Source organism: Tinamus guttatus, unplaced genomic scaffold, assembly GCF_059628265.1.
Source record: "Tinamus guttatus ecotype Peru unplaced genomic scaffold, ASM5962826v1 Tinamus_guttatus_pri_ptg000451l, whole genome shotgun sequence".
Classification (NCBI taxonomy): Eukaryota; Metazoa; Chordata; class Aves; order Tinamiformes; family Tinamidae; genus Tinamus; species Tinamus guttatus.
In genome coordinates this window covers 5,001,704-5,073,792 of record NW_028288985.1, presented here as the reverse complement: position 1 = coordinate 5,073,792, position 72,089 = coordinate 5,001,704, and the positions used below count along the sequence as shown (strand labels likewise).

The 72,089-nt window shown below is 45.3% G+C and overlaps 1 protein-coding gene across 1 annotated transcript in view; it reads right to left on the bottom strand.

Moving 5' to 3' along the window:
* Nucleotides 1-361, bottom strand: part of PROK2 (prokineticin 2) — a 4,193-nt gene extending 3,832 nt beyond the window's left edge. Inside the window, exon 1 of the mRNA XM_088532027.1 lies at nt 260-361. Coding sequence (XP_088388153.1) covers nt 260-361 — 102 coding nt within the window. The remainder of the gene's footprint in view (nt 1-259) is intronic.
* Nucleotides 362-72,089: the final 71,728 nt, after the last annotated feature.

Genomic DNA, 72,089 nt, shown 5'->3' with positions numbered 1-72,089 from the left:
GTCCCGTCTCAAGTCACTCTGTCCCATGCCGTGCCGTGCAACGTTGCCCCGCGCTGCGCCATTCTTCCCCCTCCCGTGCCGCACCGTGTCGCCCCGTCCCACGCCGCCCCGTCCCACGCCACATCGTCCCAAACCGTGCCATGCCGTCCCGTCCCAAGCCGTGCCGCCCCGTCCCACGCCAGGCCGTGCCGTTTCGTCCCACGCCACGCTCTGCCGCCCCGTCCCACGCCGCGCCGTCGGTCCCCGCGTCGGGGCTCACCCCGGTGATGACGGCGCCGTGTCCCGCGGCCGCCAGCAGCAGCAGCAGCAACGACAGCAACAGCGACAGCGGCAGGGACAGAGCGCCGCGCAAGCTCCGCATGGTGCCGTGCGCGGCCCGTGCGCTCCCCACGGGCGCGGCGCGGCGGAGCGGGGCGCCGTGGCCGCCCGTGCCGTTATAAAGCTCGGGGCCGCCATGCACGGCGCGGCGCGGCAGCGTGACTCACCGCCGCCCTGGCAGCGTCCACCGCCGCGGCGGGAAGGGGCGCGCAGCGCCGCGCAGCCCCGCGCAGCGCCCTGCAGAGCGCCCGCCGTGCGCGGGCCGCACGTGGAGGCGGCCACGGGGCGGCCCGAGGAGGGTCTGCGCGGCGTCCCGTGGAGCCCTGGGGGACAAGCCATAGAGGGTCAGGGACATCCCAGAGAGGGTTGAGGGGCGTTCTGAGGGGCTGGGGGACACCTCACAGCCAGCATGGGAGACATCCCATAGAGGGTTGGGGGTCATCCCACAGGAGGTCTGGGGGGATATCCCACAGCAGGTCTGGAGGACATCCCACAATGGGTCTGTTCCATCCCAACAGGTCAGGAACATCGCACAGCAGGCCTGGGGAGATGTCCAATAGCATGTCAGGGACATCTCACTGCAGGTCTGAGGTTTGTCCCAAAGCAGTTTGTGGACTTCAATCCAGGTCAAGTGGACATCCCGTAGTAGGTCAGGGGGACATCCAATAGCATGCCAGGGACATCGCACAGCCAGTCAGGGGGCCCTCTCACAGCAGGTCTGGAGATCTGATGCTGAAGACAGCATCCTATGCATGGCAGCTACTTCTACTTTTGTGGTGGGGGGGAGTGTCCTAGCTCAGCACATTTCTGGTGGCAGTGTCCGTGTCCCCACAGCTCATGTCCCTCAAGTCTCCTGTCCTGAAGGCAACTCAACCACTCTCTTTCTGCAGGCCTCAGCATAGACTCGTTGCTTGCATCTTCACACTGGTCCTAGCACCATCCACCTTGTCCGAGGCACAGGAACATTGAAGCAGGTTTGCCTCAAAGAACTGAAGACCACCCTATCCTTAAGACAATGTGTGTTTGCCTCTGCAAGTGACTCGTGCTAGAGCTACACCACTTGACCAAGATAATGCCATGGCCAAATGAGTTATGGGCACTACCTATAGGTGCCCCTGTCTCCTCTGCGGGGAGGACATCAGAAAAGCACAGACAGAGGCCATAGGTGGTCAGAAACACAGACAGGGAGGACCACACATGTGGAGGGCACAGACTGCGTGAAAGTCCAAGGTAGCGCAGCGGAGACACACACGTGTCAAGTGAGGTGACTAGTGACCAAGGGATGTGGAGGCGGGAGCCACAACCACATCTGGAGTCACTCTTTGCAGCGGGAAGTTGAGCACATCATTCCTGCAGATAGTCTGCTGCCGATGGATTTTTCCAGCTCTTTTTTTTGCCAAACAGGGAGGCCGAGTCTTTGCAGAGCTCAAAAGCTCAGCTCCTTTGGCTGAAGTGACTTTAAAAGCAGTTGAAAGGGAACATACAATACACTTATTGTCTCTACAAAATCCTGGTTAGTTCAATTCTGGTCAGGCGCTGTCGAATCGATTTGTTGGAGGGTATCCCCTAAGGGGGGCAGTCTGTCTGGTGGTGTTTTCATTACAATACTCAGCTTTTTTGGTGTTTATGACTGCGTCGTAAAAATACACTCAAGACAAATATGGTCTGAGCAAACAGATCCTTACACCAAGGATACTGTGAAAGCAAATTGGGACAGGCCAATTTTAATGCAGGGATATTAAAAATAGCTGGGCTATATCCCCAGTCGTTGCAAACCTGCACAACTGGCTTGAACTGCTGCCGCCTTCAACCATCGGAAGCTTCTCATCTCCTATAATTCTTATTTGTAATCCAGAAACTGAAAATCAGTTTAGCATGTGCAACATTTTCATAATTCCCAGCGTTCAGAATTTTTACAAGTCAGACTATCATTTTCAAATCTAACCCTGCTGATACTTCAAAAATATTACAAAGTCAAAATGAATGAAAAGAGGAGAATAGGAAAGAATTGCGGTCAGTTTTATGTGCAGTTAGACATTCTTTTTAAAGTAAGCCACTGTATTCAAAATACACGATTTACAGAAGGTTGCCAGGTGTCTTTCAGCACTTGACCCCCCTGCCCTGGGCAACCCCTGCACTGCCAGAAGTGCCTCGTGATCCTAGAGTGGGCAAGAAGTTCATTCAGCATAGGCACATTTTTTCCTTTTTTTTTTTTTTTTCCTTTCAGCAGTTATTTGCTGATCTTGCAATTTTCCTCCATCTTTCTCTAATAGACAGTTTCTGAATTTCAGACTGTCATTACCTCCCAGAACACTGTTTGATCACAAAAGCAATGAAAAATCCCCAGACCATGTTAAACATAAGTCTTCATGGTGCTCCCCTCATAAACACAGCAGAATTTCAAAAGTCTCTGTATTCGTTTCAAGCCACTTGGAAGCCAAGCTCCGTTTTACACCTCTCCATTTCAAAGTTTTTTGCACAGTCATTGCTTTTTACCAAACTGATTCATTCTGAAACACGTTTTTTAAAGTATCGCATTCTATCTTTGTTGAACCAGTAACAAAAATGCTTCCACGTTCTCCTTTGTGGCTTGAGCTGTTGCTTTTTAATCTGAGGAGAATGGGAAAAACTATGGAAAGTGAATTACTTTGCTCCATTTATGCCACTCAAGCATTTTTCACTTTGCTGCTGTGGGAGGTTGCACCAGGGCAGGGTGGACACGAGTGCAGGAGTGAACCCACCAGGTCCCATTTTCACAGTGCCTTTACAGACCCATTAAAAGACAGCTTTCTCTACAATAAAAACTCCAATATCAAAAATAGGAAATATCGTTCTAAATTAATCACAACACTTTACATATGACACAATAAGTTAAGACTCACCTAAACCTTCAACTGATTTTAGAAGCAGAGCGAAATACCTATTTTTAGCTTTCAATGCCATTGGTAGCGCTCTCTAATTCTTCTTGAAGCCTCAATTTTGCTGCAAGCTAACTGCCTATGAGTAGGCATTCAAATAATTATTTGGCCTATTCAAGTGATAATGTACTATAGAGTTCACAGATTTCTGAAGAATAAGAACATGAATACATCAGCTCTCTATAAAGACAATTTTCTCACAAAAGAAATGAGAAAAAGCATATAATGTGAGACAGGAGAATTAACTTTTTGTCCTAAGAAGTCCATTAATGACTACAGTGTCTAGTTTGTCTTTCACACTGTGTATCCAACAATGGGCTGGCTTCAGTGAAAAGCGGTGCAAGTTCCAGGCTCCAATGCAAGGTGGCAATAGGCATCTACAGGAGATGCTCATATAGATTTGTGTAAGATCCCGTTATATTGAATTTCTCGTCAATTCTTTTTTTTTTTTTTTCCTCAAGGAAAGCTGGTATTCTGGGTTGAGATGCTGTCCTTCTCTCCCTTTCCATTTTATACAAATAATTAACATTAATTAACAATAATTAAGAGCAAAATCGGGACAAGAACCAATTCATCCCATTTCACAGGGACTTGGCTTAAGAAATAACTTGTACCTCTGTCTCAGGGACTAGGGTACAGAAGGCAGAACATCTCCTCTCTTTTGGGGTAGGTATTAATTTATGTCCTTAGACTCATCTACCGGTTTTCATTAAGTTTCTTCTAACTTTTCTTTAAGTTTCAAAAATCTGGCATTTTTTTTCAAGTTTTCTACCTTTCTCTCACGTGTAGCTGAAGTGGGCCAGGACCTTCTTCACCAGTTACCAGCAGGGAGCCACCGGAGAAATGAAGGTATCTTGCCTGCGATTCTCACTGAAACTGTAAAACCAGTTGGGGTTTAAAGCATAAACTGTTTAAGCAAGTCTGGGCACCCACAAGTGTGATTTTAGGTTATTTCCTGCAGTTTGTGTAATTGTATAACATAAAGAAAATGAATGGTAATTATAATATTATGCACTATCTGCTGTGACTCAGGAAGATGGCTTCACATTTATACTCCAGTCACATTTAGAGAGGGCCATGGAAACTGTTACTTATATGAATTTGTGTGTAGACCTGACCAGTGAGTGTCTGTGCTTCCAGGTATTGCTCTGGACGTGCAACGAGGAGTAGGAGGAGGAAAGCAGCAGGCACGTCCACCTACGATGAAACAGGAGCTGGTTGTGTGAGAAACAAGAAAATACTTATTATTAAGGGGACAGCACGTCATTCACAGCTCAGAGGAGCCACAGCACTCTTTTCCATGAGCGTTGCACCACAGGCTCACTTCTGTCCTCTTCTGACTTGGAGACATTAGTCATCCAATAAACCCACTGAACAAAAAAGTGTCAAGAGACTTGCAGATTTTAGGATTAGATGGGGGCCTACAGTCTGAAATCTTGCTAAATCAAGCCACAGATTTCATCAGCAAATCCCAAATATGGAGAGGCAGCTCGTTTTGGAACTAGAGCGTATCTCAAGAGCCATCAAGCCTTGATGGAAAACAATGAAGAATTCACTGCTTCCCTTGGCAAACTGCTCCCTCTCTGGAAATCTCATTTCTAGTTTGAATTTTGCTGATTCAGACCAATGGATGATCTCATGCCCTCTCGTATCAGAAATCTTCACCTTCTGCCAGCAATTAGCGGCTTTCCCCAAACTCCGTATCACCACCTGGTTGATAAAGCAGACTGAGATGTTTTATTTTCTTGTTAGAAAACAACACTTTTATCACCATCAGATCATTTCAGTAGCTCTTCTCCAAGCCCTTTCCAATACACTAAAACACTTTTGTGAAGTTTTCAGGAATGCTCATCAATACCATGGATGGAGTGAAGACCTAGAGAGGAGGTGATGACATCTTTCTGGATAACACAAACCAGAAAACTTGGTGGTTTTAGCTTCATCACCACACCGGAGAAGGATGATCTTACCTAAACGGGAAAACTCAGTTTTTCCCCAGATACTGGTCTCTAGCTTGAAGCATCTCACCCCACAAGAATATCCACACAGTTCTCTTTTCAGTTGTATATTCTTGTAGATGGAACAAACTCTTAGTTAATAAACTGACGTAGCCTTGCAGACTCACTAAAAAAGAGGAAAGGGAATTGAAAAGAACATTAAAAACAAACAAATATTCAAAAATGTTTTTATTTCTGAGCTCAGATAAGAATAATTATTGTGAGCTGCTGTTATAGCAGTATGTTCCTGACGATCCTCCTGTCTCATTATGCCACTTTTCTGTGGCGTTTCGGCTGCCGTTGTCATAGTAGTTTGTGAAGAATCTTATGTAAGAAATAAGATGATGGTTTTGCAGGATGATAAAAAAGAGTATTTAACAGATGAGTGCTAATACTCTAGATGAGGGATTCTTACGCTCTTATTCGGCACTGGATCATGTAACTGCATGAATCATTTCAGCTGTACAGTACACATTTCCCCCATCAGTTCAGAAAGACTGAAGTGAAATATTACACACAGCCTTGTCAAGGAAATGGAGCATTGGTGCACCAAAAAAGCTGCAGACATACAGGCAGAAGCCAAACTAACATTTTCTAGTTGCTCATGAGAAAGGAATCTTTTAACTTCATATATAGAAGTTATTCAGAGTTCTACATGTTTGATTGCATTTACAAATCCAGGAGCAGCACGATCCTGAGTGATAGAGTGGGAACTGAGGAGAGGAAGATTCGTGGGATGGGTGGGGACTCAATGCCCTTCTGTAATTTTCAGATATGTTTTCCAAAAAAATGTGGAATTTTTGCCAAGATGTAATACTGGTTTAGGGAGTTCACTGGACTTCAGGGAAACATTCTTTCAACCTTTGTTCTTCTTTGTGATTACTTCTGGTAAGAAACTGCTTTCCTTTGAATGTGTGCCAGGATGGGTTCACGGATATGAGCTGCGGGAGGGGACCAGGCTGGTGGAGCCACCATCTCCAACGTTGCTCTTGGGTGCGCGGGGGAACGTAGTTACTCACTACTCACTACTACTGAGGTGCAAGTTACTGCGCTGTCAGGGAAAGAGATGGAGAAGTTTCGACAACCATTGAAGCTTGCAAAACCTAAGAATTTCAGATGGGCTATTCAGGAGGGCATTGCCATAACTCTGCTCCTGCCAAAGGCTTGCATTTATCGCATCTCTCACTCCATCAATGCAGAGTGTGTTTTCTAAGCCCATGCTCAACATACACAGCAGCCCAGCTTTCTGGGGCACTGGTTCTGCCCATGCCCCACCGATCCTCTCCTGCAGTCCCCCAGGGTGCCCGCCCCCGTGGCGTCTAGGCTGCCCTGCAGACATGCCCAACTGCCTGCCCTGTCCCAGAGCACCAACAAGCCTCCTCTGTGCCCGGCTTGCCGTGGAAACTAGCGGTCATGCTATGAATGCTGCTAGCGTCTCACCTACCCCTATCTCTGAGGGCACCAAGAAGAGGTTGCTTGTTCGCTCCGTATTTACTTTGCTCCGCGCAGGCTGCGGGACTTCCTCCAGCGCAGGTCCTAGGGGTCCAGCAGCTCAGCGTCCTCTTGGCAGTGCTCATCACGGCTGCACGGTCAGGGAAGAGTCACCTCCAGAGCAAACAGCCAGAAACAACTCTTCTGTGTCCCCTTTTCACAGTTTTCTCTTCATTTTTTTTCCCACATCCTCTGCAGCATAAGTATAGCAAATTCCACCCCCCCCCCTCCCCCCAAAAAAAAAAAAAAAAAACCCACTCCTGGACTTTACCTTTCTTGTGTCTTGCTGTCCTTCTAGGGCACTTTATGGCTGGGGCTTTTATTCTTCCACCTCGAGGCATTTATCATAGGTCTCAGGTGTGTCACAGAGGACTGTGGAGGGATCTGCAGTGTGGGAAGCGGAAACAGAGCTACAGGTGGGTCTTTATTCCCAAACCTTCAGCAGGATGGGGCATTTATCACTGTTAGGAGGAGTATTAGTAGCTTTGTGCCCCACCATTTTCCCTTGCTGTTCTGTAATGCTGCTTATCCAGAGCAGAAATATGGAGGAAATAAACCCAGAGGATCTCAGCCACTTTTTGATCTGTCTCTGCCTTCAGGACCCATTCACAGAATTTTCATCTCTCTCACTTTCCCTCTCACTTTTCTAATTTCTGCTCCTTTTCTCTTTCCCCTGTGATTAATGTTGTTTAATTTTTTAATACCATCACTAGTAATGAGGCAGGCATTCCCAGGACAGGGCACAGCTTTGGTGCCTCCAAGGCCTAGATTTCTTTTTTCCTCCCTCTTATCCATGTGCAAGTTCTGCTCAGAAAGATGAACATTTCAGTGAAACAGCAAGTTAGCAAAAACATGCATTAAAAACCCTCTGTGGACAGCTGCAAAATGCTTCACCTCACCAGAGCCATCTCCAGCATAGAAAGTTCCCCTAAATTTCCCCTAAATATGAGCTTAGAAAATTATAAAATATCTCTAGTGACTTATGTCTCTGAGCATCCCAAAGCACTTAGTAAATCATATTCTCATAAACTACTTCAGCTGTGGCTGGGGTACCACAAAATCAGGGATGACACCTGGCAACCATTTAATGTCACTTGCCCACATGAAAGAACAACTTCAGACAAGGAAAGAAAAAAGAACTCCACCCCTTCGGTTTGTTTTTGGAGGGTTTTTTGGTTTGGTTTTGTTTTTTTTTTCAGGATGTTGAAAATAAAGAACAAACCTAGAACTTACATGTTCCGACTATGTTAGGGCTACTGGAGTCTTTAACATCAACAGCTAGTCAGCATATTGGTTTTATCTTTTAGACAAATACCAGGGAGCCTAATAAAACAACCACTATTGGAGCAGCCTCAGTAGATCTCCTAAAGTACTGCTGGTGGGTGAAGGCATTGACTTGGGCTGTGGTTCTCTGAAGACTTCTGTCTGGTACCAAAGGAGGGGACCATGTCCTCCTGCTCTAATTCCTCATTCCCTCCTCTGCCACGCTCCCTTTTGCAGGCACAAGAAGAGCAGAGGTGAACCAAAGGGTTGCTACAGGGAAGATCTAACTGGATCTGGGCCAGAATGAACCACCAGACTTTGCTTGGTTGGATTCGCGCTGATCAGCACGAGCTCCTAGGGGTTCACACAGCCCTGAGGCTGGCCTTGAGGCCAGGGCAGGAACGGGGACCATGACAGGAGGTCTGCAGGGAAGGCCCTGCTGCAGGGAGAGCTCCAAGTGCCCGTGTTGCTCTGGCTTTCAAGGGAGGAGTGTGGCCTCCTGCATCACCTGCTGGAGACGAGATGCCGCAAAGACAAGTGACCCCTCTCATCCTCCTGCTCCCCACTCTGCTCTTCTGTGAACTCACATGTCAAGGGCCACTGGAGCAAAGGCTGTCTAAGTATTCCAGGAATCCAAACTGGTCACTTCTATGGTAAAGATCAGAGGAAAACAAAACCCCAACAATGCGGGCTGGTGTTGGCTCTGTGCCCTGGTGGCAAGCCAAGTGCTGGGAAGATGCATCTCATTCTCCAAACAGCTCGTTATCTGGGTAGATGTGGCTATACCACAGATGGGCAGGAACGAAAGGAGAGGAGAATGATCCAAGGCTGAGGAAAAAGGCAGCAGCAACAAAGAACCCATGTAGAGTGTGACGGAGGAGTGAGGTGGCAGAGGGCTTGTCTGGGCTGGGCCACAGGCAGTGTGCTCAGATCCTCTCAAGGCCTATGCGCAGGACACCATATGCTCTTACTTCCATCTGCAGTGTCTCTCTCAGGAGAAGCTGGGTCATGTATAGCCAGGAGAAGGATGTGGGATGCCCCATCTCCTCCTGCTGCAGATCAAAACCCTCTGACTCTCCCATTTCGCAGCCCAGATTCTCCAAAGTAATTTCCTCCTTTTACTGGCTATTGCCAAAGCTGGAATGCAAGTCCAAGGACACGTGGCAATGACATTCCCCAGGCTGCTCTGCTCCCCCAAGGCTGCCACCGTCCCTCCCTCGCTGCAGGAGCCTCATTGCCCGCAACGAGGTCCCTGCAAGCAGCAGTGCCTCAGGGTAGCAGGGCTGAATACGACCACAACGCATTTTTTTGTTGCCTTGACAATGTACTTGAGCTCAAGAGATTTATTTTAACCCTGTGTTGGGGTAATACCAGCTGACAAAACCCTGCTGGAAACAAGACAGGTAGTTACACTTGCAAAAACAAGTTTTCACACATGTGGCAAGATCATTAAGATAAGTGGCCCTTTGCCCTGGGAGGGGGGCTGGCTGTTTGCCAAGGAAGGATCCTGCAGGCTCTTGCTCTAAAGGATTTTCAAATGCTACCTAGCAAATCTCTTTTTCCAGTGTACTGGACTTTTTGAAAACGTGGCTTGAAAATAAACCCAAATATGCACATTGCTCCTGCCCTGTGCGAAAGTTGCTGAGTCCAAAGAGCACCTGTGGTCAGCTGTGATGGGCTTTGGGCTTCTACAGAGAGCAGGTTATTGCTTATGGAGAGGTCTAAGTCATATTTCACAGAGTGTTGTTTCTTTTGCTTTGCTATTAATTCAAATCATGGGGCAGCTAATTTCAGAATTCCTTAGTGACCGGTGCATTTTGGCACCTTGCTAGTAGTGTCCAGCAACAGGAAACCAGATAATATTCTACGCTCACTCCATTTTGCCCTCCCTAGGGAACAGCACCACTTCCTAAAGCCAGGTCTCCCCTGATCACTCAGAGCAGTGGCTCAGTGAATAAATCAGAAATGGGGTTTCTTGTGGCGCTGATGGAGAGACCATTGCTCAGGCAGGATTTTCTTGCAGCATTGGCGGTTCAAGAGTCTTTTCTGAGAAGCATTGAGACAGCTGTCCAAAGTGTCCAAAAAAGTAGTTGCATTCGTAACGGAGTATCTCAAAACCTGCCAGATATAGATAGAGGAACAGGCAGGTACTGCTCCAACTCTTTCTAAAGCCAACTCTTTCTAAACCCAGTTACTCAACTTCCTGTGGCAACCAAGAGTGACTACACTAGAGATGTAGAAACATTTCCTTCAGTTTACCCCAAATCCCAGCAGGTGATGTAACCAGCAATTCCCTTGCCTTTGCAGTGCTGAGTGCAGTGAAAAAGAGGAACGAATCACTTTTTCATGAATCAGATACTTAAATTCCTCAGCAAAACCTATTGTGTTCTACCTGTTCCAGGGCCTCCCGCATCTGCTGTTGCAGCATCCTTCCATGCTTCATCTCGCCAAGGTTGATAGTCAGTGTTGGTTCAGCTCCATCTCATTCATTGCCTTGTCCAAGGTGACATTTTACACAGAAAGTGCTTTGTGTTTAACTGAAATAATGTCAAGTGATTTACCTTTAGTAGCCAAAGCTGATCACTTATTCTGTCAGAAAACTGCTAAATAGCTTGTTCACATAATTGCAATAATTACCTAGAAGAAAAGATAAAATAATATATATTCCTTTGGAGAAAATACCCAACTTCTAGCCTGGGCTGAGCCTGCACTGAACTTGCACTGCCTGTTCCTGTCCTTTCTGTCTCACATATGAATGAATGCTGCCAGCTGAAACTTCCCCATGACGGGTCCTTGCTCTGCCCTTCCTCATCACAACCTCTTATGGTACGGCCAACAATTTATGTGGAGTAAATTAAAACACCGACAATTTTCACGGATATGTGTTGTATTTTCCTTCAGCTGCATAAACAGGATATTCTGTTAAAAGTAAGGCTAAATAGAGCAAGGTATTCAATCATGTATGCCACTTGCTGCAGCTAAATAACCCCTCTTGCTTGATGTTAAACATAGACTTAGGAGGGAAAAATAGTTAAGCATGTGGTTGAGTAAATCAAGACCTTAGAGAAATCACTTTGCATACTATCACTGTCTAATCAGGCTGATAGTAATTTATGTTCCTTCCTCTAATCCAACCTAAGCCAGAGAAGCTCTTCGAGGGTTTCAATGCACAAGGGTGAATTAGTCAGGATTTTCTCACTCTGAGGACAGAGCAATCCCCTCACGAGAAATACTGGCTCCCTTTGCTGTGGCTTTACCGTAACAGCTCCCAGCACCGGATCCGGGCTGAGCCCTGCTCTGTGCTCCGCTCTGCTGCTGTAATCTGCTTGTGGGTATTTTTGGTGTGAATTCTCACAGCTGGTTCCTGCCCGTAACAGAAGGGGACCGCTGAGGTGGTGGTAGGATGCTCTGGCTGTGTCCAACCATAGCTGCAAAAGACTTATTCCTATTTTATAGTTCTCTGAAAATACAAAGATTGACAAGATTGATTTCAGTATTTCAGTCCATTTTTTAAAAAAGATTGTTGCATAATAAACTCTGAAATATATTACTGTTGTAATTCTACATAGCTACAAAGTCTCCGAATGAGTACAACTCTGCAGCAGGGTAAACTTTCCAGCATTTGCATTTCACATTGCATCCTTACTGGGGACAAGAGAAAACTGCATTCATCTGCAAAATGCCTTGGGTAAGACAAGATCATCAGGAAAATGGCAAAAAGGTGCATACTGTGTGTGTGTGCCGTGCTCTGACTTCTCTGTCGCTTTTGCTCAGTTTATTAGCAGAAGACATAGTTTTACTGCACTCCTCCCTTCAGATATAATCTATTGCAGGACATGCACAGCTACCGAGGGGTTTTTTGCTCTTTTTGCTTTGCAATATGGTGCCCATTGCTCTGGAGGAGCCACATCTCCTCTGCTGGCCCATCTGAAGAAGCTATTCTCCATGGTGACCCAGGAAAGTGGAATAACTACATATTGCCACCAGCTCAAGCTTGACCTAATCCGGTAGTTAATGGAGGCTGATCCAAGTATCCTCAGGACAAAGTTTTTTATGGGATGAGGTAAATTTCTGAGACACCTCCCCAAAACAGTCTTGCCATAGTGCTCCACGCACCTTGTAAACCCTATTTTCCAAGTGGGAGGGGAGAATTGCTTTCTGAGGTGAAATGATTGGGTTTCAGGTTGAGATTGTATGCGTCACACCTGGATTTTAATGGATGTAGACACTTCAGGTGTACAGGCAGGTTCTTCTGCAGCCCACATGGAGGGATTTGGTGAAAGCTGGGCAGGAGCCAGATGACACATCCAAAGCACTTCTCTACTGTAACATTAGCTTCTTTTCTCCATATACACCAATGAAGCTGGGTCTAATATTGTAGGAGCTTTTCTAAAGATCTGATGTGTTTTGATGAGAAAGGTCAGACCTTACACCTTTCTGGCACAAAGGTCTGTCTCAAACACAAAGTCCCGCTATGAGCTGAAAAAACTCACAGCGATTGCATGGCAGGGAAAGGAGGAAGTGCTTTCTTGCTTTTGTTTCAAGAATATGAAATAAGGTACAAAAAAACCCGAGCTTTTCTTGTGTTGCTTGAGTTTTGTGGGCAGATTGCTACAGCTGATTCCTAGTCATGCCTTTAGCCATCTTACAATCAAGGTCAGTAGGTCACCAACTGGATGAGGGGGACCAGCACACATGACCATTACGTAACAAGAGTTGGAGGTGAAGAAGTGCGAGCATTGATCTCCAGGCTCGTAAGAGACACAGCAAGAAGCGTCCCGCAGAAATACTGTGATCCCTTATCTTCCACTGATGGACCAGGCGTCTGACCCGTGGGATAGACTTGGGGACAGTATAGGATTGCTTGCCCAGAGACCGTACATGTGTGCTCAATAAGCAGTTTCCCTCCTCTGAAATGCTCACCCACAAACTCCTCAAAGGAAGAAGTAATGCCAACTGCTTTCTTGGCTTGACACTGAATGAACTTTTCCCATGCACTATCAGTTTCCATCACCAACAAGAAGTAGAAGAAATAGTGAAACAAGAGACAGGCTGGGGAGAAAGAAAGAGAGCAAAGTAACATGAGCCATCATAAGCAACATTTCAGGAGATTCTTTTCAAAAATACCTTGAGCAACTCACTTAAGCGCGATCCCTATACCTGCTATTCTAGGATACGGCCCAATAACTGATGTATGTTGGTATATACATATGTAGAAGAAAAATGAGAAAAGATAGATAAATAAATTGAAGTGCTGATAATACATTGTCTTAAGCAGCTTTGATTAATACTAAGTATTTAAAGAGCACTTTACTAAACTCATAGCAAGACACAAACCCTAGTACCTGTGAGAAAATCAGCATTTTGCCCAGCACAGACGCCCAGGAGCACTGGGCAAAATGGGTAGATATGCTATGCAAGGAAGGAGAACTTTTTTGTGTGTGTGATTGTCTCTTATTTGGAAATTCAGCTGCTGCTCCATTCTGCCCATCTCTCCTCAGAGGAGAATCAGCAATGATGGAGAAGAACCTTCCTGGATTTGCACCTACCATCCTGCCAGAAGCAGGATGGAGAGCCTGCCTTGGAAAGTGGCATGAGTTCTTAATGTCTTATATTTTGCTGGTTAAATAATTTTCCTCCCTTAACTTTGCAGCCTGGAGTTCATTACTCCTGCTATGAAATTGAAATCATGGGTTAAAAATGGATTGGTGCATTTACTTGGGATCATTACGTGTCAAATATTATAGGAGGATTAAATTGAGAAGGAAATTTTAAAACGATTCTTCTGACGTGAGTCACAGGAGTAAGCTAACGGAAGCTGTGTCAAAGGCTTTGTAGTTGGCAAGGAACGCATACTGCCTTCATGCTTCTTCCCCTCCTGAAACCAAACCATAAACAATAGAAACATGGGAAAAGTGACATAAATTTAATAATAAATAATGATCGTTATCTATAAAAATATGAAAAGCCATTTTTGAAATCATTAGCTCTAATCACAAATGAAATTTGTGGCTTCTTTTGTATTTTCTACCTTTGTAATGAACTCTGATAAATTCAAGGGACTACATGTTAAATAAAGAGATAGAAGGGTCTAATTTGCTGCTTCATTAAACTGGCTTATTTCTAGAACATCTTGCATATTGCTTTGAATTTCATATCGCTGAAAGGTGGAGACAATAGAACTATCTGTCTCTAATGTAGTGTGGCACACAATTAGGATTTCAAAAGGATGTGAATCTCCTTCCATCAGAGATACACGCAGCGATTATTATTTTATTACCAAATACTGTCAGCATTACATATTTCCAACAGCTACTGTGACACCTGACTTGCATGTTAAATTTGTGCAAAGCTTTGCAAGAAAAGTCAGATGGAGCTTATTTATATCACATTATTCCTTGCTACGTGGGCTTTCACAGAGCCTGGTACAGTTCAGAAATATTAGTGGAGTTCAAAACACTGAAGATTTGCAGACGATTGCAATATATAGAGGACGCTGCACCACTGATGTATTTTTTAAGGCAGTGATATAGCACAAGCTGAACTTTCATAAACTCTCGCAGCAAATCAACAAAGCCTCAAAGAGCATATCTGAACTTATTGATATTTTGACTCAGCATACTTAAATGTATGCATCTGAGGCATTATCCTTTTCAGGGTTGAATTTTAATGCAATTAAACAGCTTTTAGCTTCAACTGGAAATTAATTGCTTTCAAAACACGTTAACCCAAAAACTCTGTAACTTCTCTTATACCGACTGGTGTTGACTGAAACGGGACATGTGATAAGAAGATGAACAGCCCTGCAACATTCTACTTATAAAATTCTGCTTACATTTCAACCTTCAAGCAGCCTGTTTGGATTTTGCCTTCTCCTCATTGCTGTTCTCCATATGAGATGCCTTGGGCTGGAACAAAGAAAGCAGATTATGTGTCTGGGCTGGTGACCTTTCCTAACAGTTCAGCAAAGTTGTTTTTAGGGATAATCAGACAGTAATAACTTGATATTAGTTTTTACAATAAGTTCTATGAAAATTATTTTAATGGCAGTTTGTTATTTTCTGCAGGAGACCAGGGAAGCTTTATGAGAACTTCCTGAAGATTCCTCAGTGCATGTTCCTTAGGATACCAAATGCAGTTAAAATGCAAAGCACAGTAGACTGTCTCTTTTAACAAGGCCAAGCATCTGAAAGACTCATTTGAAATGAATTAAGAGTTTGAGAGAGATGTGCAAATTTATTGGCACAAAGTTGACAGAGAACTAGTGGGGCCTACCTAAACCCATTCCTGCTCTGCTTGCAGTGAAATTTAAAGCAGACAGGCAGCACAGTCTTTTATTCTGTCTTTTGAGCCACTGACATGGGCATATTGGCGGACTGGTATCGTTGCACATGCACACACACGTGGTTGGGACTTAGCACACACGTCCAGAGCAGGTCATCCTTGAAGCTCATGCAAAGCTACCATAGAAGTTACTTACAGCACCCCCCGTCGCACCTTCATTTCTAGAGATAAGCGAGACAGATCGGCTGAAAGGCTTATGATATAGGAAAGGTGAGGTCCAGCCTTGCAAATCCGAGAACAACAGTGGGCAAATTCTCCTGGAGAGAGTTTTCAGCTTCTTACAGAATCCCAACTGTGGTGCCAACATAAAGAGCCCAAGAGCTATGATGTATTTTACAACTACATAGTGATAAAGGGAAAGAAAGAAACTAGCCTAGAATATTAGACTTGAGGATTTAAACTCACAAGTCAGGACATTCAGAATCATAGCTCCCGCAGCACTCATAACTTAGCTCCCTGCACATATGTAGCATGTACTGCTGGGGAGGTGGTTATATTTATGCCTTACTCTTTCTCTACCATGGGCAGAGTTATGACTGCTGGGGGACCCATAAGTTTAATTTTCCTGACTTTTGTGCACTGAATCTTTAAGAAAGAGAGAAAAAAATGCCAGGCTGCATGGTGGTAACTGTGCCTCTCTGCTTTCCTTTGTTTCATGCTCTTTCTTACCTTGCTCCATACCTCTCCATACCTATTTGGAGCTGGATTTTATGCACACAGAGTAGAAGTGGTATTAAATAAAAGCAACCAGTGCCTTCTTTGGAAGAAGTATTTTTGCATATGAACCCAGTCCAAACTGAGAATTTACAGGGGATGTTGCACAAAAGAACACTAAAACCTTTTAATATTTTTTCATTTATACAACGTCACTTACAGACATCTTTTAAAACTAACTCTTGCACCTTCCTGTGAAGGACTTGCAACTGCTGTGGATGCCTAGCTCTTCCTATCTAGCATGTGCTTTCCCAGTTTATCAAAACTTGCACTTTATTTGCAAGGGGAGCACTTGCAGAAAGCCTAAGCCTCGCTTGCAGAGTCATTTACCAGCACTCGTTGTGCTGGGGGCTTGGTGGGAAGAGAAAGACTGTTGCCCTTTTCCCTTCACAGCAGTAGTAGCTGTTAAGTGGCCTTTTTGCTGGAAATAGCATTTGGGAGATTAGCACATACTTTCAAAGAGAATTTCCACTTTCATTTCTCTGCTCGAGATTATTAAGTAATGCCTGTTGCTCTTGCCCATGTGTGGTCACAGCAAAAGGACTCAAATCCCTGCTACTGGCTGTAGGAGCCAGCACGGTGCTTCCCAGGAAAGCTGATGACCTTGGGATTGAATCCAAACTCCCTTTGCCTCTTTGGTGTTGCCACCACTCATCGTGCCACCAAATAGGAGCAGACACGCTGACACAGGCGGCCAGGCTTGGCCATAACACGCTCAAAACACGACATTTTAGTGTTCAGTAGTATTGCAATGTTTCTTAGTGGAATGCAGGTGATGCTTCTCAATCTTTTTGTCATTTATTTGGAGGAAGAAAAGAAAGAAAAATTAACCTGGATGCTGCTCCTGTGTTTCTGTATAGCGATCCTTTCCCGCAGAAGCCCTACTGATTAAAAAATGCTTTTGATTTGATCTCCTGGAGCATTATGATGTTTTCAGCTTCAATATGGGTTTATTTCAGACATATTTCAGATGCTTCGAATGAATAAAGATGCAAGGAATTGTATTACATTTGGGAAAATCATACAAGTGGTAAATGTCTTTTCAAATAAGTTATAATGATATTTCAAGGGCAGTTTAGAACTATTCAAATCACATATTCTCATTACCATTCGCAACAACAGGCATAAGTCCTTCAATCTCCATGTAGTTTTGTTACTCTCTCTCCACAATTTTCAATTTCCTCACAACTATTCATCTGATTTATTATTTCCCTCCTGTATTTTAAATGCAGTGTAACCCCATACATTTGTTTCACTTTCTCAGTTTCAATACTCAAGGTCTTTAATACCCTCAAAATATCCTTTGCTTATACCACAACTTTAAATGTGCTCTTTCTTGCCCAATGACTTGTTACATAATCACCAGCGGTAATATCATCTTGTTTTTATAGTTTTATGATTAAAGAGATAAAAATGAACTCAATTGAATAAAATGTAAGAAGATACTTGCAATATCTGTGGCAATGCTGCCGCCATTCTTGTTGCACAGATGACATGTGGAGACACCAAAATTAATCTTTCTCAGCAGGTTGCTTGAAAGTTAACTAAGGCAAAATAAATTACAGAGTATTAACATTTGGCCCTTCTAATTAAGTGCTGCTTAAGCACACATCAGGTTTTTAAATGATTGCGGATAAGCAGAGCAGGTGCCAGTAAAGATGGTTCGACTTGTGAAAACACGAGCATCCTTTCAGCTGCATCCCCACGTCACCTGATTCATGGGGCAGCTTGCCCGGATGCCTGAGGCACCACGGGGACCACGGGAACCCTTGGGGACCTCAGTGAATCACACGGTGGTGGCAGTGCCCAAGCCAGGCAATGGCAGCGCTGCTGGAAGTGGTTTCCCACACCAGGAGCTCGCAAATGGTGACAGCAGTGGCTCACCGAGGGGGTTAAGCTGAGTTAGCGCAGGGTAATTGCTGCTGTCCGCTGCCATATGGTAGTGTCAGCCAAGTTTATGCCATGGAAATGTGGAGCCACAGGGACCTGAGAGATGAGTCCTGCTCCAAGGCAGCAGCGAGCCCAGCTGGCCCTTCCCCAGTGACTGCTTTTCCATCGTGCTCTCACACATACATCCCGGAGCAGCAATCCCGCTGCTGGGCCAGGTAGCCCGTTCCCAGACTGACTGGTTTTGCTGCTGCCCCACACGATGTATGAGCTGTTCCTGCCCTCCAGCAGCCTTGGAAGGAGAGCTTCATTCACCTGGGTGTTGGGAAAGAGAAACAAGCGCCTACACACGTTTGCTGCCACTCTCCCGTCTTCCCTGCAAAACCGGTATTTTAAATGCATGTTGCACTACAGCACCATGTGGAAATAGCCCTAAAGAGCAAAGACAAACACAGGTAGCATAGACCATATCTCTCAAAATCTCACCATGGAAGCCCTCAAGCTTTGGAAATATTCTTGTAAATACATCTGTCACAAAGCCACTCATTCCTGTTGCCCTCTCCAGGCATGACCCTTTCAGCCTCACACTATCCTTAGGGACCTGCTAATTTAGCAGTCCCTTATGATCCTAGCAGTTCAAGTTCCTGGCAATATTAAAGCACTCACTAAAAGGAGTTTTTTGCTCTCTCTTTGGCCCGCAGAGCGTGGAGTTGTTTCTGAGCAGCCAGTCAGGCTCCTAGTGGAGCAGCTTGGAGAAAAATCATGCCCGATGATGCATTTACAGCTCCAGCAACTGCATATTAAGTGCATTTTTACTCCAGCAAGCTTCATGTCACGCATCACCTGTGCAGTTTGGTGGGGAAGGAGTATGAAATATTCATTCAGTTATTGACAGCACCAAGATATGTGCCCATGCAGCCGCAGCTTGTGTGCGCCCTGGCCCCGTCTTCGTTAGCTTCACTGCTACTGCAATTAGGTGGCACTTTGCAACAGTCACTTAAATTAACTTCTGATTCTTCCTTGGACATGTAGGGCCTCTGCAGATATGCCTGTCTATTCATTTGGCTTAATCGTTCTTTAAAGGGCTGCTACAAAAAAAAGGCATCACCGCTCACGGGAGCTTTGGCAGCGATCCCATCTTCAGCCACAACTTTTGAAAATTAATGTCTTCCTTAGAAAGTATTTGAATTTCTCCAAGCAGCTCAAGTATTGACTTGGGTCACAGCCCGGAGGTTTGCAGGTTGGAGAGCTCAGTCTGTACGGTGCGTCCCCAACTTCGTGCACAGGCTGCCACCCTGTGCATGCATCGCTGGAGTTCAAACATAGAGCGTCAGTGCCCTTTGCGGCAGCTCCCACGATAACCTGCTCCAGAGGCAGCAAACATGTGGGATGCTCACCTGGAATGGACCCACTTCTCCCTTCTGCTGACTGATTCCTCTCAGCAGGATCCTCTTACCTGGCCCTCGCTTTGCTTCCAGCCTTGCCCACTCACTGGGATGACCCAGCTCTAATCTTGCCACTGTGTTAGTATCCAGGATCAGACCCAAGGGAGTGAACTGATGCTTATCCAAGAGGCTTTACCACGATTTTCCCATTTACTAGATTGCTATATGAGCAGACAGCACTTTTAGTTTGCAGGATTTTCCCCCAGAAAAGTTGGCATTATTTTATCCCTGGAGGTTTGCTTTCAAGTTTCAGCTTCAAAGAGCCCCAGATTTCAAAGTTCAGCTGATTCCTTTGCTTTGCTCTGCCAGCAAACTGTGCATGGCTAAGGATTTCCATGCAGCTCTGGTGCTGCCGCGCTGCAGATGTACCCTTCCTGATCCAACATACTGCAGATCCTAGTAGCAACAGAAATACAGCCATTTCACTTGTAGAGGCAAAGCCAACACTTATTCACCTAAATGTGGATTTGGAAGCACTTCGCCCATTTTTTTCACAATGCTTTTCAAAATCACAACTCTGTCCTCCTTTTCTGCAGCAGTATCTTCTGCCCTGCATGGTGATCATACAGTATTTGTGAAACTTGCAGCCAAAAGCTTCAAAAAGCATCACTTCTACCCATCATCCAAGATGCTTCACCCTACTAAAGGCTTACCTCAGTGCTGGCACTGGTGCCAGTTTATTTCCATAGCTCTAGATTTTGAAGGCAGGCTTAATCTGACATGCTGCCTCTCTGCTGCAAGAGGTCTCACCTGCGTGACATCCAGTTCAATGCATGGGCTTTAGCATTTGCCAAAGCAGTGTTATAATGCAGTAAAATCTCTGCTGCCACATGGATGGGACTGTACGTGGCATCATGATACCTCCATGGGGTCTGTACTGTCTCTGGGTCACAGTCTGACTGAGCAGGCATAGTGTTGAAGGGTTTATGGTTGGACTTGATGATCTTGGAGGTCTTTTCCAACCTAATGACTACAGGTTGCCCTGCTGAACAACACTTCCAATGTGCATGCACCACGTTCCCACCACTTCAGCAACAAGACCATCACACTCAGCCAATTTGAAGACCTCGTTCCCAGCTCTTGCCACTTGTTTGTCTGCTTCAACTGCTCAGTCTCAGAAATATCCATGGATTGGTGTTCAACCCCAACCCAAGCTAAGAGATTCCCTTATTTCCATGAAGGTCCTGCAGGTCCTTATGCAAAGCAAGATCAGAGATGCTATCCACAGAACCACACACCCATCCATCCGCTCCTGCACGATCACCAGGCCAGTGTCACCTTCCTTATGCAAACTGAGGCAAACTGCTTCCGAAGGAAAGGCACAACTATCCTCCACACAACAGTCCACAAATGAGGACATGGTTAAGCCACGCTGGGTGCGGAGAGGCAAGCTACTGCACTACGATGTTCAAAAAGCCAGAATAATGTGATGGTTATAAAGACAGACAGCTCAGGCAAGGATTGCCTAGAGCACGGAGTGATTGTCAGGATGGGCAAAAATGTAGAAAATCATGTGAGTGTGTAAGCTGCCAAAGCCAATTAATCCAAAGAACATTTTGCAACCATTAGGCTTCTATTACTGTGCGTGCATCATAATTGCTATGGGTCTGCGTGGATATGATGGCAGCTCTTTAATGGTATCGAGTTTCCATTTGACCTTTAATTATTTTCATTGCATTTGTTTGTGTTGAATTGTTGCAGCATCTAAAGTTTAAAAAATTGACTCATTTTTAATTTGTCATCTGATGTGGCACTGCAAAAAAATCACCCAGAGAGATCTTCCTAGCAACAAAGCACAGGGATCTGGAAGGAAGTACTCCAGAGAAACTTATTACATAAGAGTCTCCAACGAAAAGAGCTGTGTTGGGGTGTTGCCCTGACTCACTTCTACTTTACCAGAACTTCTCTTGCTAATATCAGAGCCTGAAAAAATAGCAGGAATGTGGTAATCAAGGAAGCCTCTGCTGACAAAAAGGCATGGAGAGCACTCACAGTGGCTTCGATCTGAACATCTGGTAGGTTAGGAGTGGAGCATCTGGAGACTGGAAATCAAGGTGAAGCCAAAGTTTGCAGCAAAGGTCTGGCTCCACAGTTTGAAGTTGGCTCCTGCCTCTAGGAACAACCACCCACATCAGAGCGATCACAAACACTGTGAGTAAGAATGTGGACACAGAATATTCCTTAGCAATCTGTCCTGCTGGCCTGAGCAAGATGGGACAAATATTTGCCACTTATAGGGAAACTAAAGGGAACATTTCTTAATGTGAATAGAGAATACTCTTTTATGCCTTCTATTCAGAGGGTTAAAAATGGTTCAAAATACTGATAGCAGGATACAGACATGGCAGGATAAGAGAGCTCAATTATTTCAGTCATTCAAGCCTCTATTCAGTCATTGACTCGATCTCTAGCATTTCGCTCTGAATTCCCCTTTTGGGGCTGTGTCTTACCACCCCCATGGGCTCTCCAGGTGTTACTAAAGCCCAAAGATATCCTGCTCCCACCCAGCACAAACACCCTGCAGCCAGAGCACTTGTTTTCTGTCTCCATAATAGTTGTTTGCTTGCTGTTGTCCTCTTGCCCTGCAGGAAAGCTGCAGGGAGACATGCAGAGGACAGCTCTGGGCCACGGGCATGGTCATGAGCATGCTGTAGAAGAGCTGCAACTCATCATCTCACTACAATAGTCTGCTTGAACAAGGAGCATCAAGCCAGTCCTTCAGGAAAGACACTGGACAAAAACAATTCCTCTTAATATCATTATTTTTTGAAAAATCATCAAAAATAAATTTAAGATACATCAGAATTGTAGCATCTCTAATAGAACTGCTCATCCCAGAGTAGTTGCATGACCTTGTCTTTTTGAGGTCTAAAAGCCATTAACAGATGGATTTGTTTAGATGAGCCATTAACTGCTCATCTTTTTCTTTATTTGGGAATTGATTATGAACTGTAAGTTACACTTTGTTTTGTTCTTTTACCCAGATGTTATTTTAAGTGTCTGAGTTCTATAATTGTACTGTGCTCTGGGCAACTGAGACTAAGAAGCACCATATAAATAAAGCAGCCTTGCTTTTCTGCTAGTATTTACCCGATCCTATTTGCTTTACAAGATGAGCAAAAAAGAGAGGCAAAACAGCCTCTGCCAAACCAGCAGAAAGAGGAGCTGAAGGGGAATCTGCCACATGGGCGGCAAGTGCAGGGAAGAGGGGAAAGGAAGGAAAACTCTTCCAGGAAGGACATAAACACTCCAAAATCCTTTTCACAGGACAATGCAATATTTTTGTTTTGTTTTTAGCCTCCAAAGAGAGCTTATCTGTTGCATTTGCAGACTGGCAAAGGAAGCTTTTGTTTGGATGCTTGAGTAGCCACCTCCTCGGTGGGTGTAAACGGGAACAGCTTTGATGCAGCCAGCAAAGAGGCCTTCATGCAGATCTGGAGAGTGTCCTCAGCTGTCTACTTGGCACCATCTGATTAAAAAGCTTCAAAGTTAAAGATTTGCCTTTTTTACAAGGGGCTGCAAAGACTATTATCGACATGCAGGCAGCTAGGCAGGTTGGCTTCTCTGCAAAAGCAAGGAGGAAAAGGAGAGATGTTCTGAAGCCCTGAGCTGGCCGGAGGTCAGATGCAATGCTCAGGCTGTGTCATTAGGCTAAGCGAGGGCATTGTGGTAGAGCTTTCCACGAGGGTGACCCATCCCAGACGGGGCCGCGCAGGACAGGCGGCAGAGCCCCTGGTGGCAAAGAGCTTTCAATTCTGTCTCACATGACATGGGTTGCCTCTGTATATTAGATTTTTGTTTTATTTAGGACTGGAAAAGAGGTTTATGAATGACCAGGCTCCCGATACTGCCTCTCGCCTCTCTTGCAGACCAGGACACATCTGGAGTCCCAACCTGAAACCCTGTAGAGCTCAAATGGCTTGTCTCCATCATCTACACTGCAGCTTTTCCTTTTCCTTTCCTTGTCCTATACTAAACACGCAGGAGATTACAACAATTCTCAGCCACAAGCAAAATCTCTACCCTGCTCAGCAGGGCCTTTAGCCCTTTGGCTCCTTGTTGACCTGTACATTATGGGTATTTACAGCTGAAGCCATTTCCCTAGCTACACAACTTACACTTAAGATCAATCACTAATTGCAACCTGTCCTGATGACTAATTGGAACAACTACTCCAGACAAAGGTTCACAGGTATTTAAGCAAGTTAAAAGCGCTTTGGAAGCCTGATTAAAACTCAGGGGCCAAATCCAGTGTAATTTCTCACTGACCAGCCTTAGCAGTGATCATAAAATATGTCCACTTGCAATGTTATTAATTAGTATTACAACTTCTGTAGCAGCAATACAGAGATAGTACACAAAGCTCTTATTTACAAGATGAACAGGTAGCTCTAAAGTAAGTCAAAAGCTAATGAACACTCATGGGATCACCATTTTATACTGTTATTTGTGCAATTTATGAAAACAATAGGGAGTTCTGCTGCAAAGGAGAGGGTGGCTCCCAGCATCTAGCCATGGAATGTGCCTTCCTGGTTTGTCTACATCAAAGACTTGTAGCTGCACCTCTAACTCATTTGATGTGAACATTCAGCTTAAAAAAAAAAAAAAAAAAAAAAAAAAAAAAAAAAAAAAAAACACCCTCTGCTTCATGCATTCCTGGATGCGACTTAAACACGGAGTATGATGCAATCGTCCTTTGATTAATAAAGAAACATACACTGGGTATAATCTGTAAGAAGATTCTATCATATTTTGGGAAAAGGTAAACACATAACAGTGCATGCACACATATGCAGGTATAAATAAAACAAACTGGCTATGAGAGAACAGGAGCCAAAAAGCCACTCCTTCAATGAAGCTCACTGCTGCAACACAGCTCCATATTTTTAAATCACCTTAAAAACATCCATGCAGCCAGTGTTCTGGCCCAGACCTTCCTCAGGCTCCCTCAGACACATTGCTGCTCTGGCTCTCACCTGCTTGCTGAAAAGCACCCTGATTTTTCCCACTAGATTTTCTCCTGCCTACATCCAGTAAATAATATTTCAAGACAAATTGTTAAATACTTGAGGACTCTCTTTGGAGCTGTCACTAAGTGTGTCTGGAGCCGTTGTTTGCTGATGGGGCTGCGCCACATCTCTCAAAACCGTGCAAACAAATGATTATTAAATCTGGATGGCTCCGGTCGCAACAAGGCAACTACAGGCCAGTGGAAAACACTTGCCTAAGAAAAAGTAGATTTTCTCCGATTTCATTTTGGAGATGGATGGCTGAGGTAGAAAATCCCCAAACCACAGAAATCAGGGTGAATGATCTGTTCGGGCAACCACCAAACCTTAACAGCTCCCAGGAGTGCATCTTGAAGGATTTTCAGGGACTGAGATGCTTGAGCGGAGAAAAAGGCTTGTTTAACAGCTGGATTAACTGAAGAAGCAGCATCCTGTGCATACAGGAGGAGCAGAGATTCATTATTCAAAGGAGAAAACATCAGGGACTGGAGATCCTTCTAGGACACTGATTTAAATTCCCAGAGCCGGCACAAGAAAAGTTTGTCTCCATCCATATGCTGATCTCACAGAAAACACAATAATCACCCTATGGAAATGTTAAGACTCTGTTTTGACCCATCTGTCCTAGGTATCCAAGGTGTTGGGGTAATTCCAAAGGTTCGTATTCCAGCCACCCAACTTCTGGAGGGCAAAAGAGGATGCTGAGGCAAAAAAAAAAGGGGCCGAGTCATGAAGGCCATTTCTGCCATCATGCAAGATCTTCAGAGCACAGTCTCTGGAGACACAGACATGGTTGGGGAGGCTGGAGTGCAGGGAGGACCAGGCAGCGGATGCTTCCACAGGTCCCAGCGCAATGTTCAAGAAAGATGATGCTGAAGGCAGTGTCCTATGAAGAGCAGTTTTTCCATGATAACTGTTTAATCAAGTGAAGACAGGTGCTTTAAGTTCATTAGTCACCTTCAAAAAGGTGCTTGCATTACAGAAATACAGTTCACTGTACATTGTTCCCCATCTGTTATATCCTAACACAGTATGGGTAAAACCCCAAACTTTACTGTTAACAGAAGAGCAAGACACAGTTATATATATTAGAAAACTATTTTTCTTGTAGCAAACAGATTCTCAAAGATGACAGCACACTAAACAGGTACCATTATCACATTAAGAGCCTGACCCCAAAACCTGCTGACATCCAGAAAAGTCTTTTTAGTGACTTTAATTGGCTACAGATCAAGCCTGGAGAGAGTACAACACACCATGCCATTTAAAAACAAGACAAACTATCAGCCTCACAAAGTAACAAGATTTACTTTATTGAAGCCTCAGAAAATCTCTGTTAATGCCTGAGTTGGAGCTTTGAGGACCAAATATTAAAGGTCTCTCTAACAGGCAAGTTGAGTAAAAGCGGGAGTGCTAATTTTTGTAAGATCCTCTTGGGTATAGGCATTAGCTCCAGGGCAACACGATGTACCTGGCAATCTAGTCTAGTTCTTCTTTTCCATATTTCAGCCTTTAATAAGCTTCACTTGAGGCAATATTTAAACTAAAACCTGTCTTTGATCCCCTAAAGCTTGAGCTAAAACCCCTTATCGCATTTAATTTCAAGCATTTAAGGGAAGCACCTGATTTAAAAGCCTGGTCTCCTTCCTCTGCCTCCGCCGTAAGAAGAGAGGACCCGTCAGAGTTTGCCTCTCCCTGAGGCCTGGCACCGGGCATCCAAAGGTGCCCAGGAAGGATGCAGGAGCCTTTGCTGCATCGCCGTGTCCCTGAGACGCTCCCTGTCCCCTGACGGGGAGGATGAGACTGTCCCACCCGATGTCTCCTTGCCTGGCTTCTTTCACACCATGAGGAACCTCGACCAAGCTGCAACAAGACAGCTTCCAACTTTCAAAAGACACATACACCTCTAGCAAACTAACTCTGCAGTAAGTTATGGCATCTCACATCTCTATGGTGCTAGACCTCTTAAAACAAATTGTTTCAGGGGAAAAAAATAAGTCATGTCAACAGCACAGAGCTATAGTTAGACCAGAAAAACAAAACAGATTGCTAGGCATTTTGAAAAGATGAAGAAATGAAAGGGCCTTTTTCCTGCCTTTTTACATGGCACATACACCACACTGACTCACATCACCTTTAGTAGGTATCCCAGGGCTAAATCCTCATGCACCATGCTGAAAATTTAGGGGCAAGCTTACAGCTATATACTTTAATAATACAAGAAGCCATTTAACAGAGATGTGAAATATTTAGATTCAAAGTGTCTCATTTCACTTAATTTAATATCACTTAACACTTGGAAAACTTCCATAAAGGAAATCACTAGAGATTCACATCCCTACCGAATCCAGATATATCTGGAAAAGAAATGCATCCATTTTCTGTGCAACAAATGCTCAATTGCAGATTTTCTGGACAATAAAGCCTCCAGCCTAGCTATTCAATTATTCAGCTGACTGACAGAAGAATATGAAGCTACAGAAATCCAAAGCTGTGTGCTGATAAATCTGGAGTAAGTTATAAAAAAAAAAAATGTTTGTTTTAAAAATATACCAAATAAGCTATTTAGAAGCTTAGGTTTAAGAGATAATGATCGTTTAATAATTATGTAAGGAAATGCCAGCTTGCATCTCGTAATCTCTCCTTATACAGCCACCCATTTTGTCCTTAGAGCTATATAAAATAGGAGTATTCTTCACGCCAGAATTTTAAGCCAAGGCCTTAATCCTATAATGGGAGGCATATGGCCAGACTCTCATTCATTTCAGTGAGCTCTCATGAAAGTATAAATCTCCTGCCATAAAATTGAAGCACTGAAAAACGTCTAAGTCATTGCATTAGGTACAATCTGCAGTTACTGAGCATTTTGCTCCCTTCTACTCCCATCACCTCCCAAAAGGCAGTCATGCCTTTGCTGTAGGTCATACCTGTGCTCATACTGGGGCAGCACTCAGGAAGCAGCTTGTTGGTAGCATCTCCATAACATACCATGTAGAAATGGGAATATTCACAGCTATTAAGGCCTAAAAACCCGTGAGATTAGCCAGGCTATGCTTCCATGTGAAAGAGATCAACCATCAATAACATTCCCTGGTTCTGGAGAGTCTGTGATCTGAATAACAGCCTGAGGGAAGGGGAAAAAGGAGGATTACTAAAGCATGCAATGCAGCTGGGGCTTTTAGGAGCAAGAAACAAGCCTGTCTTCCAGCTGTTATCCCTTTACAACTGCATTAGGCATCATTACAGACAGGTGTGCTAAGGAAGGGTTAGAGGGACTGGTTTGGGGGAAATTGGAGTCAGTTTGTGTAGGACACTAATGGCCTTCTGATAAAGCAGAGGGGTCACCTGGTGAATGAAAGACGGGTGTGCAGAGCAGATGCTCTTAGATCCCCAACTATATGGTTAAGGCTCTAGGATTTCTGTGGCCAAGGTGTGAAGTGAAACAGAGCTGAAGCTGAAAGGGGAGGTTGGATTTCAGAAACATGAAGGATAAAGTGCCTTATTCCAGATACTGTCTGAAGACACTGGCCAGAAGAGAAGATCAGGAGAAAGATAATGCCACCATTCCAAACACTGGGAATGAAGAGTCACCTCCTGTGACCCTCCACCAGCTGTGAAGAGTCAGTGCAAGGAGCAAGAGACCCAAACTCCCTTGCTGATCACTGTGATCCGACCACGATGGATGTGCTGCCCCATATCGAGCCCTGGGGGAAGTGCCACCAGGGCTGCACTCACTTCTGCCCTTGGCACTGGGCTTTCCAGACAAACAAGGAGGCGAGCCCTGTGTCTTCACCTTGCAGTGTAAAACCCACACAGGTTGTCGATGTGCTGGCTGTATCACAGTGCCAACCACTCGGATGGGATTTCCTTTGACACGGGGTACCCGCCATGATTTGGGCTTTGGCATCCACAGCTGGAACCATGCGAGCTGCCTGCACATGAGCCAGGATCAGAGCTCTAATCCAAACTTATTTCATGGTATAGGCAGTTATTAGCCACAGTATACTTCTAGCATTAGGCAGTTTATAATTGCCTTACTAATCACCTTACCGACTGAATACAATCTGCCATTTCTGGAGTTCTCTTGCTAATCAAACACTTTATCCTCTAGGCATTAAGAGTACTCTGACATCCAGCAGCAGGAGTGACAAATCATACTGTCTTTGTTATCCCAGTGTCCCTGTTGATCAGATAAGTCTGCAGGAGGCTCATCATGCTCTGGATTATTCAAACTGTGCCTTCCTTCACTCTGCAGCAGAGACCAACCAAGACGATGGTGGGCACAAGAGAAACACCTCCTAGGGCAGTGCAAATTCTCAGTTCTGCACCCAGCAGCACTGTAAGCGCCATCATCATCAGGCAGCTCAGAGCGAGGGTGAGCTCTCCTCCCCATACTGGGTTGTGATCATTGAGTACAGGCCACTTTGCCAGCAGACTCATCATTGAGCAGCAAAAAATCCTATTTTCCCACAGGTTGGATGCTCTGATCACCAGGCAGCACACTGCAGCCATCAAGAACTGACTTGGGAGCTCCTGCCCATAGGACAGCGTGTTGCGTGGTTTTACATGGGGTCCTGCTGCAGAGGGACCTTGTCATGGCAGCCCAGGAGACATTCAAAGGCGGCGACGGCAGAGCCAGGGGCTGGAATCCAGCCCTGCCAGGGCAGCTGGGTGCTGAGCCAGCGATCCCTGTTCAGGAAGGGCCTGCAGCTTCCCAAAGCAGGAAGGCAATGTCCAGCTGGCCAGCGTGCCAGCCTCTCCTTGCCATGGCCCCTAGACGCCTATTGCAGTAATGCAGGGATGCAGCATGGCTTTGGGAACAGCTTCCCTGGCTCTTCTCCATCACCACTTGACACTCTGACAGGTCAAAGAGGCCCAGCTGGCTCTCAGGAGTAGGAAGATTCCTCCCCACCACATGTACATTGCAGAGATTTTCCCTGTTCTTCAGATGTCCTCTCCAGAAATTATCTGGGAGAGTCAGTTGTTTTTACTGATGTTTCGCCCACAGGGGACACGGCTTATTAACGTGCTCCTCCTTTTCTCACACCCTGCCTGGCCACCTGTCCTGTGTATCGGCTGGTAGCAGCATCTGAAACCTGCCCAGCTCCACACACCTAGCACTCTGTCTCTTTCTACTTGTTATATCTATTAATCTATTCATCATGATTCTTATTAGCAGGAGGAGAAATGGGAAAGCTGCTATACACAAATAAAAAGCAAGTGTCCTGGTAAAGCCTGTGCATGATGCCGTAACAGCAATGAGTGATGTATTTATAGTCCCGGCTTCATATCAGCAAAAGGGCCAGAAGATGAACCAGAGCAAAAAAGGAAAGATATTCCATAGGAAACTGCATGTCAGAGGATGATAAACCCATGATGTGACCTAGGGATGGTGCTGGAGCCTCTTGCTCCACTCTCCATGCCCTGATGGCTTTTCAGCACAGGAACTTCTAAAAGCATTGGAGAAATGTTTTGCTGGAGTCACTTGTAACATGACAATGACACCAAAAACTTTTCACAACACATTTAACATCTACTGATGAAAATCATAAAAGACACGTATTTAACTAAGATATTTCAGTGGTCTTACTAACATTTTCCTAGAACTTAAGCCCCCTTTTACTGAACAGCCAAAGGCAAGGCAAAAAGTCATTGGATTTGTAAAGCAGTTCTCTTTTTTATGCATTGATCTTAGACCTGGCAAACGACTTCCCTCACTGCATCGGCTGCCTCCCCAGGAGGTCTCTGTAACCTCCGGTGTTGTCATATTGACTGTTCAGGCTTCAGTGCATCCTGTTGGAGGCAACATTTGGACAAATCATTCTAATGAACCCCAAGTGTATGCCCCAGGGTGCCTGATCTAGGTGTCTGTGGCCAATCTATGGACTGCTGTCTTGAAGATGCCACCTCCTCTTGGCCTCACAACATGTCCCTGCCATCCCCCAACTGGTGGCACAAGATGTCCCAAGAAGAAAGCTTCGGACCAGCATAGAAGCTTCAATCCCCATTCCTGCTGTAGCTAAGAGACTGACGCAACCCAGCTATTACTTTTTGCTTTCCTAGGTGCGGAATCCTAATCTTGGCTTTTGAAGATTTACAGAAGTACTGATTTAATCTTTCTTGACAATTTGTCTTCCATTGTATGGATTTTTTTAAAAGGGAGAAAGCAGCTGTTAGTACACAGGGAAGGAAAGGAAACAGCAACTGTTCCGCTGTCCAAACAGCCCTGATGCGACTGTTATCTTGTCAGGAGAAATTAGGCTGCAGAGGCACAAGTCTCTCAAGGAACTTACATTTTCTTGCAAAACAGTCTTTAAGACCTCAGCCAGCCTTTCTCTGATGGCGATACTTTCCTCCAAAAGTTTCCAGTGGCTCAAATTTTGCTGAGAGGCAGAGGCCAGGCTCTTCAAAGCCTGGAGGAAGGGAGATGCTTCGCTCCTGTCCGGTTTCACCAGGGCGCTGAACAGGAAGGAAGTCTTAGGCTCCTGAAGATTGAACTCTAAATAAAAGCCTTGTTGGGAGCAGATATGGAGAGAAACACAAATTGTTTGCCTAGCGAGTGGGCAAACTTTTTGCTAGCTGTTTTCACTGGACTTCTGATACAGTAATCTTGATTTTTCCTTCCAGGCTTCCGCTATGGGTTTGTTCTCTCCCTACTTTTGTCGTCATTCCAGTTAGCCCTTGTCTTCTCAAGAAATTCATGGTAGGTATATTTTTGTGCATGGTGCTCGAGATGTCTGAAAAATGTTCCTGTGAACGAAGCACTGATGCATCACTCCCTAGAGAAGATAAATTTCTGTCTGCTTCCTTCATCCCTCTGTTAAGATACATTATGAATACAAATCTGTTTGGAAAGGTTAGGTTAAAATAGTAATAAGACGTCTTCCTCTACTTATAATTTATACAATGCAGTTATTCTCATTTCACATCAAAAATACAAAATATTAGTATTTGAACAGATATTTGGCTTGTTTCATTCTAGATGTTTCCAAGTTAGCTGATGATAACTTTGCTTTTAGGATTTTCTGTCTACAATTTTTGGTAATTAAAGTGGGAGAAAATGCTTTTTCTTAGATGGTTACAGCTGTCCTGACCAGTTCTTTCCTATCCAGACCCCCTATTCCCATCCTTCCCTGGACTGCTAGGTCTGGTCTGATTTTCCACCGATGCAAACGCCTCCAGGCTGGGACCAGCTGTTTCTTGGGTTAATTTGGGGCTAATTTCATGGGCACAGTCTGACATAGGGGTCTCATCCCAAATGCCTGAGGCACTGAGGACCAGTGATGGGTTTGCCCCGGGCTGAAGCTCCCCTCCCTACAGCCCAGCTTGCAGCACTAGGCTAAGCCTCGGGCCCATTAAAGCTAATGGAAAAAGCTGTTTAAGTGGGCTCTGGAGCCAGCCTTCACAGCAGATATGATGAATGAAAACTGCTTAACAGTGGCATAGCCAGAGGCCTGGCTCTACCCGCATTCACAGCTACATAAATCCTGGACAGATTAATCCTACGGGCCCAATAGGCTCTACACTTTCAGCCATGTCTTCTCTCGTGCAGCTGCAGCGTTGCTGATTATGGCTGTCTCCTATTTGGTTTTGCAGCAATTAGAGCATCACACTCTGCTAATTTCTGGCCTTTTCCCCTCAGTGCCATATCTGAAGACCAGGCTGCCCCCGTGCCAAGCTAAAACCTCTGAACAGTCGAACTCACAACCCATGCGACACATTAGCTGCACGAGCTGTAGACAGAATACATCCTAGCAGTGAGGCTAACCAAAGCGAGCAAAGCAAAAAGCCACCTTCCTCTCGGACTCACGGAAAAGTACTGAGACCTTAAGGAAAGCAGTCACCTTCTATGAGAAAAGGCATTCACGGGGCATCTATAAGCATCAGGCATCAGCTAAAAAAGACTTTTGTCCCATGTTTATGTAATGCCAGCTCCAATTTACTTTCAGCATAATGAGATCTTTGTATTCACTCCATAAAGACCTAGTCCTTCCATCCCACAGCCCCACAGACATATGTGATGGAGACCAATATAATGTTTACGTGATAATTAGTCTCATTACTGGGAAAGCAAAGCTCTTCAGTCTACTAAAATACACAGAAGGTGCTGTAGATACACAGCACCTGACCGCTTCAGGCTGTCAAGACTACACTGATCCCTCACGCAGCTCTGCCTAAGGAATGAAAAAGCCCAGCAGTTGCAACAGCTCTGCACCCAGAGCCTCTCCCTTCCCCAGTGCCACTACCACAAGCATTCATGGCAATTAACTGGGCATCTCCAAAACAGATATAAGCACCGAGGGATTTTTCACGATAAAATAGACAGATCCCAGAAGTCAAAGGTGAGTAGCAGTCACCAGGATTACTGAAGAGGGACTCCGGAGTGTGGGAAGAAAACAGAAAAGCAGCTCTAACTCTTTCCTTGGGCTGGGACCAGGTAGTGCTGCGTAGGATGCACTCAAAAACCATCAGCAGTTGTTCATTTTAATCAGGCAGTTTTCCACAGCATATAAGGCATGTGCTTTTAACATCCTACATGCACATCAGACTTCTTTTGCAGACAATGACAAGAAAAGCAAGGAGTTCCCTTAGTGATGACACGTCTATTTAATAGAGACAATATTTCCAGAATTACAGAGCCAAGGGAATAACAAAAACAAACAAACAAAAAGGCTATTTTTGCATAATAAAAAAAGTGCAATTTGGATTATGATATGTCTTTGGACAAGTCTCTCATTTTGGCCACATTTATGGAAAATTTGGCCAAATATGTAGGGAATGCAGCAGATGAGACTTCTGCTTGATCAACAGTGAGTGAAGAGGGAAGAATTTGGCCATAGCAAATACTTGCTTCTGCCTCCACATTCACTGCTGTTCAGCATTTCATTACTTAGTACAGTGCACGGCACAGAACCAAAACCCTTCAACCTCTCTTCCACTAGGTTGAAATATTGGTATTCAATTTGCAATTAAAAAGAGAGAACAGAAGCAAGTGAGCAGCAAAATATTTGCATTGTTGTAAACTGCCAGGTTGCATGAACTGTGAAGTCCCCGGGCTATTTTGGGATAATTCAGCACCTTTCAACTGTCACATAAAATTTCATGGAGGATGATGCCCGGCATTGTTTATGACATTAGCTTCACCTTTTCATCCTACCGGGGACCATCAAATGCAAAATTGGATTAAATTTGGCAGATCGCATTATATATGGGGAAGTGAGAAATATTGCTGTATCACAATTGATTTTCCCCAAGGCACCAACCAACCTCTGATATTTTGATACTGAGGCAATAAATAATTTTCCACTGGTGATTTCCATATTCAGTAAGCTGACAAGTTTTTCGAGGTATGCAAATGAGATTTATTTAGAGCACTATTTTATGCTGCTTACAATTAGATTGATGCGGATGGTCATGGGAGGGCTTTTGCCTTGGACAACTCCAACAGGGCAGAAGATGAGGCCAGATTTTGGTACAACGGTTGCCTCCATCCTAACCCAGCTCTACTCATGGAGCTTCTCTTAACCAGACAAGAGATGTGCCAGACAGGAGCATCGTGGGGATGATTAAGTGTCTGATGCCATAGATGGCATCTCCAACGTCAGGAAACACGTTTGCGTGAGCCACATGCCTACAATAGCTCTAACGTGATGAGTCGGACGTCGTCATTACACACAGAGCTGAACCTGGCTCCAAATACACTTGCTTTAGTCATTATTGCGGCCCTTGTGATGGCCTTCTGGAAAAGCTTGCCTTTCCTTAGCTCATTGCACCTTGGTGAAGGTGTGCCTTTGGTATTGTGGAGTATTGCCCATGGATTAATTGCACTTTTTACATATTTGCTCATTCTGGTCCATCCTGTTGTGCCACGCACTGCCATATTGCAGCACCAGTCTTTGGCACAGTGCTCATATTTGTTTCCTAAAGCTCTGCTCTCCTAAAGCTACAAGAGTCCTTCCTTATTTAATGTGCAGCACTTGCTTCCCTCTGCCTCTCTCCACTGGGCTGGGGAGCATCTCGGTGCCTGATCATGAATCTCTGCCTGCAAAACAGTGCACACTGCATCTTCAGTGACATTCACAGCATCACAGAATAGCACCTCTCACTTAGAACTGCCGAAAATTTCAGCCCATAAACCTAAGGAAACGCAGCCCAGAAAGCTTCTGATTTCCCTGTAGGGAGATTTGCTGTGCATCTTTCAAGCAGCAACTGCCCTTGCTAGTGCAGTACGTTTCTAGCAGTGGGCTCTACATCAGAGACACTCGAGTCCTAGCGCACTGACATAAAACCCCACGTTCATTCTCTGTTGTTCATGCGGTACATCAGCAACTGTATGTGACCCAGAAGTACTACAGGGATCACAGGTCGGTGCTGAATTAGCCCTACAGCCATAGTGGAGCCAGCAGGCACCAACCTGCTCAGGTTATCATCACCAGTTTCTCTTCCTTGCAGTGTTTATGGAGAAGATAAACTTCTTCTTTTTTTTTTTTTTTTTTTTTGATTTGTAAGAGTTTAACAAATGCTCATATGTATTATTAATCTGCAATATTAACCTGAAATCTTATAATAAAGTGACTCGAGCATTCCAAGCTATTGCAGAAGCTTGTAAAATCCTTATGAGTTACTAATTAAGCTACTTTGGAACAATTGTTCAGGAAATTTTACAGCCAGGTTTCTTCATCTCTTGAGAAAGGGTAGACTATGGAGTTATGCAACATAAAAAGGAATCTAATGAATTTGAAGCACATTCAATATATAGCATGCATCTAACACGGGGGAATAATAACATTAACACTGCTTTGAGATAATAGACTATTTAAATTCGTATTTATAGAAGCCATAGACTAATATGCAGTCATCTACAGATGAGATGTTGTTTTCCTGAGGGTGCAATCACCGAATAGGCAGCAGGAGAAATTTTCAAGTGGTAGAAGTCTAGCACTGCTATTCCACACTGCACGACACCCAGCAGTAGAGAGGCCCTCAGAAAATGCGTCATACCAGGGATCCGGAGTGCAAAAATAAAAAGACCATACAGATTTCCACATTGGCCTTATGCTAGAGGAGACTTGATAGCGTGGTGTCCTTAGGACTAACTATTGCCAGTAGTCCTGATAAATAGCAAATATCAGATTCTCTTGTCCTTGTGAGAATAGAGGTTTGCTCATCCCTGATACAGGGACAAGGCCTAGAAAGCTTGGTGTGCTTTTTGGTATAGGATTTTGCAAGTATAAGTAAATATTTTAAAAGTTATTAAAGGAATCTATTAACAATAGATCTGTCACTTGAGAGTTTTATGCAACGATTTTTCTCAGGTGAGAGTATCCAAAGCTCTTCTCGGTGGTTGCCTTGGGGCAACATGATGTGCAACTCTGCTCATGTTCACAATTCCAAGATGAGCTTTGTGAGGACAAAATCTGCATCTAGCAGGGCTCAGGTTATGGCAAACAGCCAGTTTATCAAGCATCACAAAGCTTTTTCTTTCTCTTCATATGCTGTTATAACAGCACTGGCATGGGACAAAAACAGTGAACTCCTGTCTAAGCCAGCCTGCACAAATCATTTAACCCCTAGCCTTCCAACAGCTGCATTTGGCACAGTCTCCCTGGAGCTGGCCCAAATATGGACAGCAATTATTATAGCTGTGCAAGCCCACATCCTGGCTTTTTATCTCTAGTCAGGTCCTCAGGGACCATTAAGACCCTTAGGGCAACGTTTCTGTGGCCCACATCAAACACTGCCGGGAAGCACAGATCCAGACCTTGCTATTTGCATCATGTTTCCAGCTGCCTGCATTATTAAAATACCAATTAGATATCTATTTATTTTATTCTTTGCTCATGGTTTATGAGTCAGAGGTCAAGTAAGGTGTAATTATGCTGTAGGCAGCAGCACTATGGGTTTTGGGGAGACCTGGCCCAGAGCACCACCCCAGTGCTCAGCACATCGAGGGAGGTGTACCTCACCTCTAGGAGCTCCCAAGCAAGCACTGACAATGCTCCTCAGACCCAAAGACATACGGAAAGGCAGCAGGGGGTAAAGCAGGGTAGGGGCTTCTGGGATCAGGGCTGACAGAAGCTGGAAGATTAAGAGAAAATTGGAAAAAGGGAAAGGAAAACATAACAACCTTCCACTGTGATGAAATTCAGGACTATCCTCAGACTTTCTCAATGGATTTATGGGAAATGTAAGACATGGAGGAAATCTTGCAATAATCTTGCCCCCTTGGACTGCTCCTATTTGTACTCGCTTGATGTCACCTTATTTACAACAAAAAGACACCCAGCCCCAGTTTCTTGACCATATCAGAAACACATCCTAACTGACATTGGTTTTGCTCAGAAAATCTCACTGGATTGCCCTGGCCAGGGATGCTGGAAAGGTGACATTTTGCACTGTGAGCCCTTCTCCTGCCTCTCTCAACAGTCACAGCCCATGGCATGAGCTTGGGGCCACAAGAGCCTCCACTGGCTCAAGGGCCATACTTGGTTAAAAGCACATTCTCCCATAGGCATGTACCATGTAATTTGCCTAGAACGGTGTGCTCATTCCTGGGCACATTTCTCTAACTTCTCAACCCATTGCCATAGCATGTACATTATGAGTACCACACTTCTACAGACACTTTCCCCAATGTTGTTCATATAACCTCCTGTCTATCTCCAGAAGGATCAAGCAGTGTCAGGCATCTCAGCAAACATCCTCAGCACAGCAGAATGGAAGAAATATGCAGGTCCAACCTTGCACACCCTTTCTGCACAAACACCAGTCTGGTGCTTATCATAATCCAGATGTGGGCTGCTAAGGCGCAAATACAGAATGGAACAACTCCCTTCTTTGAGAAGTCAGATGCTTTGAGCAAGTCCTGAGTCACCTCAAACCCCTCTCATTTTGTATCAATTTTAACTGCGTTCTATCATTTTTGTAACTAAAAGGTATAACTTCTCATGCATTTTCTGGTCCTTCTCAGCGGATCACCCTGGTTTGCATGAGAGTGTTTGACTGTGTTTAGCAGCAGATGTTGGACTCCACAGACAACTTCTGCATGAACCTTCCTCGGTCATACAGGGGCCAAACAGGAGTGGAGTATGGACAATGGGTCAGGCTTGGAACCAGCACAGTATCCCATATTGGAGCAGAACCAAGAGGAAAGGCACACGGCTATTACCATGACAATAGCAAGTCAGGAGAAAAACATTCTAATGATTTTTGTGCTAATACTGGAGATGAAAGTATACAGCTCTACTAAGCCAAGGAGAACTTTACCAGTGATGGGAACTACATTAAAAGAGACAATGCCCATTTGCTTGGTTAGGAAGTCACCAAGGCAGCTTCCAGAAATTTTTATTTCCAGATATTGCTTGTCAGTGACCAGCTAGCATCCTTATTGTCATGGTGCAATCACCATCCTTATTGGCTCTCTTTTTTAAATCAAAATGGGAAGATGAATCAGATAACACATACATTCAGACCAGGAGCAAGCACCTTGCTTGTACACAACATGTATCAGCACAAGCATCTTGGAGCAGATGTGTTAATGGACACGGTCTGTTCTGTAACCAATACTTTGTCATTGGTAGGGAAAATAAAGTTAAGCACCCCAGTGATGCAAAAGGGAAAAGAACAAGTTCATTCTAAAAGGAAGTTGGATCCCTTTCTTGGATGCAGGAATGAAGCAGAAATAGTTTTACTTATTTCTCTTGGTGCCCACCGCAGCGCTGCATTTCCTTACAGCACTGGACCTCATGATGTCCCTCAGCCATCTCATGGTAACATTTCCCTCATTAACCTTTCAAAGACTTTACTTGTCTAGTGAATGGCTGCAAAAAACCCTTCATTTTTCCCCTCTCCCTGATAAAATCTGAAAAATGAAAGTAATGAACTCTGAAAAAGGTCCCTCTGCACCATCCACACATCTCTTGTGCTGGGGCAGCTGGAGCCATCCAAAGGGCCTGACAGTCACTAACAGACACTTCTCCAAAGCTCAGGGCTGCTCGTTGCTTCTAATGAGCAAAATTAGGTTGTCACAAACAAGCGGGCTTCAAATTCTGATTGTTGAGCACCACCCACACTGGGCCCTGGAGCATTTTGGTGCTGAAATCGGTGAGCAAAACCCAGATGCAGACAACAGAGCTGATGGATGAAGATCCCAAAGCTCACTCTAGCACCCAGCAATGCAATAAATCAACAGTGCAGGAAAACCCCAAGCCTCTGAGTGCTTTAAAAGTCAGTAATAAAATACAAAACCAATGGGATGCCTGGCAGGAAGGGAGCACAGGGCGGGCGCACTGGCAGGATTTGCAACTATTGCCCAGCTAGGGTAAGCTGCCAGCATGCCAGATCCTATAAGCCAATTTTACTTAATAATCTCACTAATATGGAGTGACACTGGTTGTAATCCTTGGGTGATTACAGCGTGGACCAGTGCCTCGGCATTTCTAAAGGATTTAAGGGACACTGCAGCATCCAGCAAGCTGCATACAGATTTTCCTATCAACTAGAAGAGAATATTCAGGCACAGAAAAGCAGAAGCTGCTGCATGCTCATCCATTACTATCTAAAGGAGGAGGAAAAAAAAAAAAACAACCGAGAGAGAGAGAAAAACCAGAACTTCTTTACCCTGATAATAAGTCCATCTGCAAAGCAGAGACCAAAAAGAGAGCAGGAAGAGCAGGGGGAGATGAACAAACCAGCCCTGGAGAAAAGGGGACATACAGAACAATCCTTTTTACCTCAGGAAGTCCCATGGCCAGCCGTGAAGATGTCCTTCAGCATAATGCCACATGTGAGCTCAGAGAGCCTGATGCTCGAGGATATTCCAGGAAAAAAATCCACTTGGTCTGTAAATTGCTGTGGAGAGTTTAAATTATTGCTAATTTATTACAAGTGTTCCTTGTACAATATTTCAGTGATTATCACCAGATTGGGAAGTGAGAAACTGGAGCACAGTTAGGAGGTTTCATAGACTAGTAAAATGGGTCTTGTGAACCATGGAGAAGGTTTAAATTGTCAGCTGTATATTGGGAACAGCTGGGACAACTCCAAGAGCCAAGGACAGATGCAAAATTGTTGGAAAGATTGATTCAACACCACCACCAGCAGCCTTGCTTGTAAACAGTGTAGGCCAGGAGGCCTGAAGAACAGCTGGCCAGAGTGGACTAGCTGAGTTATTGTAACAAAAATAGATAAAAATCACAAAGGAAGCAATTGCAGCTATTTACAGGCAAGAGGCAAGAAGCTTTCCACACTCAAACAGCTGATGGGCTCTGGTAGGGGCCATTCACTCCTGATAGCAATGACTAAATTAGTGAAATCAGGCCAGTAAAGATGCGTTGTTTTGAACATAGGGAAGGCTGTAGTTTGACCCATGCTCTGGACAAGCACAGTCAAAATGGCAAATATTTTTGGTGAAGAAAACATTGTCCCCAGGAAGAAGTACTTACATCTCTTCTCTCCAGTTGGAAACATACTCCAAAACCTTTCCTGACAGTATTTCCTATTTCGCTCCACTTGGCTATTCCCTCAGGTGATACAAATCTCAATTTGCTGGCAAGCTTGCCTAAGCTGCCGGCAGCGGCAGCAGAAGACGTTCCTCTGAAGACAGAGCTTAAAAATGTTGGCTCTGGAAGCATCAAAAAAGGGCAGCTGTCTTCTGGATTTTAATCTTCTACATGATTCAAGAATGGGGGGGAAAATATTCAAATTGTAAGTTCAAATAAAAGGCAAAGGGCAGTACAAAGTTATCTTTGCTGATCACAGACACACAGTGCTGCACTTCTGGAAATGCCAAAATGATGAAGCCAGTGGTTCACCCAGACCTGTAATCTGAGCCTAAAAGCAGTGATCCCATGCAAGCTGGCAGCCTTCTAGATTGAAGTTACAGCATAAAGCAAATATCAGAGAAATTATTTCTACTCCCCCATAATTAGATGGTAGTGCACACCCTGAATCACAAGAGTTTACATTTACATAATTTTTTTTAAGAAGCTATGCAACTGTTCATACATTTTATGAACATTACTATGCTCTTGTCATAAAATGGCCTGTTGTGCAGGAGCAGATTTTCTAGATATGAGCACTTATTGCTTCTGGAGACATCTAAAGCTGGCCAAAGAGTCAATCCACTCTGGAGCAGCATCTGTTGGACTGGTGGGGTGCTGCACCGAGCCTAGAAGAGACTTAAGGATTCCTGTGCTTTGACAATGGAATTCTGCCCATTATGAAAATCTGGAATTTCATTTCTTTCACTAAATGAATAAGTGTGCCTGGCAGTACTGAAACGATTCAGCTCTCATGACCTCATTATTGGTGTTCTGCAAGTTGTGAGCTGTCCCTTGTCATTCAGGATTTGTCCTAATATAGAAACTCTCCCCCCATCACCAGTATGCTAGGGATGAATCATAAGTCATATTTGTGACTGTGAACCCACATGCCAACCTACATCTGGAGAGATGACTCTCTTCAGTAGCCTTAAATCTGAAGCTTGCTTCATTAGGATGAAGTTTTACAGGTTGTTTTTCCTGTCTCTGAACAAAGAGACATTCAAAAAACTGCAGAGTTCAGAGATGTCTTCTTGTTCCAGTTCTCCAATGAAGGCTCTTCCCATGAACTTTGCTTATGCTTTTGTTACACTACCAAGGAGACCAAGAGTGAGACAAGATGTTCTCCAGAGAGCCCTTCCAGCCTCAACCATTCTGGGAGTGACTGAGCAGTATGAGTTTCTTTTTATGTGTTTCTTGCAGCAGAATTGGAATTAACTCAGAAAATCATCTAAAAAGAATTCTTTGATAGGGAAGACAAAGAAAGCTAAAATATAGTAACCATCAATTGATGCTTTTTGTCTATCTGACTAGAACCACGTATGGTGAGCAGTTCTGCAAATACAGTTGGTCCATGATGTATCTGTGTCTCCACAGCTCAAAGATTTTAGCCAAAAGAAAATCTCCCCACTTTCAAGCTAAACTAACACCAACTAACACCAACTCAAACATTTGCAAAGCTTGGGCCATACGCTTGGTGAAAGAGCACGCCGGAGATCTCCTTCCATCCCACAGGAAAATCCCAACTGAAGTCAAACAACACTTGGAGACCTAGCGAGTCTCAAAGACACTGAGCATAGCGTTATGCAATGACCACATCTTAGTTAATGACCATGTTTCAGTTAACAGCACAGACTGATCTATAGCCACCTGGAGCAAAAAGCCTAAGTCATCTTGGGGATGTTGCCTAGGAGCGATAACGACTGCAGTGTTCCCAGCAGGAACACTGAGGAAACACACAGGAACTAATAGGCAAATAATTCCAGGCCTTCTTAAAACCTCTGGTTAATGTTTGCAAATGGCAGCGTTAATGGCAGCCTTGGAAGAGCGGTGTTGTTGTGACTCACAGCGTGCCTGTTGCTCTTGGACTTATAAAATTGCTAGTGCCTCTCACTGCTTATTTATTTCCATTCTTCCCTGCTGATGAAGTGAGCAGCAAGGAGAAAGGGAGAAGACCTGCACAGATAGGTTTGTCTTCTGCTTCTTTACAGGGTAACCTCAGACCTGTTCCAGCATCTGTCATTAAAGCATTTTATATAAATTTATGCACACAATGCACACACACACCCCTTCTCCCCCCGCCAAAACACAGTGCTATGCAGAAAATGGGCAAAATTAGAATCCAGGAGGTGAGTAAGGCCTTGCATGAAAAAGCGTAAATGCTGGATTTCAGTTCATTCGGCCCAGCAAACTCTTCACTGCTTGGCCCTCTTAGGAGCCAAAAGATGCAGGTGCCTGTGGCCACCAGAGCCCTGCAAGCCCCTGATCAGCTCCAGCCTGTGTTTCACTGGCCACACGTGCATCATCACGGGAGTGCTGCAGATCTGCACGAGTCACACATATTTCCCAGCAGGTTTTTAAAACCATCCCAAAGACATCTCTCGTGCACGTACAGCATTCCGGGGATTATTCTGCCCTTCCCATGCTCTTCCAGACTGTGTCTAAATGATAAGTTTTGCACTTTCCTCCCCTGAAGAGGATGTGCTTTTACCTGGGGAAACATTCCAGTGGGATTTCTGCCTTGGTGCCTTTGTTTGCGCTGCTCAGCCCATCCAGCTATAGCACTCCGGAGAAAACGAGAGGAGAAACAACGTTGTTTTGTCTGCTAACATGATTGATAGACAGGTTTCAATTATTGTATCTTTAACTGATGAGGAAGCACTTTAAAAAAAAGAAAAAAAGAAAGAAAAAGACAGTCTCCTGAAAGATATCATTACTTCTCAGCTCCACACGATTTCCCCAGAAAACGCATACAAGGTTGCTCTCTGGTGGTAACGTCGCGCTGCTGTAAGGCAGGGGCTCAGCACTTACCTCCCTCTTCTGTCATGGGATGTGTAAATCCTTATTGTTAAAATAGTATTTATATATACACACATATTTGATTTCTAAATAGATATCTTGTGCTTTGAGAAAAAGGAAAAACGGAGAAAAAAAAAATCTCAGGAGGCATTTTCCCAATTCTGCTCTTCGAGTATTTCCCGTTAGCAGGGACAAGGCAGAGGAAGCAGGAGCAACAGGGAGAGGAGGAACCAAGGCTGGGCCAGGAGGAGGCCAACACAGAGGTGCCACCAGGGCCAGGGATCCCCCCATGCTGAAGTCTCTGCCACAGGGTCCTGCTCTGCCCTTTGGAAAAATAGCACTAATAGGGTTTTTAGCGCTCCCTGTGGAAGAGCGGGAGCTCCAGGCTAACAGAGACCTGTGTGTATAAGCCAGCATCCCACAGGCGGGCAGGAGAGGAGAAAAAGCATCTTAATCACGCGCCCTGCTGAAAACACGTTCGCGGCGCTTTAATTGATTATCAGGCAAGCCTTGCCAGCAAACGAGCCGCTGGCCCCAGGGAGCTCTCGCTAGCTTGTTTTTAAACAGTGCAAAATGGAAAAATGGGAGAAATAGGCAGCGAAAGCTCGCAGGACAAGGAGGCGGGAGGGCTGGAGCGGAGCAGCATGGGGTTTTTGGTGTGCGAGCCTCATTTCCATGGGGAAATGGGGCTAAGTGGGAGCAGAGCAGAACACCAGAGGGAACTGAGGGGAATTAGACAGCAAGAACTCCACACTGAGCGCTACGTCAAGCCCGGGGAGCCAATATTAATAACGATTTTGAGGACTTTAAAGCAGCTAAGGAATTACTAAAACTGCCTAAAACTCAATTACGAGCTCATCTCTGGTGGCATAGCAGAAACTAGTCCATTCCAGGCAGCTTTCTAGACCCTTTGCTCAGCTTCGACCTCAACACGTAGGTGGGATGGGACTGGGAACTGCTTCCCTTAGCTGGGCTCCCACAGCTGCTCATCTGTCTTCTTCCTTAGGCCAGCTTTTCTGGCCTGCAGCTGATTTAAAAGGAAAAATCATTGGAAACCTGAGTTGCTGCTGCAATGGGCCAGGGCACCATGCCCAGAGTGCTGGCAGCATGGCTGTCCTCTGCCCCAGGGTGCCCCATGGCCATACATCTCCAACCCAGCTCTCCAGCCCCGGCTCAGTTTTGGGACAGCTAGCTACGAGGCAACAAGAATATTCTGTTTATTCCAGATATTCCTCAAAATCCCTACTGACAAGAAAGTCCTGCTCCCAGAAACTTCTGCAGCGCAACACTAGCATTGGCCAAAACTAGGTCTAGATAAGGGGATGAACATGAGATCGGTAGAAAACCCTGGGGGCAGAAATAAGCCACAGGGTAAAAATACCAACACCTTCTGCAAGTCAGGTGGTGCAAAAACACAACCCTTCATGCATTTTCTTGCAATCTTGAAACTCAACTGGCAGTGGCTGCCCAGGAACAGAGTCACGCCATGCAGTCTGATGCTGCTGGGGCAGCATCCTACAGCAGGGAGCTTCCCGCCAGGCTCCACAATGCCACTAACCCCTGGAAGGGTCAAACTGAAAAAATCATTTTCCACCTTAAGCGGAGCAGCCCCCCGAGCATACCACAGCTCCCGCAGCCAATAGAGATGTCTCTCCCCGTGCTGTCACAGCCTCCCATCTGCCATGTGATGACTTTACACCTGGGTGGCAGGTAGTAGTGGCACTGACAGCCTTTCCCTGGCACCCAGTTTTTGTCCCTATGACACCCTGCCTGCCCTCGCGGCTCCCGCAGCAGCGCTTTGCTGGCTAGAGAGCCTGAGAGCATCTCCCCACTCACGCAGCGCTTCTCTTTGCAGAGAATTGGGTGGATTTTTCTGCTCCTCCTTCATGCCATTTTATACATAAAAGGCAAATTACAAAACCCCAATGAGTGTTTTATGCACCCAAAACACTAGGCAGGGAGGGAATCACGATTCCCAGCTGCCATCAGTGTCTGGGCTGCTCAGAGGTCTCTGCAGCCCAGGACGCAACACTGCTCCGCTGTGTTTCCACCTCTCCTGCTTTTGCTCACATGAAATATCCAAACTTTCTGTCAACCTAATTAAAAAGGCTGCCTTGTGTTGCTGCTTAAAGAGAGAGGCTAATAACCGAGGTGATTAGACCGTGGAGAGGCTCAAATGATCACCAAGGAATTGCAACAGGAGAACCGGAGAAATGGTATATAATGAGCAGGCTGCGGTGCAGCAGCAAGAGAGCCGGCTGCACTTAAGGAAGAATAATTGACTGTACAAGTACAGTACAAGAGGCAAAGTGACTGCTTAGGCGGCAGAAAGGGATCTGAGCAGCATGAGGCAGGAAAGTGCAAACATCTCACTAGGCTGCATGAATGACACCAGCAAGGACCTTTCCGTGTCCAGCATGGGACAGATGGACAGACAGGAACAGAGACAGAGAAAGGAGCAACAGGGCTTGGCTTTCAGGGAATTGCAGAGGGAATGCAAGTTTTTAGTCTATTGAGGAAAAACCTCAGGGAAGAGATGATAAAAGTCCCCAGATCTATAAAAGCTGCTTCAGGAAGCAGTGATATTCATTTCCCTCACTGCTGGGAAGGAGCATGGGCTCGAGCCGCAGCAACACAGATATATTTTGAGATATTTAGGGGAAAAATCTCCCTGACTTCCAAAGGCTGGTCAACTCTACCCTTCCTGCACGGCAGCGCGATGCACCAGGGAGGGCTCCAGCCCGTCACTCTTTCCACGTGGGTTCGCTCTGCTTCCCGCCGCAGGCTGCGCCGCCAGAGCGAGCAGAACTCGCAACAGGAGCGGATCCAAGCCCGGGGCCCCCGCTCAGCACGATAATTAAGCAAGTGTTTAGACATATAAGCAGCCCTGTTGGCTACTGCCCGAAAGTTTCGGGAAATGAAGTCATAGCTTTCCTTCCCGCAATTTCCCTCAGACGCGCGGGACCTGAGGATGGGACTACGCAGACCCGAAATTCCTCTCACATGAAGGCTCCATGAACCTACAGACATAGTTTTTTTTTTTTACAAAGTGCAGCTTGGCTCTCTTGCCTGCAGGCAGAGCCTGGTGTTACTGAAACACTAGCAAAATGCCATTTGTGTTTTAGAAAGCATAATGATATTAATTAGGCTTCAAATTAGGCAGTAATATAGAAGTGGGCATATAATGGACCACTAATACATGCCTTGAGCATGTCGAGAGAGGCAAGCCTAGGGGAAGAGTGATTTTAATCACCAGGAGTATATTAATAATGGCCCATAGACTCCCCGATCGCTGTTCCAGTACACTGGCGTGTTGCATTTGCCTATTAAAGCGCCCATTAGTCTCAAGCCTGCTAAAAATCTATCAGTGAAGCCATGTCCTGCACGTTTCTGCTCTACGCTAGCACTGGTGAAGGGGCTTGAGATGAGCTCCATGCACCAGCCCTTGTCCAGCAAGAGCAGGGTTGGTCTTTGAGGAGGTGACCAAGACCTGTTCATTCATCCTCAGCTGTGTGTTCCGTGCTCGGAGCATGCAGAGCACCACGGAGGTGGTTAAAACCTGAGCACTCCCACAAGGAGCTTCTCGTCCCCCCATTCGTCCCCCTGCTGCGCAAGGCAGGATTGATTACGCAATGGCATCTGTTAAAATAATTACATTTTTCATTTCCATGTGGATAAATTGCTTCTCCAATAAGCCATTTGTGCTTAATGCCATTTGTCTGCAGCACGGTGCTAATCAGTGGTGAAGGCGTTTGTGCGCAGAGATTGATTGACTCTGTGTAAATAGGTGGAGCCCTTAATTAAAACACCAATGCAGATGCCGCATCGCAGCGTGCTGACAACACGAAGCACAGACCACTTACAGCGCTGATTCTATTTTAATCTACCCTGGTATAAATCAGTAGAAAGGCCCAGATCAGCAAAGCACTTAGCACGTGTGTAAGCCCGTCGTATTCAGCAAAGTGTTCGAGCGCGAGCTGGATCTCAGCAAAACAAAACGAGTGCTCCCAGGTCGGCAGCTCCCAATTGCGGATTTAGAGACTCACTGCAAAGTTATATCTGTGGTGTTTCACCCATCTGGTGCAAGAAGTATCTCAGGTCCAAAAGAGGGGACAGAAGCTCAGGAAAACCATGCAACGTCCCCAGTCCTCGATTTCTGTGCCAATCCCCAGGTCGGTGGCAGAATGACCCACTCCACATTTCGCTTTGGAAGATAAGACCCAGCCCCAGCACAGCTTCTGCTGGGCTGACCTGGCTGCTGCTGAGACGGGGACTTAAACCACTTCTGACAGCAGAAATTGGGAAAGTTACTGGATTTCTTTTCAAAATAAGTGTTACTGTTCTGTGATTCTTTTGCCTGAATATTTTATTTCTGTATTATTTCCCAAGCTGCTGCAGCAGTGCAATGTCAGATGGGATCATGGTACAACAGTACGTCAGACTGTTTTAGCTCCATGATCGTACTATGCCGGTTTCATCATTACATATTTTTTAAATCCATTAGCAATGGCTGCAGCTCAATACCAATTAAAGATACAGTCTTGCTTTCTAGAGCAAAGTGCTTCTTCACTTCCCAGTAAAGCAACGTGACAGTCTGAATAAAGTAAGCATTAATTATAACAATTAATGGGGAAAACCTGGAAAGAGGATACCAGACTGGAAGAAGGATGTTATTCTGGCCAATCCAGATGAAACTGTTCTCATAACACACACACCAGTGATGTTTTCTATTAGGGCTATTGTAGAAATACTGACAGCGATGGTAACAATCAGTGTCCCGTAGAAGATCCCACCACTATGCTCAGTCCTGTTCACCCAAAGCAGGTATTAGGTGACTTAAGCAAAGGTACCTCGCATGCAGTAGTTGTAGCCTCACTTCCACTGTTGTATTGTTTGCGTCCAAACAACAATTTGTTGGGGAATAATTGTTTTTTGCTCATGTCATCTGGCCAGAAAAAACAGCTGATTTTGGATAACATCACCCAACACCACAGAATTCCATGTGCAGAGTGAACAACAATCCCAGCTGCTGCATGGAAAGGAGGTAGCAGCTTCAGCAGACGCCGTCCCAGCACCAGTGCACGGCACAGTGCGTTACGCAAGGAGACAGCAGATGCTTTTGCAGCCTGACTCTGATGCCCCAGCTGAGGTGCTGCTGTGCAGACCCACACTGGAGGACACCAAAGGAAAGTCCATACACATCTTTTTAAGGGAATTATGCTCTTTTTCCATTGCAACTAAATCAAGACCTTCAGGCCCATTTTCTGGCACCATGACCCGAGTTAACTGACAGACATCTGACACATCCGAGTAAATGGGCACATCACTATCCCAGGAGACCCTGCTGGCACTTTTGCCCAGGCTCCCTCTTCTGCAGACCACCAACCAGTAACCCAGCCTACTGCCTTTAGGACCATCCTTTAGAAACTCTTTACAAACAAGGAGTGATGTGCTGGGGGTGACCTGGAAACTGGGGGTGCACAAAAAACACAGCATTTGAGGAAAGGGCTGCAGGCTTCCTTGCGGGTGACCAATGTCAGACGTATCAAGTCCACCTCACAGCAACAGGCTTTATCCTAACACGGTTTGACAAGCACAGTTTGCCCACTGGCAAGAAATTATAACAGACAGATTTTCCTCATTAAAGAGTTGCAAGAGGGACATGGCTCCTGACTAGCCAGAGCTCCAGGGCAGCCATGGAGACCACAGCCAGAAGGGGAGAAGCAAAGATGATGCTACTACTTCAAATATTCCTGACTACTTGTTTTTGTCTTTTCTAGAGCTATTTATTCAAATCTTCAAGCAAAACAGTTCTGGAAGCATCCCAGCATCTGAAGCTCTGCTGGCTGGAAGGCAGCTAGAAACACTGACATGCCACAAGAGTGACAAGGACACTGGTTGTTCCTCACCCCACAATCAACATGACCTTCTTGGTGAAGACAGACCCCACCTGGACATGGAAGCTTAAGGGTCTCCTTCTGCAAAAGGACTGGTGTAGCAACAAATATCAACTCTAGTTTAAATCCAGACAGAAGACCAAGTATTTCTGTTGTTTATTTCTTTACATTTAAGCAATTTTTGAGTAAAACTGGTTACTTGACTTTGGCCTGCAGTGCTTTTATGGTGTCACATGCTTCAAAAGGCTGGGTGTCATGTTGCAAAGTGCTAGTTGCTGTCATGGGCTAGTGACTCACGGCTTTCTTGTTATTAAAAACAGGATTTTCCGTCTACACGTTATTAAAAACACCATACAGATGTTGGTGTGCGTCCCACACGCAGGAGTCCATGGCTCCCTGCAGCCACTTGTTGAGTCAGGATTGTGCCAGGAGAAGTAGGTTGGGTGATTCACATAAGAATTTTTTTCCCACAGAAATGTGTGGATAATTCCCTTCCCTGTTGACAAGTTTGGTGGTAATCTGATCTGCTTGTAGGTGCAGCAGAGCAGAACGGGCCTTACCGAGGACTTGCCGTGACACATTACACCCATGATTACGGGTTAAGTGTGCGTTGAACTGCAGCACCAGCACAGCCACCATATGGGACACTGAGGCCTTGGCATTCAATCCAATTTAATGGAAACAAGATCCCTAAAGGGCAGGAATGAGAGCTGCAACTATTTTCAAATTTGCACAGTTTCAGCCCAAAATATTGAAATACCCTCAAACTTTTGAGCTTTTACTTTATATTAATTGTGGAAATAAAACTGTGATTTTTTTGAAACTGAATTTGCATCTTTCAAAATATTGACTCCAAAAGCGGCATCCCAGTGTGGGACCGTCCCAGTGTGGGAGCCTCCCAGTGTTCTGCCACTTACTAGTGACAGCAACAGCAACCAAGCCACGGAGGTGCTAGGGCAAGACGAGCCCAGTTTGAGAAGAGCGAGGGATGGTGGCATCTCTGCTGATGAATGGTTGAAACCTCAGCACCTCTTTTTCTGTTCCCAGGCAGCACTTGTCAGCACAAGGAGCTCCTGCACAGCATGCTGGTCACCAGGAGCTAGTAAAATACAGTCCTGAATAAAAAATAATGAACTGAGGCTTTCTTTCAAAAGATATTGGGGGAAAAATGCGATATACTATGTGGGTCTCAGCCCCTTGCCAACAGGACTCACTGCTGATTCCTTTTCCACTGAGGCTGCCCACGCCACGCACTGTGCACACCCTGCAGGCACCTTGCGGCTGCTGGGCTGCTCAGCCTATCATTAACACACACGTTCATCAAAATTATCTAGGACGTATTTTAGCACCCCAGAGCTCAGAACTGGAGGTATTTACACAGACTACACAGGTGGGAATCAATCCAAGATGGAAACATTCCCAAATACATGCAGTGCTCACAGCAAACTTTGCCACCAGTTCTTTCCCCCTAGGGGAGCTTGCAAAAGCCCCTGGGGTGCCCAGGTAATACCAAAGGAACGCAAAGGGAAGAGGATGCAATTAAATCCATGAAGTTTTATGTCGTGCCATAGTAAAGGGGCTGTTTTTGCAAAACTTTGCCCCAGAAGCAACTGCGCAGGTTAGACTATGTTGAGATTTCCCTGGCATATCCACAGGATCCCACTAATGGGTCTCTGCAGGTGGAAGTGCAGTAGAGCTGTTCTGTTTTAGGGGCTTTTGGCTCTCCCAAGGAGCCAGCTGGATTAGCCTTATTTACAGCCTTATCCCTGGTGTCACTGCATGTAAATCGCTTGCCGAGGGCTGCGCCAGCCCTGTTCGCAGGGCAGCCAGCCTGGCAGAGCAATGCGAGCCGGCAGGAGAGCATCCCAATCCCATCACAGCCTCTGGTGCAAGCGGCAGCCCAGCCCTTTTCCAAGAACCTGGGGGAAGAGCTCAAGGCCATGGGCAAGAAGCCAACAGGGCAAGGGTCCTGCATGGTGCTGCGTAACGGGGGTAAGGAGCCCCAGGAAATTGCTGAGCACTCTCACTGTGCTGCTGTCCTCTGCTACAGAGGGAAATGCCGTTTGCAGAGAATTCAGAGATTTGCCTTGTTTCCCCTTCCCTAATTTCCTTTCCAAATCTGTGTTATCATCTCTTGCAGGAAGAGTTATTTAAGAACCTTTGGACTATAATGGGCATGGCATTACAGAAAAATAAAGCAGCGCTCCAGGAAACTTCTGCTGATTTCAGCCTTCCCATTTGCACCGTGATGCATCACACTGTGCTCTAATGTCTCACTAATCTGCGGCTCAATCTGCTGTTAAACGGACAAGCGAGGCTGGAGCTGCTCGCCGAGGTCGCTTGATATTCATCTCTTGATTGAATCATTTGCTTCTTGCGATTTGCAAACGCGCCAAAGAGCCAGAAGCTCTTTTTCTTCCAGAAAAAGAGAACTGGCTCTCAAGACAGCGCTGGCAGGTGGCACCCTGCTCCACCACGGAGCCGGCTGCAGCGGAGCACCGAGATCACAGTCCTCATCCAAACCCACTTACGATGCATCCTACCCCTCCACGCTCCAGTGCAACGGTCTTTTCATAGGCTGTAAATGGAGGCTCTGCTGCAGCAACAGCTGATTCCACCTCTTTTTATCAATACTTTGTGAGCAATATACCATTTCCCACCTTCCTCAATAATTAAGCAGTCAGTAACCTTGTCAAAGAGTCACTTAAGTGCATTTGTGTTAGCTTTACAACCAACCGCAGCTTTGGTCCCTGACAAGGAAATATTGGCTCCCGGGGCTGCAGGGATGCCTCTCTGTGATTATCTGGCTGTAAATAAAGCCTCAGAGCGTATAGTTTACTGTGGCGATAACACACATCTTGCAGGTTACATAAATGGGAGCAATCCTGCTGACAGAGGAAAAAATAGTGGTGTGTGATGATTTCCTCCGGTTGCTAGGAAATAGAGTTAGTGCTCAGCGCCTCGCATGCCTCGGCGCACACCCGCGGCAGCTGACGGATCCGGCACACGTGCGGAGCGCAGCCTGTTAGCAGCCCCCGAGCAGGGGGAAAGGAGCAACACCGTGACAGCAGGAGCCATTTAACAAAAATATATGCATTTTTCATTAAGGGAATTACGTTTGTTTGCCCAAGGCGTGCAGGAAAATGTAAGCAAAGAATAAAGTCAGATGCAAAGAGACAGGTGGTCCGGGCAGGCAGCTGCAGCCCGGCTGCACAGATGCACCACAGAGTCCCCAGGACAGGATTTAACACCCGTCCAAAGCCCTGATGTTAACGAGCGGTGATTTTTTAAAAATGGCCTTTTACCCCACTGCAAAGACCACATACCCCAAAGAGCAGCCTCCATCAGCACCCTTTGGCCTCTTCCTTATCCTGCGGGTGCAGGGCTCAGACAGAGGGCCAGGTCCCGTTGCCCTCTCTCCATTACCTCCTGGGGTTATGCTCTCTGGCACTGGAAAACCAAATCTAGTTTCTGGTTCTCTAAGTGCTTGCTAGAACAACTACAAAAAGTGAACTTTTTTGTTGTTGAAATTAGCAGCTGCAATTCATAAAGGTGGAGGAAACAAGGCTGACATAAGGTCAGCTCATCCATCACCTGCCTAGGGCAGGGTCAGCTGCACCAGAGCATCCCAGACGCGCCTCCAACCTGGCTCCACTTCAGCAGCCCTAAATTCACAACAAAATTTGAAGTTTAAAGCAAACAAAGTAGAAAGAGAAGCTGAGAAAAGGAAGGAAGCCACAATGCTGCGACAGGGCAGGAGGCTGAGGTCAACCTGCATTTCTGGACTGTGCAGGTTGCTTTGTTTCACATGGATTTGCACCTGTGGAGCAAAATGGGGCAGAACCTCCGACTCTGTCCCAGAATGCATGATGCTGGTTAAGGTGTCTGCACAAGAGCCATGGGTTCAAGGGCTACCTCGAGTGGCACAGCCACCACCCAGCCCTGCACCCCAAACCTCCCGGATGCAAAAAAACCACCACTGTGTGCAAATGAAATGTCGAGTTCTAGGTCCAAGAAAAAAAAGCAAAAAGACGCTCCAGAAAAAGTAGCAATCCAGAGTAACTTGTGAATGGACATGCTCATGCCCCTTCATCTGCAGCAGGCAGCTTCCCAGGAAGGAGCAGCCTCCGCTGCCCGGAGCAAAACCAGCCCCTCGCCCGGCTGCAGGGTTATTTCCAGCCCTGCAGCCACACGCATTGGTCCCATTCTGTCACACACAGGGAGCGAGGGGTGGCAGAGGGAGCAGGTACCCAGGCTGCGACGCTGGAGCAAAGCCCCAGCAGCAGCTCCCAGGGATGCTACGTGGTGCCCCACGGGCCTGGGAGGCTGCAGCGACCGGGAGACAACGTCCCCCCAGGGAACGAGGAGCTTTAGGTTCTGTAGCACGGCAAACATGCAAATGTGGTATCCTGGGGGAATAAGAGATAAGTTATGTCATTTCATCGTGTTCTTGGAGCTGAGACAAAAAAAACAAAGGGAAAACAAAACAGAACATCCCCTGGGAAGCATAAAGAGGAAACTAGAAATATGATAAATGGGCTGGATCACTATTTTCTGAGGATGACATACTGCAGCCCGTGTTGTATATCTGGATTCCTATTGCCACAAAGGATAAAAATTTTGGCACGAAGCAAATAAAGGGGAAAAATTAAATTTCTGCTATACCACAAACTAATAAGTACTGGTAAAAAGCCATCGACTAAAAACTCAAACCAGAAATCCCTGTCCTGCAAGACAGAGGAAGGCAAGAACACCAGCCTTACCTGGCCAAGCACATGCAAAGGTTAAGAAAGGTATAATTTACTGCGTTAACTTCAACACTAAGAGAATTGCAAAATTAGAAAAAGACTGAGAAGTGCATAAGGCTAACCATAAATCCAGGGGAAGCAACTCATGCTAATAAATGCTCAGGAGATTATTTTAAAATTCATTCTGTTTTTATAATCGAGCAATAAGAGGAGTCAGGTAACGTGCTAGAGTGGATCATATCTCGCAGTGAGGGACACTGTGGTCCACGTTATGATTTAGTTCCAGAAAAGACTCCTGGAGGAATAGGGATATAAAGCAGGAGAGGGGAAAGACAAGTAATATTAAAAATAAATTCAGAGAAGCCAGAAAGCTAGAATCCTCATGCAGTTTTAAAGGGAAGACATCATGAAAAGAACTGCAGCTGACAGTACATAGTGAAGGGAAAACCCTCTTCTTTAGAGTCACTCCATTCCAGTCACAAAATCTTCAGTTTTGGATTTGGGGCAAGAGCCTATACATGTTGTGGCAAGACCCAAGGAGCACGTGGCTTTCCCAGCAGCCGAGGCCACAGAACCAACCCATTTCTGAGCTGGGGAGCTTTTCCTCACTTACGGCTGAACTTACTACATCCCCAAAGCTTATCCAAATAAGAAGAAATATTTTTATGCCATTTCTTTTGTTCCCGTTTCAGTATTTCCAGCATCCTGCTTTGCCTGACTGGTGCATTTCAAAAGTACATGCACACCCATCCTGAATATCATGTGTGAGACCAGGGACACGAAGCCCCTTCGTGGTGGGGACAGCTCTATAGTCTCAGTTCAACAGTGGATAATCCTCTAAGTCAAAGCTTCTGGCACAGCTTCATGGAAAAGAGTGAGGGGAAAGCAAGAAGAAAGATGAAATAAAAACTTTTACACCTATTTTCAGCCTATTCCTACTGCACACTGGAACCAACCCTTATCCACCTCTTGATTCTAGGCTTTGATAAGACTCCTGTGCTGCAACAGGCCCCTCACCAGTCTGTAAAGAACCAAGTCTAACCCTCTAAGCCTATACACACCCTCAACCCAACTTCTGCTGAAACCAACAAAAGCCTTTGCCTTGAATTTAATACCTGGATAAGTCTCTGTGGGCCACCGAGAGGGGGAGAAAAGCACACCAAGATGTGTATAAAGTTATCTAGCAGAAGCCATTGCCTCAAATTCCTTTTATTTTGCAAGGAAACACAGACTCCTGGGCATACTGCAGAGCTTTCAGATACAGTAAACACAGCTACATCCACCCTTCATTGAGAGAAAAAAAAAAAAAAAAGACAGACCTTGAATTTTCATAGGGGTGAATTTCCAGTGCTATGGCCCCGTTCTGCCTTGGAAATAATCTTTTTCTTAATTATACCTATAAAATAAAGACATGCTCTTTACGTAATTAAGAATGGCACCATTGATAGAGATCTATTTCTGGCCAATGATATCACCGTGTTTATGCAGGAGAAAATCCAGAGGGGTCCAAAGAAAATGATAACTTCCCCCCATCCCCTACTGAAATTATTCCCAGACTTTGCCGGTCTGAACGTATTTATTTGCAATAATGATTGCGGCTTTATGCGAGCAGATGGGCAGTCCCTGAGAGGATGATTTGTTTCCCCTCTTTCCTTGCCTCATGATGTGTTTTATGATTTCAGCAGGTCAGTGGCTGCCATGTGTTTCTTTCTAATCGGCGAGTGCTTTGCATTTGCCTCATTCTTGGCAGCCGCAGTATTTACCAAAGAGATCAGACACGGATGGATGATGGCAGAGATCCAGACTCCTTGAGAGTTCAGCGCTTGGATGTTGGCAGCAAATAAAGATATATGGATTGCTGTTGTTGGTTCAAGCTTGCAGGGGCTTTTTTCCCTTCATTATATTCTGGTTTATATGCATCTGTGTACGTATGGATGTGCATACGTGTGTGCACACACATATGTTTTAAAACTCTCATTGAAAAACTCTCCCAGCTCAGCTGCAGTTGAGCTGCTACCCAGAGAACAATAGATGTCAACCAGATTACTCCCCCCACCCTCACTTTTTTTTCTTTTAAATAGGCCTGGTTTGTTATAAATCCTCCATGCCCATTAACCTCTGAACCACACTGATGATATCTCTTCCGAGCTAAATTGCCTGTATTTCCAGACGTTTGTTTGTTCACTGAGACGTCTGTTGGCAGCGGCAGGGGGAGAGGAGCCCATTACCCACGACTTCTCATGGGTTATAAATGAAACCTCCTGGTATGAGGGCAGTTGTTGGCCACAGGTCAGCAGACAGATCTAGTTTAGGTGCTAAGGGTGGAGCAAGACAGTAGGAAGATGAACAAACAAAAACCAGGAATATACTGGGAGCACTTGGTCCATCTCCATGGCAAGGCCTCACCTTGTTGAGGTACTGGTGGCAAGCAGCTGGCATGGGACAAAAAGTGGCCCAGAAAGTCACCAGCAGCAACCCAGGGACTGCCAGGAGGGCAGAGGAGAGGAAGGAAAGAGGAAGAAGATAAGAGATCACCCCACAGCTTTCTGACCCTGCATCTCTGATCTCCTGTAAGGGTTAGGCCTGCCCAAGTGGCAAATTTGCCAGGGCAGTCTGAAGCAGTAATAAACTTTTTTCTTTTTTTTTTCTTCCTCCTTAAAAATACCAACAGATAAACATGTCAATATCACAGAGTTCAGAAGTGGCATTAGATGCAAATTTGATGTGGTGCTCTGTCACACCATGCTGCAGTGTCTTTGCTCAAAGGCCTTGTCCAGATTTTGTCTTCTCTGGTGGCTTTGTACAGAGTTAGGACTCCAGGAAAACGACAAAACCCCAGAGGTGTGAACAGCCCCCAGATACCCCTCAACTGGACCTAGCAGGTGGTTTCTTAGCAAGCATGACCTTAGCACTTCCAGAAAGAATTTCAGCATGTTGAAACACACTGAACAACATTTTCCAGTATCTCGACTTGAAAATAAAACCTTGGAAGCAGCCAGAGTGCTGGCATTTCCAATGCAGACATTCTGCCATCCTGACTCTTATATATATGTTTAATGGTATGGTTCTAAAATAACATTTTACTTCTACGCATCATTACACCCGCTTCAGCATGGCTTCCATCTGATCTGTTCTGGAGCCTTTCCCACGCACTCTGGCTATGGAGCATGCATCCTCCAAGTGCTCCAGGTTATGGGAACAGGGACATTTCCCGTCCACACGCTGCCGCACGTTGCTCACACCCAGCACCTCTCAGCCCCTGCCCTGCACCAGAGCATCCTCTAAACTCTCACAGGGATCACTCACAGCTTCTACCCCAGGCATCCCGCTTTGCTCTGTTCTGGGGAACAGCTCTGATATTACTCCTAGCCCTGCTGAAAAAAAGTTGGGGAACCTTTGCTGGCTAGGGGTTATCACCCTGAGGTGGGGAGAGACAAGAGCTCGGTTAATGCACAGTGGACCTGGTTTTCCCATGCAGCTCCAACAAACACACGCTAGCATCTCACTGTCAGCAGGTAACTATTTTTTTTCTCTGCTTTGCAGAGGTTAGGGAGCTCTAGCAATCCATGCTTTTCCAGATCATTCATGTTTTTCATGCTCCCTCAGTAATAACTCCAATTTCCATGGCAACACTCACATACTTTGGTACATGTTACTTTTTGCTTACGCGGAGCACTGTTCCCACACACCAGGATGACCAAGCTCCTCAGATATCCAGCAGAAAGCCTGTGACACAGCTAAGCACTTAGCTGTCTCCCTGCCTCCAACCCAGCCACGCATCTGCGCATCACACAATGCCTCGAAGAAAATCGTATCGCACAGATATACACTACTGTCTGTTCCAGATCCAAGAGTTCATTTTAAACTTGGCTGCGGTTTCTATTTTAATCCCCCACACACATTTTTGGAAACACTTACTAAACCATTAACACATTTATATGAAAGGAAAGATGGTGATTAGCATTCCCTCCCCCCCGGTCGTTTCTTTTTGTGTCAATTTTTTGGCTCACAAGTCGCAGCAGAACGTGGTTACAACCATGCATACAACCCTCGCTGGTGTGAATTCCTTCACAGCAGAAACTCGATTTACCTCTGCCGAGCTTTGCTTTTCCTCCATTTCTAGACCCTCTATTTTACCAGCATTCCTGTGCTTTAAGGCAAAACATTATGAGCTTTACCCAAAGGACACCAAAGCCAATATGGAAATTGCATTTGAGTTCAGAACGTTTTGAAATAGGACAGCATTAAGGGTTCATGGAGAGACAACTTGTTTGCTTGATCCAGCCTTTCCGCATCTCTTTTCTACGCCAGCTGTAATGTTTTTAGAAAGACAATCATCTCTAATGTAAGGAATAAGCAATTAGTACATTTATTTATTTTACTATAACTCCTACCACAGCAATAGCAGGCGCCTTGACAGCCAAGACAGAAAAAATAAACCAAGTCCACTTGAACTGTCTTAAATTTCTTCCATGCAATTAGAGGAATGATCAGAGGAGGAAAAGAAAAGGCTGCTGTGGTTGGAGTTTCTGACCAAAACGAAAGCCACCAGTAGACCCATGCTGGATAGCAAGGGGGAGCTGAATTTTGCACTTGTAGACCTAGAGTGAAGCTACGCAGGTTGCAGGTGGGTTGTAGGTTTTGACATTCTTTTTTTTGGTAGTCCCCTATAATTGCTAGTGGAAGTGAAGATCTTTGGATACTGGCTTTTTCAACCAGGCCTGCTTCACTTGGGTGTCTTTCAGAGGCTCCTGTAATGAATTCCACGGATTCCCCAAGAGCATTCAGAAGGTCACTGTTTTAAACCAAAGGATCAAATTTATGGGTATCACAAGGCAATTGTAGGGTCAGTAGCCTGCGGACAGACAAGTCATTGCAGAACAGAAAGCCCTAACCCTGGATGTGGAAGTGTCCATCACCCAACTCTCTTATGACCCTAAAAGGCTGTTTGCATCCATTTTGCCTCTTGAACTTGATGTACATCAACAAGATGCTTGGAGGAGAGAGTTTAATATATTAAAATCTACTTCATTAACTTTCTCCATGAATTAATCTCATTAATCAGGAGGAGACAGTAGCACCATCAATACAGAGTCCTGCTCAGAGAAACAGAACTTACTGTGTTCGTTACTGGTCTATGCAGGGCAGCTCAGAAAACCGATATATTGATTAAAAACTCAGGGCCTTTCCCTTGACTTGCCGCCACTACGAGAATAAATAAGGCCCAACTCATTTTGTAAAAAGCAGCTCTCAAAATTTCTTGCTCCTGGCCCTGGAGGACTCCTACCTACATCTTTTGAAAGCTGATTGTATGTTATTACATTGTGTACTGCACTGTTTCCCTCCTTCCTTGAGGACTATCCCTTGACATTGGGGAAATCCTGCATCTGCCAGCAATCGTCCAAGCTTTGCTGGTGAGGAAAGAGTATTTCAAAAGCTGAGCTTCAAGGGAGAAACAAAGGACCAGCAAAGAAACAAGCGGCTGCTTCAGACTGGGGGCGGAGGGGGTAGAGATGAAAGACAGGCCAAATACCCTGTAGACTCACTCTTTTTAGGTGAAAGACAGTAAGGCAGCTAGCAAACTTTACAATAGACAAAGCTGACAAAACCTTGTCATAACATTTCTTAACAGAGAGGAGTGATTCAGGCTTACACTGACATTCAAGCAAAGAAATTTTGGGACATGGGTTCCTATACCCTCCAAACACAAGCAAGGCTCCAGAGAAATCTCACTTGGAAGAGCACAAAGCCACAGGCTGAACTTTGCACATCTGAGTCCCCAGCATTTTACCACCAGCTGCAGGTGTTCACCACATGAGCAAGTGCAAATGTGCCTGTGAGGGGAGCGATGACAGGTCCATATTCGTGAGCAATTTTCTCTAGATGCACTTAGACATCTGTTCTAGATTAAGTTGTTTTATGTAAAATGAGCATTATTGGAGATATTTAAGTAGGTAACTGCACCTGAGCACAAGGTACTAAGTGGACATGTGGACACTTGACAAGAGAGACAAAAGGGAGTCCCATCACCAAGATGGGCACCAAATCACTTTGTTGTGCCACGGACAAGGTTGTGTTAAGAGACACAACAATTTGCATTGGTTGCAAATCAGTAGCACAAGGGTATTACCACCAGCACAAAATGCAGAGGAGTAAGGATTTGTGAAAACTTTGACTAATCAGGATAAAGAGGATGAAAATGGTTGTTCTAATTCAACAAGAAACTGAAGGTCTAGCTCAGAGACTCCTTCATTACTGTGGCAAGAAACCAGATGGGATGACTTATTTTGTGTAGTTAGAACATTTCCACCCAATCAGCCCAGTTTCCACACCGAGACCTTGCTTACCTCTCTGTTTTACAATATCCAAGATTATATTTTAAAGTGTTATTAAAAAAGACAAAAACCTAAATTAATAAACTGCTCTATTCAGGTCCATATAGTTCTCAGGTACAACCAAAAACCATGCAGAAGAATGAACTAGACTCAGGTACAAAAGAGCAGCTTCAAAAGCTGCATGATACAAATACACAGTATATGCAAACTAATAAATATGACAAGAAAAACCTTAGATCAAGGAGAGGTGGTCTGATCTTGGGGCTGAAGCAGCTGGAAGAAGCCACAAGAAGCCATGGCTGAAGCAAAGGAGGTGTAAAAGCTGCTCAGAAGTTTTCCCTAGAGAGCTCATGAGGCGAAAGAGCCTCCTCTCAGTACAGCACCTGAAAATATCTGGTGATAATGCAAGGGGCTTCTTGGGTATGAGAAAAGGACTTCAGAAAGGTGTCATTTGCATTAGCTCCACGGCACAGAGTCCCAGAACAGCGTCCTAGGAGACAGCTGGCAGTGATGTGGCACTTGAGGAACAGCAGGACCTCATGGCCCCTCCAATTCCCTGGCGCACAAGCATATGCCAAGAAGTGAGATGCCCCTTCCTAATGGATCACTGCTACCTAGCTGGGGCAGGACCTACCCGATGTAACTTATCAGATCACTGGGATGCAGATAGCACTCGGTGTGGAGCTCCAGTTACCACATGAGGCTATGTGTATTTGCATGATTTCACATTTTATATTCTTAATGGGTCCTTGCAGCCTTTAAAAATCCAGTGCACACAGCGCATCTAAAGCCCATAACTGTCAGCAGATAGAAACCTGACATCTCTTGCACACTTCCCTACTGTCAGGCTTTTTATTTCTTCAGCCTGAAACCGCAAGACCTGGATAGCAGTCCCAGCCTGCTATTTTTAAGGGCCCAAGCGCAGGGATTTCATACATAGGGTCCTACTCCGGGTTTTCATAGAAATGAAAGAGCTTTATTCTTTCAGTGCTTGAATTCCAGAATCTTTTAAGACCTTTAGCTCTGTTTCCCCCTTTCCTGCTCTGCATCTAATACTTCAGCCCATAAATCTCTGCAAGCACACAGTACAAAAACAGATAAAGAAAGCTCTATAGTCATAAAGCATATACTGGAACGAACAACATAAAACCCACCCAGTGCAAAGATTATAGACAACAGAAGAGGAAGGGAAAGGCAGATTAAGTATTGCTGTCAATGTTCAAGTAAGACTTAGGAAAGGTGTTGTGCTATAGCTTAATTAAGCTACAGTAGATCATAAGCAGAGATGCATCATCCTGTGGATGAAAAAGGTCCCAAAAAAGAGGTGTATACAAGCCAAGTACAAGATGATTTTTTGCAAACACTAACTGTCCCTATGAAGTCAGGCTCCCCTCCTCTCCTACATACCCATTGCTCTGAGACTCATATTTGGAAGGGGCTTCACAGACCCATCTCCTTCAAGGAGAGAGTGCCCAGGTCAACCTCTCTGCTGTACAAAACACGCACACAAAACTACCAGGCCATTTCCTTCCACATCCATGCAATGATGGCAATGATTACCATTAATAATTGTGTCACTCTGCAGATTCACTTCTTTTCCTTTGGGTAATTACAATCTTTCTTCCTCTCCCCAACACTCACTTTGAACCCTTGTGGGTAATTCACAGCCAGCTGATTTTACATTTATTTCAGGCCTATTGGTTTGACACATTTCAAGCAAGCTCTGGTGAAAACACTACAAAGCTTAAAAGAAAAAAAGAAACTCCTGCTCGTTAATAACACTTGTATCACCTCCTCCTTTGCTTCTATAACATATTGTTTTTATTTGTTCTAATTGCAACTCTTAGCATGATTAATCACAACATTTTTGTGGGGAACTGGGGAATTTGATATCCCTGTCCTCATATGGATTTGATCACATTCATGCTGAGAGTCCAGGCACATTTCCTGCAAACTTAATGTAAAAGCTTAGCATCACATGATCCTCCTTGTCTGGTACACACTAATTATTAATGTTACTGTTCAGCCTATGTCCCAAACAGCAATTGAAGTCAGACAATATGATTCAGCCTTGGAGAAAAAGCTTTCCTCTTATGAAAGTCTCTTTTCCTGATTGTAGTCTTTTTCTCTGTATCACCTCCAGACCTCAGTCTCCAATAGACAAAAAGTTCACATCAACCTTGGAAACTCAAAAAATTGAAGTGATACCAACAAAACTCTTAATCCCCAGGGCCAAGTTGCTCTTGAGAAACGCAGAAATTGTAACACACAGAAAACGCAGATTCTATAGAAAGAATAAACCTGCACTAAACTAGGTTTTCAAAAGCAGAAAGACATCCATCACCAAAGAAGTTTCCTCAAACACAAAAGGAACTCTTGCAATATTTACTGGATTTTTTTTTTCGCTTGGCAACTCCACTACCACCACCAAGAAGTTTGTGTATCAGCAGCCTGAACACCATCTTTGCCTTGGAGAAGCTAGTGGCCAAACTCCCAGGGATTTTAATGAATCATGACTTGAAGAAATACTTCAAGAGCACCAGCCTATGTTTCTGAAGCATCATCTGAAGGTCACTTTAATATTTGATGATGACGCAGACTTGTTTTCCATTTTCTTGGTGGGAGCAGCATTACTGCAGCTAGCTCCTCCACTGCAGGCTGGATCTTTCCCAGTTGAATAGGTGATTCACTTTAATCACTTTTCACCTTCCAAACTAAGGATCCAGTTTGTTTTTAGTGAAGGGGCTTTCCTCCCCTTCCTACTCCTACTTGCAAAGAGGAAGGATGCCAGACTGGATTAAAACCACATGGACCGGAACAACATCCCTTACCGCTCACCATCCCAAGCTGCATATTCTCCACATCATTTGCTTTACGAAACCCTTAATTAAGCAGTAAAGACCTACTGATTATCACCTACTTAGACAAAAAAATACCATTTGAAATAAGGGAATTAACTGCCAGCTCCTGCTCAGTAGACCTGGAGTGTTTTCCCTCGTAGAGCTCCTACAAGTGCTAGTCCATTTTGGTGCTTCACCAGATGTTCCTGCTTCTGCACTGACAGGCTGCAAAAGTAAAGAGCGAAATCCAAGATGCAACGGGGTACACTGAGGGGAAAGGGACCATTGGAAAAAAAAATATACATATATATATTCAAATGCATGTGGGTTTGTGACACTCTCGCATGTGCTAAGGGGCGAGGGTGCAAGGGTAGCAGTGAGCAATGATGCTGGGAGCATGGGAAACTCTCGTCAGCCAGGCCCCCATGGGAATCCTTTGAAGCATAGGGAAGGAGTGAAACTAGAAACGGGGATTCAATACAGATCCAAGCCCTTGCAGCCACAGAAGCTGGTCAGAAAGCGGCCCTTGCTGCCAAAGCTGTGCTCTGGGGACAGATGCCTGTACCACGACTTCCCTTTGTTTAGCGGGAGCAGGATGCAGGAGCAGAGCAAGGCAAGTCTCAGCTCCCTGTGCACGGCTTTGGCTGGCCGCCTGCTTAGCTGCAGCGCACAGACACCCAGGGACAGTAAATCACTGCCCAAAACAGCCGCCTGGCCAAGGCACGCACACATGCACAACCTGCAGGAGGGGGCAAGTGCGTAACAACGGGACGTGGCGCTCCCCAGATCCTCCTCCTGAAACCTCTGTTTGTTTACGTAGTTTTTGCACACACAGGCACACACGCCTGCAATTCTTGGTAGTCCTGACAACAGGCTGCACACAAAACAGTATCTCCAGGTTTATGGTATCCAATGAGTGACAAACCCCGAAACCAAAATGAAAATGCAGGCTCTGAAAGAAATGGAAAAAAAAATGCTGCAAAGTGCAAGATACCACTGCCAAAACTGACACCTCGCACCTTCTCACTTATCTCAACAGGTCTCCACCACAATGCCTTTTCCAGGTGCCCAGACCCCAATTCCCCCACCAATGCTCAAGGAAGATTTGATTACAAACTGTCCTGAAAAAAGCATCATGTTCCAGGACTGTACATTTTTTTTCCTCCCTTACGTAATTTTGAAAGAAGGAAAAAAAGGTTTTCTGTTAAAAGTCACCAAGCAGGACATTCTAAAATGATGGGAAATTACATTTCCACGAGTCGTCCTGCTCTTGACCATTGCACAGAGAAAGGCAGGGTCTGTAGAAAGATTGTGTCACTTTCACCAAAATAAGTTCCAAGTAGCTACAAATTATAAGTTAATTAAAAGCTATCTAGCTACAGGGAATAGAAGAATCTGCAATTTTACCTCTCCAGCCTGCAATTTATTATCCAGCCATGCCCTAAGCTTCCCATTTAGATTTGTCAGGTATATTGGATCAGACAAAAGTGTCTTCTGTTGATACAATATCCTCAAAAGGGGTTAAAAGAAGTTTCCTCATTGATGTGGAATGGTTGTGCAGAGCATTAGTAGACAGGAAGATGTCAAGCCAAAGCCAGGACCTGAGCAGCGTGCTTGCCTGCAGGCCAGTGCCTGCACTAACTCATTCACCCATGTCTCACCAAGCAGAGGGGTCGAATCTGCCCAGGAGCTCAGAAGAAGCCAAGGTCGCTGCTTGCTTTTGTGCAGTAGAATGCCATGCTACACGTGGTCAGAAAGCTCAGCATCAAATAAAGCCATTTTCTATTTCTAATAGTACTTAATACAGATATCTAAAGAGTATCTTTGGTTGAGACACTGCACATCTCTGCCAAGCAAGCCACTACTCAGCTGCTGCCCCTGTCCCCAAAGGCTTCTTCCTCCTGCAAGGGGATGGAGACACCTGCCAGGCGAGCCCAGCCTGGTTCCTCACTCCCGCTACACACCATATGTCACTTTTTACTGTCTTTTGTTTTTTGTTTCTTCTCTTATTTTTCCTTTTTTGTCCTCCCTTTCTTTGCTTAATCCTCAGCCAAATGAATACATGCTTCACCCGGTGAGACGTGACCAGAAAGGGAAGGACTTCTTATGAAAAAGCACAGGAGCAGCATGAAAGGTGTCCCCATTTCTCACCACTACAGCTGAGCACCTTACCAGGCCTGACCATATTATAGGACACAGAGGCCACCTACGGAAAGAGAGATTTCATGATGGAAGAGGAGGACATCCAACCCTCAACACAACCGATACCTGGCTATTCCTCATCCTGGCATACTGTGAGGACTTTTGGGCTTGGGGGAAATAAAGTAAAGTAGGCTGCAACGGTTGAAAGGGGAAAGATGAGAAAAATAACTGCTCACATCCAACTGGGCCGATGCAACCGGCACCTGGGTGCACCTGGACCGGCATCTCCCCGTGGGAGCGCACAGGAGCGCGCGCTGTCTGCTTCCCTCCTGGATGGGATCCAGCCTATCTGCTCTAAACACACCATCATCTCTGCTGGGTGCCCCTCACCTCTGCGTTTTTCCCCTCTTTCTGCTCAGTTCAAAGGAAGTTGCATCTTCTCTGTCAATTGGCGCACCAAGCAATTGCTTTTGTGCAGGTTTCTCATGCAATCAGTTCCTTAAAGAAAGGGAAAAAATAACAAAACAAGCTCTGATCTGGTTGTTTTCTGTTCCCCTTAAAGCCTGAAGCAGACCGACATAGCTGCTGCACGAGATCTAAGGGGTTTGGGGATAACTGAGACATTAGAGGGCTGTGAATCAACTAAACCACAGCTGCTTCAAGTGCTAACACTACACAAAAGTGAAATGCGTTTGCTTGCAACCAAGTGACCGGCTCTCAGTATTTTTCACCAGTTACCTCTGGATCATATATTATATTAAGATAAGGTTTTATTTATAGACTCAAACTTTTAGTGTTTCACACTGAAGTCACTCAGCGGGTAGTATCTGCTTAGTGCTCTTCCTGTTCCTCTAGGCATTTACATTTATTTTCTTTGATTCATTGCTGCACAGATAGCAGGCTCCAAGTACCTGCAGTCTTAAATACACTCATAGCACACACATTTTAGACACTTAAATTATCTTTCCTCTAAAGAGTCCCTAGAGCCAGAATATCTTCATCCCCCTGCGAAAACCAAACACCCCAGCATCAAGCCTACTTACACTCGACAGCTAATACCCAATTTTCAAAATCCCTCATGCAGCCTTATGCAAGCCTGCTGCCTAACTCTGGCACGTATATGGGAAAAACTGGGCCTCTTGCTGGGCTCCATTGCAATGGATTTTAATGTAAGTTTTGTATATAGGGTCTTTCTCCTCTCTGCTACACCAAGTCACTATTTATTGCTTTCAAAGCCAGGCTGTCGAAGAGGAAAATTCACCTGCTTGTCCACCACGCAGCAGCACTTCCCAGTGCTCAGAGCACCATTAGACCTTCCCGCGTCCCTCCAGGTTGTCTGAATTTAGGACAGAAAAGCACAAAGCTTTTTGCCTATATCCAAGCCCCAAAATGTGATTTTAGACTAAACAGGTTGCTTAATGCTAATGTAAACTAAAGAATAAGCTCTGGGCTAAGGATCTGAACCGTACCGCAGGACCAAGGCTCAGCTGAACAGAGAGCCCACTGTGTTTTTGCCAGAAACAAAATGAATATAGAGCAGATTTCCAAGGGAAACAAGGAAGAGTCCTCCCCCTCCAAAACTGCTGGATTTCAGCTTTTGTTGCACTTGGATAAATGTTTCACATAGCTCTGAGCATTCGTCACCAATCCCACCACACTCTGCACTGTTTTTTCCATTGCACAGGTGAGATAAGTGCATGTGGATACCTATATCTCATTCAACGATTTTCAGTGGGACTTTTCGGATGCTATCCTGTTATAAAAATGTGTCTACTACTCCTTTTTTTGAAATGTATAATTTTCATGTTTGAAATTTCACAGGACAAAAAAAAAATCCTGCAAATTCAGAGCCCAAAGGAAATAAGATTATCAAAGGAATTCTGAGACATGCAATAGGTTGTTTAAAGGAGTGGGCCAGACAACGATACCATGGGGTTAAAAAGCATCACCTTTTTTTTCCCCAGCTTATCTTGTTTTGCATATGCAAAGACTATGGGCAAGACATCCCTAAAGGCAAACAGACGCAAGAACATAGCTACTCCCCTCAAAAAATCGATGGCTAACGCAGGTAGTTTTAGTCCAATCAACAGCAAGGCTTCCCATCAGTACCTCAGCACCAGTCGGGCAAACAACATCCTAAATATCATCAGAACAGACATACAATTCTACCTGGAAAAGGAAAAAGCATCCCAGCTTTAGACTCTGAGCAGCACATGCAAAGAGATGGGGCTGAGACTGCGTGAGATGCAAGGCAGGAGGGTGTCTGCAGACGCACTCTTCCCTGTCTTCAGCATTTCTCCAATCATTTTCATATTATCATATCTCTAAGTGCATCTAATTTTCACATCAAAGGGTATTTTTTTTCCTTAGGTATATTAAAAAAAAAAAAAAAAAAAAAAAAAAAAAAAAACACAAAAAGCAAGAAAAACTAGGATTGAAGTAGAGAATAATTTCTTTCCTGAAGTCTTTCAAGCAGCTCCTCTCTATGGCATGACAGAAAAATTACAGAGGAGACAGGCATTTAGAACAACTCTTCCATAGAATTCAGATTATTCTTGAAGCATAAGGTTAAATAAATAAATAAATAAAAAGCCAAACCATGACCAAAGAAGAGTAAAGAGCGCTCTGAATACCAGGCTCTAGTCTGGACCCAGCCTGATGCAAAGCAGCAGCGGGAACACAGGCCTCGCTCCGGTGAGCCGAGCTCCAGGCCTGGCAGGGGCTGCATCCCCTCCCCACGCCCGTGGGAGCCGGGCTCAGGCAGGAACTCAGGGTAATGAGACTTGATTAAAAGACTCTCTTACAAATAGCCACTTAAGCGAGTGAACCTTTGGAGCCTCGAGTCCATGATGTCAGTACTGAGGCCTGATATTTCCCAGGAGTTTTAAACCCGATGCTAATATAGGTCTGCTCTATACGACAGCTATAAAACTCCTTCAGCATACGAGGCAGGAAGCCAGCATGCAACGAGGCAGCAGCTTAAGCCATTTTGCCCCATCACAAGGCAGGAAAATCCCTCCCAGGCCCTTTACATCCCTTCCCACCTTCCCACCGCAGCCAAGTCCAAACACAGCACCACAGCAGCACAGGGCAAAACTCCAAAGACCCCAGTTTTTGCAAGCCTGGCATCCCATCAGTGCTCCCCAGCCCGTGCCACAGAGGTTTGCAAGCCTGCAAACCCATGCACACCTGCCCAGAGGTACATGTGCCCACAGGGAGCTTGCAGATCTCACCCAGGATGCACAAGACACCCAAGGTGTTTGCCAGCAGCAACTGATATTAAAACTAACTTGTTCGACCCACCCGCCAGTGGGAAAGCGATACACACCCCAGATGGCACCTCGCATTAATCATTTTGTGGCCTGCGACTTTCCACCAATAGGTGGCACCAGCAATTTTTGGATATGCCACAACATGGAGCTTCTGGTCCCTTTCCAGGAGGCACTGAGCCCAAAGATAGGGAGAGGTGGATGGACCTTCTACCCCGCTGGCAGCACCCAGCCCACCTCTGCTCACGTTCTTGGAGTTAGGGAATGGTTAAAGGCCCGGAAGCCAGTTTTTATTCCCAAAATAAGCTTGTTTCCAAGGACTGCATCTCACTTGAGCAGGTCTTTTAGGGAATATTAGACAGATACATGCAAGTAGCTCAGAAAAATTTGTTGAAGATGGAGGCACAGAATGAGCCCTGATGAAGGCAAAGAGCACCAGGACAATTCAAAGCACAGCAAAAGACCAAGCTTCTTGTAATTGAACAGTCTAGCCAGTAAGGCAGAAATATCCCAGCTGTACCTAATGATGTTTAAACACATGCCTTGGTAATATCTTGATTAGAGTGTCCTACAGAAGAAGGTAGCAAATCATCGACACGCTGAGACATACGCACACAGTAATGCAGGAGGAGACCAACCCAGCCCAGGGAAGCACCACGGAGGGAAGCACCGCGGAGGGGACACAGGCTGACGAACAGCCCCCAGCAGCAACAGCCCGTGCCCATACAGGTGCACGCTACCTACCGACTCCAGCGCACGGCTCCGTGCAGCTGAATTCAGGCGGTATAAATTATTAAGGAGTCTGCAGAACATTACACAGTTCATGTAGTTAATGATTATAGTTCAACGTCTAGGTCAGATATAATTAGATGTTACATTAAAATAGCTTCACAGAGCCATTTATTCTGATTTAATTACTTAAAATGATAGTATAATGAGCAGTGCTTGCAAAGAAAAAAAATCTTTTAATGAGCTCATTTTAAGTTAATATACAGCAAATTAATCATTTAACAAAATTCAGTAAAGACAAATTCATATTTTAAAATATGTTGTTCCTACGTCAAAGATGTTGGTTTAATGATATGCTGGGAAAGATACACAAATATGGAATAACAGCACATCCAAAGTATTGTACATCTGGAACATTTTTAAAACATGTTTTCTTCCTTCCCCAGATATACCTGCTAAGTCAAAGCCCTTTGAAATACAACCTGCAGAGCAGATTTATGGCCAAACTGTCTGTATTCCAATGTGAAACAGGGCAATCTCTGTGCCAAGCAGTTATTCGAAGTAGGTGAGCTAGTGATGAAGAGTTAATCAGGGGTTGGTTCATTAATCATTCAATTGCTGGCTTGGAAAATTAGCTTTTCCTTGTTTGTTTGCTCGAGAAGCGATAAGCCCATTTCCCTAGTAGCTCATCCATTTTTCCTTCCTTTTGCATTGTTTCAGAGATTTTAATCCTTCCCAATTTTTGTAATCAGTCATTTCAGGCTTTTAAGCAGGACTCTCTACAAATAAGCAGCAATTATTAGACCAGAAGCCAGCAGTTCTCTGTGGGAAAGGCAGTAGACTCTCATCAACCTGACGGGCCCAAAACCACCATCCTGCAGCCCCCTGGTCCCCACTGCACTGTGCTCAAACAGCATCTCCCTTCTCCCCATATCCAGAGCTGCTGCAAGCCAAACTCTGCTCTTACATGGCCATTTGTCTATCACATATAACAGGTTAAACAGCAAGTGACAACCTCCTTGCCACTGGCACCCCTGCCATCACCCCTGCATCGTTACAGGAGCCTTGACCTTCACTTCTCTGGAGGGAAGCTAATGAGATCCAGCTCCTGCAACAAGCCGGCTAATTAGCTCCTCTCCCACTGGTGGGCACCAGGCTACAGTTTCCAGTCATTTACACGCAGGCCTGAGGCGGTGTTCCTGGCAGCAGCAGGGACCCAGGGTTTGCACAACAGTTTGCAAGCAAGTCCTACCTCTGCAGTCGGGTTACAGGAAGAGCAAATGGCTGTCAAATAGAGCCTTTGGGTCTCCTGGAAGTTGTTAAAGACTCTGCTTGCTCTTTTGCAAAAAGTGAAAAGCTAAGAGATGTTTTTGGAAGGAGGACAGATGAGGGGTCTCTCTTTCCTACCAGATCTGTTTTCTCCACATAATGAGAAAAGCAACAACAAAAGCCTCTCGCTTGGAAAGACATTTGCAAACATTTCTATATAGTTGCATGCAAAATAAAAATTTGTCTCCCCCACTCTAAGCTCAGGCATTATCTGAGTACCTTGGCAAAAGAGCGAGCAGTTGACTATAAAGCAGCAACAAACTACTCTCAGCAGGAACATAAATAATTTGGGGCTACATATTTCTCTCCTAATGCATAGTTGCTGTTCCCAGTCAGGCAGCACTTTCAAAGGCTTCAATTCCTCCAGAAAGTACCTAAGAGCCGGAGCTCGGTGCCACAACAACGCTGTGCTTGCACCTACCCTCTGGGTGATTATGGCAGTACTTGTACATCCTTCACCGTGGCATCGGGCCATCCTGCCTGCTGGGGTTTAGCTGCCCTGGCGCGACCAGCTCACTCTCTCCTCCAGCCCCTGCCTGATCCCAAGCACTGCACATTGCTTCTTCCCCCTTTCTACTCCAAAACCTGGATTTCCAAGAAAAAGACCACATTTCTGAGCTTTAGTGCTCCAGCATACAAACCAGGAGGTCATTAATAAGGATTTCAGGCAAACCTGAGTGGAGAGAGAAAAGGCTTAGAGCTATCAGGAAAGTTCCTACAATGGAATATTTCCCTTGTCATATCCACCATAATTATTTTCCTAAACATACACCATTTTATACAACTCACACAGCAGTGCTCCTGGCTAATCAGGCGATATGTTTTCATATTTGGAAAAGAAAAAAACCCAACTAATTAAAAAGAAAGGAAAAAAGGGTGGAAAAAAGACTTATAAAGAGGACTAGTAGGTTTGGGTCAGCGAGGAACGGTGAAGGAATCCTTCAGGAATGTATACATCCACTCTGCTCTGCTCTGCGTTTTGTTTGCAGAATTGTTTCTGGCAGAAACGTAAAGAAAAATATGAACCAGATGTACAGGGAAATAATTTCTTCATCAGAAAGAGAAGAATAGCTCTCCAGCTGCCAGGAGATTTTAACCTTTACATTAAAAAAAAAAAAAAAAAGCAATGTTAAAAATATAGTTCAAACATGGCTTCTTCCTCAGCAGGGCTTGGGACAGCTCCGTTGCGAGGATGAGGAGATGCCAAGAGAAAAGTCACTGCTTTTGGGCAAGATGCAGCCCCACAAAAAAACTGTTTTTGGTCGCGTTTGGAGAGAGATGGGATGGCAGAGCCTTTCCGTTGCAGACGGGTGCATCCCCCCCGCGATCCTGTGGTGCCCGGTGGCTCCGGAGCCGGCGGGTGCTGCCGGGTGGCTCGGAGCCAGCACAGCCTGGGCTGGCTGCCAGCGAGGCGGGCAGGACGCCTGGCAGGGAACCACAGCGGCTGCCTTGGGGTTTTTCCAGCTGCTTGTGATGATCTAACGTGTGGGCGCTCCAATATGGGCCACGGGCTCATGGTGCTAACTGATGACCACGTGCTCCGAATGGACAGCAGCCCTGCAAGGTGAATAACCCCACCTGGAAGCTCTGCTGCTGGGGCTGCACCAGCTGGGAACATGGCCCACATCTCTGTTGACAAAGATCTTACCCCAAGGCCATCCTGGGAGATGCAGGAAAGTACCAAGCAAGGAGCCAAGAGATTTATTGTGGCAGCACCTGAACAGAGAGCGGGGAGCCAAGTTACCACATTGATTGCAGCCAGGAGAGCAGATACTTCCCTGCCTGGTTACTGCAGCCCTGGCCATGCCCTGAGTCCTCTCCCTGCTGCCAGCCGGACACTTCGCACAGGCTGTGTTTTTCTTGGGACACCAAAGGATCTCCACTGAGAGGAGATGGAAAAAGCAAAGCCATTGCTCCAGCCCTAACCCTAACCCCATGTTTTTACGTCGAAAACATTGTGTCCTGTCAGCTCTCAAAGAAGCAGGGTAGATCAGGCATCTCTTCACCCCCTGCTTCTCCAGAGAAGGCAACTGCAACAGAAGGTCCCCCACCATAGCCTCAAACAAGTCCCTCCAA